Below are 72,089 nucleotides of genomic sequence, written 5' to 3'. Positions count from 1 at the left end.
CAACATTGGTGACTAACTGGAATATTGAATATTATAAATAGCCAACTTTTTTACTTCTTTTTCTGTCAATGTCTACTTATTTAGCATTCGGTTACGCAATTTGCTCGAATCAACGGCGACCTATTTCATTTGGATCAGTGGAGACTACTTTTTGCAATCACTGTGCAAGCTCTCATCTTGAGTGATTGCTTTGCAGCTGCCTTTTCAACTGTATATGAAGCGTTTGAGCGAGAAGGGTAGGCCCTAGTCAGACGGGAAAAATGACTATGTTTCCGTCTGACTGTCGGCGTAATATCCAACGTAGACCTGGTCACGATGATAAGTTATTCTCTCGTTCAGCCTTCTCGTACAGCTAAGCCGCTGGAATGTCTCAGTGTCAAGTTATCATTCTTGTTTACAGAGACAAATGTTTACTCAGGTGTCTTCGATTCGATACGTGAGGAATGAGTATAGTACCTGTATACGGAAGGCTTAGAAATGTTTGCTTCTCTCCGAAGGTTGCGGACTAACTAATCGCTCACATAGTAACACGTCAAATAGGACATCAAAATAATCCGCTAAGAAAATGATCATGGTTTATTCCTTATCATTTTCTATAAATATACCTTTGGTTTGTTCGTAAAATGAGTCGTTTTCAAATCGAAATTCGTTCCCAATCAATCTTCCTTTTTTCCAGTGGGTTTCCTGAAGAGAAACGCGAGGTATGTACATTGACAATTGCAGCTATTAGGCGATTAAATCTTATATGCCTAAACCGGGACGTTCCTAGCGTACCATGCGGAATGAAATAAGCCTAGCAAGTTTTCATCCTTCTATCTCTGTGAGTAGACAATTAAAATAAAGGTATAAGCATTTTCTAACGTACATATGTACATATAGAAAATGTGTGCATTATTCCGGTGCCGTATTTCCATTTGATTCTGAGAATTAATTCCCTCGGAACTCACACCCACAGTATCTCGTATATTTAATAATGACCCTACAAAAAACTGCTTTTCACAAATATTGTGCGTCATAGTTCAATATTGGTTGACATAAACGAAATAGGTCACAGGTCGCGTGTTTCAGGTGAAACAAGTAGATAAACGTCAAGTATTCGTCAGCTGATTTTCGTCTCCTGTTTTTTAAAGCAGTGGGGGCTAAGACACCAGGAAAGCGCTTTATAGATACACAGAAAAAAGAATTACTTCCTCACGGAATCATCCCTCCATATCGCTAAACTGTTAGGTAAATTTGGCATTCATTGTAAACACTGCGAAAAATAGCTACGAGCCAAGTAAACGCCTGTCTAACGAATTAACAATAACGAGTACGGCAGAAAGTCTCCGACTAGTTTTGTGTATATAGCCGTTTCGGACATGGACGCCGCCTGATAGGTATGGGAGGATCGTAAAACGTGTCCGCTACCTAGGTTTTTCGTGTGAAAAGGGGTATATAGCAATAGAAGTCCCGCGTGGTCGGTTTTTCGCGGAGCTGGTCACGCAATATCGCCATAGTAACGTTGAAACTTTAATTTCATTGCGTATGTACACTGTTTAAACATAGGTAAATTAGACGCCCCGCTGACTCATAAAAATGTATTCGGGCTGCTACGGCGTAAGGTGCTTGTTGAAAGCCCTTATTGAATATTCATGGGTGATGAAATTTTTGTGGGCGTTCAAGCGCTCGCTCAGTTTGATGAAGTGTTTAATTTTAGCATTACGTAAATTGTGACAAATTTATACGTCCGTACACATTTATCATACGCCTATTAAGATTGACACAGCTAAACGAATAGGGCAGCCTTATGAATTCAGGACAAAACATTCCAAGGAGCGTAGACAGCGCCGAAAATAGACAACAATGCGTCGCTCGATAAATATGTTCATTATTTAAGATTATGCTGATGCCCAAATGACATGCATTTGCTAGATATGTAATAAATAGTTATATGCAAGTTCGGGTCTTCGAAGACGTCTGAAGACTTCATTAACGACGGCATCCAAACGGAGAGACACGGTACAGCTTCGCTGTTACAGCCCAAATACATTTTAGTTTCGTCTTTATAACGTTTACCGTTAAGTTTCGATTGTACGTTGTCTAATAAAAACTACCAAACGTAGTTAATTCATGTTAGTATATCTAGCCTCCATATGCGGACTGGAATATACCGAATTTTAGGCTGTGCTACACATCTATCATTCAATAAATTTAAGTCCAAATCGAATTGAGCAGTTTCTTCGTTTGTTAACCAACCAGCAACGTGACTATTCTTCTAAAATATAGCGCCTTAATTACAACAGTGGAAGACTTTATATACATAATCGATTGCTCTAATTTGGCTTGGCTCTGTAGGACTGACTATTAACTCAAGCTTTTTACCGCCTCAAAACAATCAACTAGCATCTTCGGCCAAACAGATGGCCAACAATAAAGTCTGTCGACAATGAAGTTTCGCGAGAACGCTCCGCGATATGCTATTGCTTTGTCGTATATATTCCCTGTTACTGCTCAGGGCTTATCATATTCGACAGAAGCAATAGCATATCGACGAAGAAAGCATGTTTAGTTACTCCAATCCATCAAAATTATTTTTAAAAAATCCATATTTTGTCTAGCTCATGATGGCTCCAAAAATGTGGTCGGTCTGTAAGCGGCAAATCTACTCAGTCAACTTAGTTGCTTTACAACTTACAGCCTACTTGCTTTTCATTCACTCTAAGCTCTTCCCAACAATAATCCTTCCTTTCTCCTCGATTTAGATCATTAGGAAACAATGTTCGCCATATCAATTACAGCTCCAGATTATTCTAATTTTATGCCCGGTAACATCTGCTTCATATTTCAAGGCCCTTTTGACAGTGATGGCATCTATAGAAGGTGTTTTCAGCTGGTGCCGCCATGTGCAACGGATGCGTCTGAGTGCAATCTAAAAGATTTTCCTTTGCACTGGTCGCCAACGCCTATCTTGATTGTACGTATTTCTGTCGATGCGAATTATCCCGTCGGCCAATGCTGTTTACTATGTACATAGGGTAGTTCTTTGTTCTTGAACACCAGGAGGTGTTCGACACCTGATAGAGTCGATCAATTTTTAGGCTGGCAATGGCAACAATGAAAGAAACAGTTTTCGCCGGCGTCTTACATTGTTCTAAATTTGCTGAAAGGTCGTCCGTTCACTGGTGCGACCCGACTAGCTGATTCCACACTGCCCTCTGTGATCGTGTCATTCCTTTAACTCTCTGACATTTCTGCAATACTCGACCCCGATATTCGTCATTCAGTGACGGGGTAAACTCTAAACTCTAGCCGTCTCAATCTCTTTCGCTCGCCATGTGCCCACTAGTCACACGAAGTTTCTGCTGGCCGAAAGGATTACGGAGCTAACGAGACGTAGCCACCGCAGGTGGCTACGTCAATCGGGCCTTTAGCCGGCAAACCGAACCTTATAGACCGATTAGCCGTCTAACTAACTACAAGATCCTTCCCAGTTTCGTTAAAACGAAAAGGCGAAACATCGTTTCATTGCGCCTACGTTAGTTGGCGTAGAAGAGCTTGAAACAAAGGTGGTAATTATCCATACATTATAGCGTAATAGGATAGTTTCCTGAATACTGGACCATACGGTCACGCTGACGCCCTCTGTCTTGCATAATAAATCCGGCGATCTGCTCGAAACGCTGCAGGGACAAATACCTATTTGGGCTTTTGGGGCAGACTTGGTATGCTTGTTTGCCTATGGAAAAATTATTGTCAAAGGACTATTAAAAAAAACCCTTTCCCGAACATTTTACACTACCATCATATATTCATAGTCGAAACGCGCGGAAAGTAAGTTTCGTCGGAAAGGACAATGGAATTGATGCTGTTGAGAATACTATAGGACAATATGAGGGCCTTGCAGAAGGTAACCGAATGCAAAGCAAAGCTCTTGCTTTTCGATGGGACTTCCACAGTGACAACAGGTAAATGCTAGCCTTAACCTTAGCATCATGGTATTGAGAATTTTCGAGTGTTTCTAACTCGGGTGTTAGACTATCTTCATGGCACATCTCGAACTCTATGTCAGAACAAACGAGCTCACTAAGCTAACAAATTGCCACTGGTACAACCATAGAAAAGTCAAAGTCTCTTAGTTAAGTCAAATTAATGTAAATAAATGAAATAATTTACTTCGATTATCTCAGTAGTTGAGCGTAATTGTCAAAATTAAATGTTTTTCTTTTTTTTTTTTCTCGCAATTCATGCTGTGTTAGGAGCATTGCCGCCTAATACGTGTGAAAATTTAGCTGAAATTATTATCATTTCCATATGGGAAACTGTGATAATTGGAACAAATATACGAGCGTATTCATTCACCTTCCTTTGCTAAAAGACAAAAAAAAAAAGTAACGAGCAACAATTAATTATAACTAATAGAATAGCCTCGTGCCGGTTATTCCCGGTCATACTGCAATTGTGACCCGATAAAAAAACCCATGTCGACGGCTTACCTGCTACGTACGAGTTGTATCCCTACAAGTGCATTTGCTATTCAGTTTCAGTACAGTATTTGGGTATGCTGCCGCCCAAGCCCAACTTGCAATACAATTCATTTTGACACGAAACATACGCCCCACGCTAAAGCTGCCGGCCTATTTAGCATACCAGTTCTGAGCATTTCCACGACTTGCGTTATTACTATAATAATCTTTGGTGATGAAAGCTGCCAATTCTGCAAACATAACTTGCAGAGCAGTATCTCAGCTATGAATTTTAGGCCATTGGGCCGATACCTTTCCTCCGTAACTGTTCACATAATAAAAATTATACGGGATAGCTGGTACCGATAAAAAGCAAAGTTTTTATCGAACGAGAAGCGTACTTCAATGATACCTTTCTTATATTCTAGACCATGTTCCACAGTTTCTGGCATTTTCTAGCGTTTAATGTGTGAGGAGTTAAAAACATGTCTATTTACGCATCCATGCATGACGCAGTTAAACTTATAACGTATATGAATGGGAAACAAGAATCACTAATATAAAGTATTTTATACAATAAAACTAACTGACCAATCGCTAATGCAGCAGTCGGTTTCTCCGCGGCTGAAGTTACCCGAAAGTGGTTAGACTGACGCTGATCTAAAATGTTTGCCCAACATATTTTTGATGTACAAGCGACATTTTGTTTGGTATTAGATTAAGTTACACAGAGTTAAAATTGCACAGATTGTAACGTACTCAGCTATAAAAACGTATTACTATCGTTCAATATTATACATTTAATATGGCGTACATGCTGCCCAAACGAAGTGACGAATAATTTCGTTGTTTGTGTAATTATAATAACCTTCTCTCATTCTCAACTATAGTTGGATATTACGATACCTTTTGCAGATGATTAAAATCATATGATGCCATTCACACAAATTGCGAACGATGATTTTCTTATGGCATGGCAAACATCACCGCACCACAAGACTACGCCAAAAACAGGATTAGTAAAAACTTATCGGAAATACTGTAACAACGCTTATAAAATTGATTTGTTGGCTTGCGGCTTACGAAGCCATAACGTTAACAGACGAAACAAGTCAATTATCCGCAGCTCCAAAGTGAAAAATCTATCTTTCGGATTATCAAGGACGCTGTGCCTACCAGGACCACCCAGTTAACGTGTTTGACTCGTGGCGTCAAAAATAAAGCACAGCTTCATTTCATGTGTTTCATTAATCACAACAGGCTGTATTCAGTGCAAGAAGCTCCTAAAGAGTAATGCATAATCTAGCAATAAAGGAATCATACACAAATAGGCGTGCTATCATTTTATATATATATATATAATCAGTATAGATATGCCTATGCTTAAGTAGCACTAGCTCTAAGCACACGTGAACAAGGCAAACACTCGGTATTGCGTTGAAATGCAAAAAAGCATCCCTATCTAGGTATGTAATGATATACCAATTTTTCACCATTCAGCAACCCGTCTCTGGGTCAGCACAATCAGACTATTTGTTGGATATCGCCTTAGTCCATCGATTGAGACGCAGGATCATGATAGGAGGCACATATTCATGAGCTGGATGAGACAAGCCAACCGATGGCCAGCGAAATCTTATTAGAGGGAAACAGCGTTCTTGCCCGCGTCGGCCGGATGTGAAGGCATCTGGAGAAAGCTAACAGAGAGAACCGAACCAAAACCAAACAGAGAAAGTGCCAGTGAGGGAAATAAAAAGGTCAAACAAAGGAGCCACCTTGACTAGATAACGAAGCAAACAGAAGAAGGGTAAGAACAGCTGACCAGTACGATTTCGTTATCGAATTGTTCTGAAAATGTGTCGATCGACAGGATGCCCGCGCTTGCCTGCCAGACTGAGTCTGCTCGCGGACTTACATTCAGCCGAGTATCAGTGGCAGTACGACATAGACACCGCGAGAGTGACGATACTCGGCCATACGGTTTCCCACGACGCAGGTTACCTACCTACCTTTGCTAGCTGTGGTCCTCGCTTTCTCGACTTCTCACTTCGTGAAGGTGTGCAGGGGCATCCAAGATTACTCCCTTAGTGAAGTAACGACAATCCCTTAGCGCACAGTTTTTTTGGCTCTGGGATAAAGGGCAAATCAGGCACTGTTCTCCGGTACACTTCGTCTTAGTATGGGCACTGACGTTCGACACGTCGCCAAATGCGTCGGTTTTCGATTCCGGCCAAGGCAATCGGCAAAAAGAAGACCTGCACCGGTGTAGTGGCAACGTTCTCAAATAGCTGGTCTACACCGCTCACATCCATTAACATACTGTTCTGTTTTAATCAGTTGGCCCCTGGTGGCAACAAACAAGCAGATGGCCTGCCAGCCAACGTTACGTTGATGGAAGACCATTAAACTAATCGTCCTTTGTCATCGACTCTATGCGTGCTTTCTAGGGGGCTACGTGACTGTCTGAGTCTATGTGTGCGCTCGGCCATATAAACGCTAAAATCTACATGAAAACATTTTACAGATACTGGACTTGTTTCATTTTACCGCGTATTAATATGTCCAAGTTACGGAATGCTTTCATTCCTATGAGCTTTGAGGTATTACTATCTTGCACGAAGCTCAGGAATGTTTCTATTTTCAATTTCATAAGAAAACTGAAACCAGCCTTAAATAGGGAAGTAGGCTGTGTGGACGAAGCTGTAGCGATGTGTGCAAAATTTACACAAAAGAATTCAATAATAGAACAATGCAACAAGTATTGGACGAGAAACCATCGAGTAGGAAAAACTAAGCCGTCAAGTTTGACGCTCGAGCTATTAGATCGCTTTGGAGAAATTTGGTATGAGCATATTTATAGTTGGCACGTCCTCCACGCGATTAGGAAAAAATCCCAAAAGATTTAAAAAATTGCGGCCAGAGGAAAAGGGTCGTCGGCGAAAGTTATCCCGTCACAGAGTCCGATGGTTTTTGTATGCGACACGCTATACTGTTCCGGACATAATAAATGAAGCTTATTATTTTCGAAATAGATTTACGTCGAAATGATTTTCTACAGGCTGTTATTTTTCAACATTAATTATTATTATACTTGTGACAAGTGAAATGGTATGCGAAGAACCATGACTGAATACATATCTCATAGGTTATATGAAAGTTTTGGGCGTATGAACATCTTAACTGCTTTCCGACTCTGGCTGGAACGTATGTTTTTCTTTTGCGGTCTCTCTCATAGATTTGAAATTAAAGTGACAATCATATACTAGATATAAAGCGTTGATTTCTATTCGGCTTTTCATTTATTATTCATAAAAATCGATCACACAATATTAACTGCTCACAGAATTGAAGCAAAGCGTTCGAGTCGTATTCAGTAGATCAGTTCAGGCCTGCTTCCTGTGTCGAACGATACGTTGTTGTTCCATGTTTCCACACTAACAGAACTGAACACCGACCCCAGACGTTTGTCTGGGGTCTGTGTACCTGTACTCTACGACCAACAACTATTTTTGCTTCAAAGCTCGTTATGATCATAATCGTAATTATTACCGGAAAATTCGGAAGTTCGACTATCGACACACAGGAAGCGCCAAATAAAAATAACGACGCATTTACTGACGCATCTGGGATTCACGCACTTCATAACAGTACAGCTTTTGTTGCTACACGTTCGGTCCCGTCTGTGACTTTAACCTCAAACAACATTGTATACAAAGGGCATTTGGTTTAGCAAAATTCAGGTAGAAATCAAGCGTAACACGACAAGTTCATTTGAAAATCTGAAGTTGGGGCCCTAAAAACTAACTGTCCCTTACAGTTAGCTTAAAACAAACTTTGGCTTCGAGGAATACTTGCTCGTGCAAGCATCAAAACACATAGACCGAAACGAAACAACTCGTCAGCAAACAGCACATGCAGAGAGACGTTTGCAGACGGACGGAAACGGGCGCTGGAACACGAGACAGCCACTGTATCAGCCGTAGGCGTAAACAAGCCAGTGAACAGCGACCACGTAAACTTGCACACGACCAGCAACTTCGTACCAAAATAGAAAAGAGATGTCATTAAATGGAAAAGTAAAACAACTACAATACGCCTTTCACTTTGAAGGAGACTACAACTATTAATACTTGTTATCCCTCTTTCTTTTTCTATTAGTTTTTCTTTATTTGCTATGAGCAGCGGCACAATTTCTATAAACTGTCAGCATAATAACATTAGGGCGGGTGTTGCAAATGACCAATAGCGTTTTAGAATCGTAACTTTAACAACAAAAAAGTAACTGAGCTACTTCTAGAATCGTAGAGAGTTAAGTTGAACCTATAAGATTTTTTTTTAATTGATCAAATTGTATCACAAAATCACGCTTGACCTGTATCATAATGACCTGATTGATGAATTTACTTAACAAGAACAGGTTTTAAATCGGTAGGGTTGCTGCTTCTCCATCATGCTCTTTCCCTAAATTTCTTATGGCAACAAGCCATAGGTATTTAAAAATTACTTTGTTTAATTGCTTTCGCATCAATCTGGATAGAGTTTGATGGGTATAGATTCAGAGCGACCTGTTTACCTATAGGTAACGTTCACTACTTTTGTCGTCGAATACAAACACGATGTTTAGGACCCCGATGGCGACATTTTAACAGAAACTAATGATACCATTAAACCGTTATATGTCTAGTGTCGCTATAAAATTGCTGTAGTTATAGAATTACAACTTTTTTGGTCAAACAAAATTTTCTTACGATTTCGGCTGCTCTGTTATACTGAAAAACGGCTCGGCAAATAACGTCGCCATTGGGGCACTTCTATATAACCCGTTCGTGTACGTATGGGCCAAGCTTAGAACATAAGTCCATTTTATATATACGGTAAAATAGGCGCAAAAACACTTGTATCCACTAACTCTAAACTATGCCTGCGCGTTTCCTTTAGCCACTAGCCGTAGATCTTGCTGAAAATACTTCATTCTCCTTCGTTGTAGGCCACTTTGCGAAATTGTAGAGACAGCTTCGCAGTTCGTTATGTTCGTCACCTCATAGACGAATCGGAATCATTGGCCATTTTCACTGCACTGGGAATCAAGGCCGTTCTATCAGTAAATCTCTATATCACAGAAGTCATTTCTCGTCTGAACTTACTTGCGTGAACATCTTACGCAAGCAGGCAGGCAGGCAGGCAGGCAGGCAGGCAGGCAAGCGTCAGATAGGCTCTGCGGGGAGCCATTCCAAGCAGTATTTGGCTTCTTTGTACTCCTAAGCCTACGAAAACGTAAATAGGTTTCATTATTTACTCAGCAAAAGCGAAAACAAAAGAATACGTGACTCCTTCTATTCTGGTCCAGATAGAGTAAACTCTCTTCAACGCAACCTCATCTCGCGTCATAAAAGCACACATTAAAAAAACCAAAATCACGTAGACCAATCTATATCTTCCGACGGGGCAGTAATAAGCTGTTTGCCGAAGCATGACGTAATAATCGCATCGAGCCATATCTAGAGGGCAAAGTAAGATCTGTATAGTTAAAAATCATGTCGCGATTGTCTATTGTCAGCTTCGCAAAACAGCGTTGAGCGAAGCACAGTGCGGTCTGGCCGCACGCGGAGCAACATCTAGAAGTGCTTCGTTATTTTCGGGATAGTGGACATTTTTTGCTGTACTATCCATCCGCAGCTTATGATCAGCACTACGACCGGCAAACAATGTGGAACGTCGGCCGTACGGGACACTTGTACTCAAGTTCTTCCTCTGGAAATGCTTCTTCATTGTAGTTAAAGTGTTCCAGTCACTAGCAATGAAACAATGGTAACGTAATTAACTAAACGATTGGCAACAAATTTGCCAAAAGCTGGTGCGCGCATGAAGCTTTTCTTTGACAGCTTTCGGCGGGGCTATCTAGCCATAAATCACTGAGGGTAACGACAAACTCTCCCTATAAACGCGACCATCCAGCATATCCTGATTCCCCTGCCATTCTAGTCATGTTACCATGGTGAGGTCTACCACTCATCCACATGGCTCACAGAACTCCCGGTAGAGTCTAATATGAGCATGGGTTAAACGGGGCTAACGTTCGCACCGTCCAGTAATAGGAAGCCCTATGCAGCATACAATGAACTAAATATGCAGGGGCGAACCAGTGCGCCCGATCCGTCTAAAAGGAGTGCGTTTGAAAGATAATTTTCCCAGCGGATATGTAGCTACGTTCGTCCGTACTTCTTCACCGAGGTACAATGTATGTGGAAAACACTTTTGTCCATACACTCTCTAGCTGTTTCTACAGCCGTTACCTTGGTAAGCACCAACGCTTGTTGAGATAAGCAAGTAACAAAAAGCTTTACAAGCGAAGTGATTGCAATATATTCTAATTGGAAAGTACCTTGAGGTTATATACATTATATCTATAGGAGGACTTCGAAATCGTATAAGCCGTAAATCGTATAAGCGTACGTATAAATCGTAAGCGTATCGCCGGCGAATTTTGCCGGTCATATGTTCGAAATAATGGCTACGGCCTCATTTTCTACTATCCACATACGATGACTGGTACTAAACTGAATGAGCAATGAAGCCGAGCACCGCCGTTACTAAACAATGTTGCAACAACACTAATTTGAAAAAAGCTATACATTTAACGGCTTCGATTTGTATCATTGGCTGTAATTCGATTGGCTACCACTTCAATAAGCAACAAACTTATCGCCGACGAATTTCCTGCTTTTGAATAATTATATTTCAACGGCCATCGCCGGTTGCTGTGTTATGGAGTCTTCTTTCGATGTATTTCATTAGGGGCTTAGTTGTGGAACGGATCTAGCATTGTAATCTTCTAGCACCATGGACATTTTAAATTATGCATCGGAAAAAAATACTTGCTTACTTTATCACTGTTAAAGAAAATGCCATAGAACACCGTTAAAAGGGAACATGTGAACGGTTCTTTTGCAAGCGTATATATAGCGTGGCCTCGGACATACAGCCTTCGCCTGGCCCGCTTCCAGAAGAATTTGTCTGTTCAATACGTCAGCCCCACGCAAGTCGAACCTATTCGATACATCATGACCGTTTTTAATAGAGCAGTAAGGTCCATTATCCTGCACGAAGGAAATAAATCAGCCCAAAAGTATTTCGACTTCGTCAGTGGCCGATGTCACCGTAAACACAGCCACGTGTTCAGTACACGTGTCCCAACGGCTTGTTAGAGCTTGGTTCTGCCCAAATCGAGCTTGTTGCGCCAAGACTACGGCCTCTGTTTTTATGAAATTTGTAGAGTATACGTGGCTCACCTGCCATTCGCCAATATTTATTTTCAAACCACTTCCCTGCTTTCAGTATACGTGTGGTTATTGCTTCTACTAGACCGCTTGATAGTACTATGACTCGCCGTAACCTGTGTCTGTCTCGAGTGCTCGATTGATTATTTGGCACATCTTTCGACAGTTGTTCCCTTATACACTCATATGTACGGCCCGAAATAAGTGATTGTCTTTTGTTTCAGCCAAAAAGCGTTGAATGAGTAAAATCATCATCTCTATTATTGGACGAACAGAAGCCTGTCTTGTTTTAATGTGATTATTGGGAAAAGGAGACCTGTTAGCGTACTGTAAACAGAGCAGATTTAATCAGTTGTCGAGTTTAAAGCTGGCGGGGAGAAAAACGAGAGAGAGCCTACATTGAGAGAATTGATGGTATACTGCCAAGGCCTGCTTTTGTCAGTGGCCTTTTGATTAGACCTTTCCACGTAGATTTGCATGAATGCAGTACACATTTTGACAAAAAAAAACACCTGTGAAAAGAAGCTCGGTGCTAACTATTTAGTCTAAACAAATGTTTAGTCTTTTCGCTCTTTTGCGTTTAAACAACGGTGACAACCCTTCGATCTATGCTTTTCTCGTGGGTAGAACGTTCATTTCTATTTTTTTATTTATTTTTAGCTGGAACAGCGGTAGTCACTCTTATGCTGTGTGAGCCGGTGTTGAGAAGAACCTATTCTTCATAGGGGTGCAAGCCTTTCTTTCGTCAGTCTTTTATGCACCCAGCATACCATTACTTCCTCAACATCTGTTGAACGGATGAGATAAACTAGATAATCAGCCTTCCCTTCGACCAACAGCACATCAAACGCGTTTCTTAGATGTTGCTTATAGCACTGAAGCAGCTTCTACCCCTCAATTGTGTCGATTGATATTTCTTTAAGTCTTCAGGTGAAGCGTTACGCCGGCGAACCGACTTCTCAGATGTTTTAACCGACTGAGCCCGTCGGTCGTGACGAATCGTTAAAAAAAACATACGCTATTCACATATAGGTGAGGAGAAAATAGCAAAATGCGTTGATTTTATTTTTTAGTTGTTTCCAAAAAATTATTACCTAAAATCTGCCTAGTGACTGGCGACCCAGAAGCAGTCTAGGTTTTGTTAGGATAGAACTTCGCAAACGATGGTCCCATTTGCTTAGTCAATACAACAATGAAAAATATTCCCTATTTAACCCAAATAAAAGGGACTAGCAGCTTAGCTTTATGAGTAACGAAATAAAAACCCTGCTTTTCATTAGTTCGATCATTTCAATAACAAAGTGCTGTTTTTAGTTTTAGTTAATTCATTGTTAAGGTGATTGCTGCATTTCTAAGCCTACGTATATTGTGTTCTTTGAATTATTTCCGTATCTCCATCGAAAGCCCTCCTTTCAAATTCAGTAATACTCATAGCCTCAGTCGCATAGCGTTTGTTTTTAGCTTGATGCCATACAGGTGGTAGCAAGTAGTTAGTCTGTCCGTCACCCGTGTTATTCCATATTGCGATCTCATGTTGGTGGTATTTTTGCAAGATTTTATGCTTTGCATACGAGGACGATTTCATTTCGTGATCTATTTCGGGGTATTATTCTCATAAGAAATTTTCCGCCCTGTCCCACGTAATCATAGACAGCGTACAAAGCCCCGTAATAGGCAGGTGAGCTCTTCAACGCTGTCGAAAGCTCTTGTTTGTGATGTTATTGTCGAAGCTGCATGTCGAAACAAGAGTGCCTACTTATACGCTCGCGCGTCAGGTGCCTAATCTTCTACGGCTCTAGAGATTCATCGTTTGTCCAGTTTGTTAGTTTGAATACGTCGCAAGAGAAAAGTGCCTCTGAAATACGCTTTACACATAATATTCATACTAATTAGATCTGATTTCAACAATCCGGCCAACAATTTTTGAGTAGCTGTATGTTCAGCGAAAAGCTTCACAGGCGTCCGGTTTGTTCATTGTACGAAATATAAAACACAACAGCTTAAATAATGCTATATCGCGATTTCTGGAACATGGCAGCGTTGCCGCCAAAATTTGAAAATAATCAGACAGCCCTTAGCAAAATGCAACGGAAGTATAACACTGCTTACTTTAACGAGCGTCGCTAAGAGCCACCGTGTATCATCTGGCGGAATCGATTTTTCTACGTATAAGCAAACTGATAATCTACTATTTATATAAACGATAATCTACTACTGCAAGTAGAACGACAATTAACAAGACTATGTACCTTTTGGTTATAACAGAAAAGACGGCTGAGGCTGACTGCACATGCATTGTGTGTTCTTCAGCAGAGTGCTTGAATGTTCGTGCGTATTTTTGCATTTATGAGCAAGAATAATATGATGCAAAATCTACTACTAAAACAATAAAATATGTAGCTCAAAAGAGAGCAGCTTTCGGATAGTGGGATTATCAGTGAACTCTATTCAAAGCTCCGCGAGCTTACCAATTTCAAAGTTATTGTTAGTTCTCATAGGTTGGTGCCATCACTAGGAGAGCTTTGAGCATACGCCTTAGGCAAAGAGGCCTGTTTTTACCTAATATTACTAGCCTTAATCACTTATTCTTAAACAAGATTAAAAAGGAATACCTCAGAATCTGTTTTCTATAAAAAGGAATTCCTGGTAGCTAATTTCGGTTTGCTATTTTTTTAAGTTCATTATTTCGTTTTTAATACTGTAAATAATAGCGGTGAATTTAAATATTTTTATGTATCTGTATAACGTATTTACACCCAGGTGGCATTGGATAGTAACATAAACTGGAGTCAATGGTTAATGCCACATTTTTTATGACACGCACAATTGAATAAATAAAGGTATTCTTGCCTTTCTTGAGCTATAAATGACGTATTGGGTTGCCAGCGAGACGACAAAAGCTGTCCGAGATTTTCCCGTGGGCCCGATTGATCTGCGATAGTTGTACTGACGTAAAGTAACTGGACCTGTCTGGACTTGAAACATAGTGGTTTCAATTCTAAGTCATAAAGTTTTAAATAATCTATCCAATCCGACCTTCATAGTCTGGCAAGTAGAAAAAGCCAGAGTCCATGTATATCAACCCGATTACAGAGACCCAAGGAACTAATATATAGCCATTGAGAGGCGGCGCGGAAATATTGCCGATTCAACCGTTTTTGTGAGGAACCTTTTTTTGCCAAAAAACAAATAGATGCCCAAAAGTTCGTGCCGTCACAGTATTGAGCCGACCGAGCTACGTTGGATAGGGGTACGCGAGCTTAATAGTTCCATAGCGGATAAAGGTGAACCGCTGGTACGGAAGTCTCGTAAAATCTCAACAGACCAACCAATTTGGCGTAAAATAAAAAGAGATTTCAATAAGTGCGGTGTGGTGCTACCTGGACTGTTCTTTGGCTATATCTGTGTTCCTTTAATCTATTAAGGATTCTAGGATCAAGGATCCAAAGCATGGACATCTGCAAGGATAGAAGCATACATTAGAATATTTCATATTTTCATAACAGTACGCTGGTTGCAACACAGGGGCCATCACAGGTATCACCATTATATATACCTTAACAATCCTGCATACGACAATCAATAAATTATCGTGTTTAAATTAGGGAAGTATTTTTGGTGCGGTCTTGCGCTCTAAAAACGCTTTCTAATTATAAGTCGAATGGCCATAACAATAAAAACGTGTTTTGCTCATCATGCTGTAGCCATGGCCACATTCGCAACATCGTATTCTATGTATAGCCCGAAAACAGCCTCTACGTCAAAAGCATCGTACGGACAGCTACAAACTTGTTTGACTGCTTGAACGAGATAGTATCTACTGCTTCTACTATCGCGGCTTCTGAAGAACCCAAGAAACAATTCGAACTCTGAAACGAAAAATGCAAAATAGCAAGGAACGCCTGAAAGCTCAAAAAGTCATCAGAAAAACAAAAGTGTAGTAGTAACAATTTTGCGCTCTCGATTTAGAGCTTTGGTGGCTATCAAGTGAAGGACAAGCATTTCGTGCGGTTCAGATATACGTACTCCGAATTCATCTGTTATATTCTGTGAATCAGATGGTATACGGCCAAGGAACCTTATTGCAATCCAATGGCTTGAAATAACCCTAAGCATATTTTAATCGGATCTTTCACCAACGACAGAAGACCTATCATTGAAAAAATTAAATACTTAAAGGAAAATAGTTTCTTTATCTTTAGTATGGAATCCTTTATTTGTGGTTAGATCCGAAGCAACTTAGCAACAGCGAAGTCATGACGGTACGGCTCTTCTAGAAGGACGATATCATTAAATGCGAGGCTTATTACATTGTTCTACAAACTATGGTGAAATTATGAGTCACCATCGTCATAAACTAGAAATAGCGTTGTGCGTCAAAACGGTAAACCGCCCCAGAAACGTAATTTAGTATAAAATTGAAGTTGTAGAAGTTGAGCCTAAACAGAGCCAAGGAGTTTTAACCGGCCGGCCCTGCAGGCCAGAAGCCACTTCTCAGTGTGGGACGTGTCTGAGCAACTCAAAACATGACTTCTCAAGGATGTCTTCATTGAAACAACTAGAAAATGATACAATTGTCATTTCTCACTGTAATATACGATTATAAAACACAGCATTGCTTGTCTAATTTAAAAAACGCATACTGTATTCTGGGTGTTATCTGGGAACTTTGAGTCTGTATAAGACGGGTAACTTATCTGGGCTACAGATGATCAATTATAGACAAGTGGAGTTATAGTTAATATAAATTGGGCGAAAATATTTCATAGAACCAAAAATTAAACATACAGTATAATGCATTATATAACTTCTGAAAGTGTAAAAGTTTGTCAAGTAGTATTTTTAAGAATTTGAAAGGAATAGTCCAAGTGCAGCCTTGACAAAAATGTGAAGTAACTGACTTCGCCGTAGTTTCTTCGTTGATATAGCTCACGTAGAAGCTCAACGTCTTTTTTCAAGTTTTGCTTCGAATAATCGTTGAAACGTCTTCACGCTGTCCTTGAACCGCAGTAGTTTTCAGAAGATAAAGTTGAATTCGGAAGTTTTACAGCGTATGAGGCTAACGGCTGTTAGAACCTTATGACACACTAGGGCCGCACCAACAAGAAACATGCTCGTGAGGAATAAGCAACTTTTTGTTCTTGGCACGTGTTCCTTTCCTTAGAACTCTTACTTACATCGAACGCATACAGACCCGATATACGATGGCGAAAATATGTGGTTTGAAAGAACCGATATATACATAAGCGTAAATTTAAACAGTACAATTATAACTGAATATATTTACAGTGACCCGTCTGAATGAAAATATTCAATGGTGTGACGTTAGTGGCGAATCGTTGTTAAATTATATACAACGCTTAATTGGGTCGAGAAATTTCCGTTCGCTACGTAATCTCGTTTCCCACGGACTCCTTTAAAAAGTGCGTTGTCATTTATGATGATGACCGTTATTTTATTAGATGTGGGTAGCGTATCAGCCTACGCTGCCCGCAAGCCGCAAGATGAACAGTTATGGTTTGGAAATCATGAAATGCTTGCTATGGCCTTGCAAGCATTTTATAGCGTAGACAGGTCTGTGTTTATGTGGCCATTGTAATTTTGTCGTCTATGTATAAAAGTCGTCCTATTTTTAGACTGACGCATTAGACGTTTTAAAGCAATTATGAAAGGTATTCATTTTCTACGAGTTAAAATGGTTTACAACATGAAAGCTATTTAAACAATAATCCAACATATAATCCCAGATTACCGAGAATTCAACGGAATTCATTATACGAAAGATCGATGTAAATATGTGACGATACCTCCTTAAGGATTTGAGCTGGGAACTCCAAGACTGAGGCTTTTAAGGAGTAAACAGTTGGGTGTATTGATGGCAATTTATATTATCTCCATATTAAGGATTATGAGACTATATCTTTTATTTACTACAATCAAACCGAATATATACGGAATGGCATTTGGTTACGTTCTGTTTCAGCGCTTTGCACATTCTCGATCGAGGTCTATGATTTACCTCCTGTTTTTTGTCAGTTTGCGTGGATCTTATTGTCAGACTATTATTTCTGCGGTTATTAACGTTATCGTTACTTAAAAAACACAATGGTGTAATGTGTTTATTAAAAGCCTATATCAAAAAAAGACTATTTACTCAACATTATGAGAGCACTTAGTAGAACATACGTAATTTATAATAGATAACCAAAAGTTATCCTATTAGTTAGAATAAGCGCATTGTAGTAAATGAATCCAAGCATTTTCCAGTTTTGCCGTTGTTTTCATATACTCATCTCAACGAAACCTTTAAATACAATTACGAAGCAACAATAGACGTGAAGAAAAATTTTATACTACGTATGAAATTATTTAGAAAATATTCTGTGACGCGTGTACACGTACCGCCAATACCGATAATTGATTTCGGTTTTCGAAACCGAAATCAATCATCGGGTTCAAGTATGCCTTGTTGTAACCCTGGAAGCTTTCGGATGTAAAAGATCCGTGTATGTTTTCGAACACAAACGTATATCAGTCGGAATTCAGTTGACATGAGACAAACAGGTCGAGCAAAGCTGACTTCGCAGACTCGTGGGATGATTGTATTTTTTTTGAACATTACCAATTAACTTCAAGTCAAGTTCAAACTTAACGTTGACAGCACATGTAAATCGAAGAATTCAAAACATAAACAAAAAAGCGACTTTTTTCAACGTGCAGAACGTATATTACTTTCTAATCGTATCCAGCCGCGTTACATAAAAGCGTTCAATAGAACGATTATCTGCCGCGTGCTGAAGTGCTAAAAACTCAAAGCCCAGTTTCTTCATTGTAATCGACGGCAGTGGTTCGGGTTTTGGCTTTAACTAACAATTCTATATTATTTAGCATTTCTCTTGTTGAGAATCGTGCTTTTGGATCACCAATAATCAGGTTAACGCAGATTCTCATCTTTAAAGCAGGCCCCAGCGATTGATCTTTCGGTCTAATGATCGTCTTTTTTGTCTTTGATCTTGTTGTAATGCTGGATTTTGAATCCGCAAGGAACATGGACGGACTGGGCTTTCCGTGGCTACCGGGCCGCTATGATGAGTATGCAGCATGCGATTCTCAATACCGCGTACGAGATATCTCAGATAAATTGGCCTTTGCTGACTGATCAAATCTTTCAGACAAAGTATGCATATCTTTGTTTTTAAATAAACTTGGTTTGTCGCTGGCCCAGAAGTGATTATCCTCGTCTTCATATGTATGCATTCATGCATATGCATGCTTACCGCGGGAGGCTAACTTGGAAGAAGTGCAAATGGCTTTATGGTGTGTATACGAATGCCATATAACAATTTTTCATTCTCACTATATAACGTTCATCGAGATGCTTGCACCCGTCGTTTTCCAAAGCAGGGCAAATTTGTGAAGCATAGTTCATTTATAGGCTCGGCTCTTCCAGTCCTCATTGAACATGCCTCCTCGATTTCCTCCAGTTCTACCTTATTTTAGTACGATCCTAGATAGAATCTATTGTTACTCTGCCGTGCTATTGGCTTAGGCTATCGAAAAAATCTTATGCGTTGTATATAAAACTTTGAGCTATTCTTCATACGATATTTTATATAGGCAGCTTCTTGCACAATCGATCAGGCCATCATGAATCAACCTATCAATGAATGTACCTGCATCATTCGAAGCATGCACTCCAACCCTTCATTTCGTTGGCATTATCATTGCTTTAATATAATAATTTAAACAATTGGGTTTTATCGATGCCTTTATGCCACTTACGTTAATGCAGGGTTTTATGCGTCTGGGCTTATGGGAGCGTCAGCTTGCGTCTGAAGATAGTGTGGATAGTCCACGAGGGTGCCTCGACAACGCAACCGATTCGGTGATCTGCCAGCCGCTTTTGAAATTCATAAGAAACAGTGTCATGTCTAGATAATCGACCTTTTTTTATCTTTCCGGCTGAAAGATGAGAACATATTAGGAGATCAAACTACTCCTTTCTTAGAGCTTTGGATAACGTAAAAGCGTAAAACAAATTTATTGATCAGCGAAACGTTTCTGATAAGCAACGACGTCTGTAAATGTGGATCAATGCAAAACAGGCGCAAACGTTAGTTTGACGGATAGCGGTTCATGTTTAGCTAGATCAGAAGTGGTAGAAAGACACTGTGCAAAACGCTTGATGCTACTATCGAAGAAGTAATATATTGGCTTTCTCGTTTGTATGCATAATAGCAATAGCTGTCACACAAGTTACTGCAATCAAAAAACGCTACTTTTTTTTTTAGCTTCGATTATAAGATTGCAGAAACGATAGTCGTACATAAATTACGAAAAACGCATAGAACGAATTCGTTAGTTTTAAAAAGCTAAACACGGTCAGTTTCTGGCGGAGCAATTGATTAATTTGAAAGAACTGACTCAATATATTATTGTTATATGTAGACGACAAAAATTGGCCTGACGGAGAAACATGTTTGGCCGCCCTTGACAGCTCTGTCAATGCCAAATATGTTCGTAAAGGAAATGATTAACGACATACGCTCCACAAAGCGTATGGGTTGAATAGCTAAAATGATCCTGTGGCCAACCGAGAAAAGGACGACTGTTAAAAATAAAAATTGTTGGATTTTTTGATAGTTGCTAAGCTACGTAAACCTCTCAATGTACTCGCATCAGCCTGCAAAAATGTAGCGCCGACAGAAATGAGCTCAAAGTAGATATGTTTCGCAAACACACACAGGAGAAGAAAGGTGCAGCATTCCTAAGGCACAGTGAGATTGTCAACCTAAGCAGTTGTAAGGATGTCTAGGCTTAGGAAGAGGTAAACATGTTTCGTCGTCGGGGCCAAACGAGTGAAAACATTTTTCACAGCAGCACCAGATGAAAGAGTCACTTGAATATTTCTTTTTGCATTACATAATACCATAATTACAGATACCCCTTAGGTGTAAATTCTGATTCCAGACGCTAATCTCGCTTCCCGGTGTATAAGTCTATGCATCCATTTTACTGTCTGACGATATGCAGTAGCTGTAAGTTCTACTAATGAAATGCCTCCAAAACAGAAAATGTTTTTGTGAAACCGTCAAAAACTAGTCAACCTAAATGTTCATCATCTATTTCTTGCAAAGGTTATTCGTTAACCCGCAACTGTTCGGCTTGTTTTACATTACAGAGTTGTTTATACCTTGAGTACAACGAATCCGAGGTTAGTTTCCTTAAAGCTATATTAGGAAGTGAGATGTCTTCCGCTCTGATCGCTTATTGTAGCGATCTTTGATAGCAAAAATAAAAAATCTTTGCCGCAATTAACTTTTCAACTGCTTACGAGACAACTTAATAGAACTTGATTCATCGTCACGCCTTAATAATGTCAGCTCATCTCACTACAACGAGCCAATCTTTTCTCTAAGCGAACGCCTAATGCCTGGTGGAAATTGACGCAAAGGTGCGTCGTTGTAGCCGATGCTGTTGCTGTGTTCCTTTGTCAGCCACCAGCAATTTAATTACGGCACGTCATTGCCGCTTCAAGCGCTCGTCCTTCCAGGGATACTCCCTGCCTTTCTCGAAAATAAAAACAGATCGCAATATCTATCACCTTTTCTTTCAGATTGAAAAGAATCTACGGAAAATGTATTTTGTCTAAGCACTTTCGAAGTGACTGATCCAAGAGCAAGAAATTCGCTTATAAACGGGTTGAGTATATATGCATTTGCAAGCTAACCTCTGAATCCGTGGTCTACTACTATATCCTTTTTGATCTCAACAGAATGCCTTCACCGTTCCTACTCCGCTCCTACAGGTGCCTGCAAGATTATTTAGGATGCTTGCCAGTCTTTCGGTGAGGATCGCGAGCCTCATGATTTTTTATTAGTTATTATTTATTTTCGAAAAGAGATGAAAGAAAGAGAGAAACAAGATGTACTATGTCTGTTCAAAGCCTGCGTATAATCGTAAATATATTTCCTCTGTATCACCATAACAACAAGTACCTATAAAAATCTATATGTCTAAGATAATACACAGAATTTCATGTCATTGACAAAATGGCTTTATTCCAAAGTTATATCACGCACAACTAATAATTCTGTTGGCATTTCTGGCGTTCGATTTCTAGTTTCATATTCTTCACAAAAAAAATCCACCAGGTGGTACACTTCTACTGCAGTACCTCTAGTAAACTTTACATCGTCTTAATCATTATTCGAATAATCATCATACAGGGATTGCTTCCAATATACGCGTAGATGTCTCCATTGAGAACGTCGTTTCATAAACATGTTTTCGGAAATCTACTACTAACAAATGGTCATTTTACGACGAATCTGCATTTGACAACTTTCCTGCCGACAAAATATTAGCAAAAGAGATCAGATACAGCGCCCAAGTCGGTCTTAGTCAGGTGAAGCAACTTAGGACGTATCGGGTGCATAAAACATTTTGAACTACGCGCGTCTCTTTTAATTTTTCTATCAGTCCCTTGAGGTGTCCTGGCAATATCCAAAAGCTAAATGCCACACCTGCTAGCTAAGATTTAAAAAATCGTTACACTATCGACGAACAGCGGGAAATTTGAAATTTTTCAAAGTAGACGTTGTGGCCCTATTTGGCGCTGTTTTCGATGTTTATATAAAAAAAAAAAATGACACGATATCTCATGTATTCTTCTCATCGCGCTGTATACGAAAGCTATAAGCGCCGTTAGGTGGCTCAATTCAATTTTCGTTTATGTTCGCTTCTCTGTATTTACATGAATCGTACGAACAGCATCGGCGCGAGATATGGGCCCATGAGCGCCATTTACGTTACTAACCTAATATACGCTCGAAAATTGTTTTTCCTTTTTACGATAATGACAACAGTAAACATTATTCGTTTATGCTGTGTATATGTGTATGATAATGATAAATCCCAACGCTTTCGTTTTTTCTGTCTTCGTTTGTCTCCTCCACTTCCGCTTGTTTTCTGTTGTCTGAAATAAAGATTCAGCCAAAAGTTATTCGATACGGGATTGCCCCTTCTCTCATCCAGTGGACCTTTCACTGTCTTCTGCTTGTCTCGTTGTCGACTTGTTTATCTGTCTACCATGTTTGTACATTAACATAATCGCGAATATGTCACAATCAAAAGAGATGCGGACGCTTGACCTCTTTTCAGTCACCACACAGTAGTCTTAGCTATATTAAGGTCGGTTTTTTTTTTGCATTCTCATTATCGCTGCCATTGGCTTTAGCTTATAGCTTGTACAACCTTTTATCATGTTGCGTTCTATGACCGTTTTTACCGATCGTCAAATCATCATAAAGCGGAATGTACAGTATTGTACAAAGTTTGTTTATCTCATCGTTTCTATCATTCTCATTATAATGGCGTCCACTTGTTTCCTTTTCACGCACTTTCCCGTTCATTTACTTTCTGCCATCACACCTATTTATATCTCGTACTATTCGTCATGTATATATTTATACGACCGTCATTACCACCATCCTTATTTTGTTCACCTTTCCGCTTCAATGCTTCCATATTTTATTGAAGCGGCGCATACTCATTCTTCTATCATCTCATACATTATGGCGGTAAGCGCTCCCAGTGCGGCAGTCGCAGATACCGTTTCCTGCTAGCTCTGTCCGGCCCGCTGTTGTGGTGACCTGTTGTTCTGCTGCTATAGTAACTTCCTGTCTGTTGAATCAACGTTTGGTACGTCAGATATTGTTACGGTCAGCTGATGTAACGTCGGGCCCACATGACGCGCAATGCGATCGTCGCCATCTCAACGAGTAGCCATGGCGTCAATGCGACACTCTGCGAGACGGCCAACTTGAACACATTGCGGTTATCTGTGCTGGCTGCGTGTACGACGCACGTGACGAGACAGGCGATCACGCCGATCGTTGTGAGTGTCACGGCAAGAGTGACGTGCATGCCGGGGAAAATGTACTGTAGGCCTTGCGGGCCTTTCTGCCGACAGTCGACGATATGCATGGCCGTACAGAACACGCATAGCAGGCCGATGATACAGGCTGCGAAAAGCGCGTGTCGAGTGTCGCGGTCAAGCAACGCCGAACAGCCGAGAAGAAACGTGCAGAAACCGGACGCCACCTGCGCAACTCGGAATCGCAGCAGTACGGCGAGTGGGCGACAGGCGTTGAACGGCTGGAGAACAGCAGGCGCTTTGTGGGCATTGGTGAGTGGCACCGAGTACTCGGTGACGATGATCGTCTCCAGGTCGGGCGCAGACGCCACCGAATGTCTAGTGCGGTAGATCGAGGGAACAGGTAGCTGCGTAGCTTTCTTCTTGTCGACGTTGGTTGCGACAGAAGCTGAGTTATTTAGGTCGTTGGCACTAAGGGGCACCCCCTCCGACAAGGCGCCGTTTCTTCGCAACGAACAATCTGCGCGCGGCAGGAGATCGCTCTGTGACGGGCCGGACTCTTGCGATGATGAGTCCTCTTGACTGCTCATCATGTGCTTCTTAGTCTCAATGGCAACAGCGGCTCGCGCTAGTACTTCGATGATTGCTCACTGATGCTACCTTTGCGCAGCAGCTGTCACTGTTGAGACTGCAGCTGTTGGTGCGGACAGCGACGGCGGCGGCCGAATCTTCGCTGGTGACCGTGGCTGCTAAGGCCGTGACAAGCAGACTTGCGGGACTGAAACTGGATTCGGTGGGGGCGACAGCAGCGGCAGTAGTGATTGTATCGTTGTGGACATCAGAGACATGTACTTTAACGTTCGTTACTTACTTCAATGAGTGTGAGGGTGATAGTAGCGATGATGAAGATATCGATTGCAATACGGATGTTGATAAAATGGACGCTGGCGCTGTTGCGGATGATTTCGGCGACAATGGCTTGTAGAACGACCGTTATTAATAATTTTAATCCTAGTACCGTTCCGATTACCAATATTATTTCTACTACGATTACGATTAAGACTAGGTACTGTGCTGCCTTACAGTTACTAGGTTTATTTACGTTGCTTAACCCGGCAATAGGAGCAATGATGGTAGCTGTGTTTTTGTTGGTCGCGACAATAATCGCTATAGCGGTAGTAATTGCGACAATGCGTAGGGTCCTACACTGGGTTATTGCCGATACCGTTGAAGCTGTCGGTGTCAATGGGCCGCATGGCATGCCCAGTGACGATAAGAAGTTGCTGCTGACGATATTAATCGGTGATAATGACGAATTGGTTAAGAAAACTGGACGATTGCTACTTGGCAATGGTATTCGTGTTTTAAGGTTTGTAGTAATGACAATACTGGTGGTAGTAATATTAGAAAGGTAGCGTTGGATACAGTTGCAGCCTTGATTTAGGCTGGCGTTTGGCGTCGTCCAGGCCGACGCTAACGACACTGCTGCTAGTGAAGGCGTTACATTATCGTATATCACGGGCGTAGTGGTCGAGCCGCCTTTGTTGTCCCTCTTAGCATTAGCTCTACGCGACGTTTCTGGCCGTTGGTAAGTGAGCGAAGAAACTGACGAAAGTATGACAGCAGCAGCTTTTTTCCCGTCGACGTCGTCTGCGTCAACGTACGGGAAAAGCCTCGTCGGCACTCGGGAGGCCTGCAACTGCAACAGGTATTCTACTACGGCAATCTGCATAAGAATCAAAATCGCTCTCGGAGAACGCCAGAACGACTGCCTGTAAGCAAAACAAAAAAGAGAAAAGAAAGAGAGTCACGAAGCCAGTCGATACCAAACGGCGCAAGCGGAATTAGAATCTGTTTGCGACACGGACGCTGATGGCTAAGTAGAATGACCATGGCCGGGTTGATTTAGAGTTTAGTAAAAAGAAGGAAAGCAAAAAAAGACAACAGCTACGCCAGCACGTATTAGTGGAGAAGAGGTCCTGACAATCTCCTTTTAGCATTGCTAATACAAGTGTACTTGCAGAAAGACAGAAACGCGGTGGAAAAGTTGTGGTCTATAAGGACGGTGCTCCTACACAAGATCATACACGACAAACAGCGATGCCATGTTAACGTTGCGTACGCCACAGCCCATGTCTGTTCTCGCGTGTACAGGCCGTAATGCAGGCGGCTATACTCCGCAGAAAGTATACGCATACGCGCCTGTAAATAGCCCGAAACCAGCCAATGCTTCAAGTATTATTAAATATTGTCAAGGTCGGTGGCTTGTCCTAAAATCTAGACCCTGCTTGCTACTACTTCCACTCGCAATTCAAAAGATGCAGTCGGAAGAAGAAAACCCGCCTTGCCTTAGTCAACCGCCATCTCAAGGACGGCATAAGGGAAATTCCTCCGGGCGGCTAGCGACAGTGTATCTGCCTGCGTTGGCCTCTATTGCTTCCGTGGATTTTTTCTTTATTATGTAGGCCCCGGGAAAGGATTAGACCATTTTATAGACACTGTATTACAACGGCCAGGCTGGCTCATAACGGACTGTAAGATTACTGACGTAAGGCCGCACAATCTTTAGTCTCCCACAAGGAGCCAGTTTTCAGCATTTTGTTGTTAACATATATATAGTACAACTTTAGATAGCAAGCACTGCTTTGAAAAGCAGACATAAATTAGATTGCAACGTGAAGACATAAAGCACCAAATACGTTGTATTGTGTCTGATCAAAACGAGACATGCCGTCACTATAAAATGCGTCAAGTTGCAATGCAAGACCGAGTAGATCCTGAGGAAGGTCTTTAGGGTAGCCGCGAGGTAATACGTTACACACTGATGTAAAAACCTAGTACAAACTTTCGGTCAGATCTACCGGTTACTTAGGACAGTATAACCCGCTATTGTATAATAATCCCAGGAGAATCACTTTTTCTTGGGTGACGTCTGCAGTCATGAGCACGAAAAGAACATGTCGACCTTTCATTGCCGTCAACTGGTTAGCGAACTCCTCAGAAGCTTGTTCATTTGGCTTTCTTATATACATTTATCCTCCCACTGAAAAACCCGAATAGTTACATTTGTTTTTATGATTTCCGATTTATAAGGTTGGGTTGCACAAAAAATATGCAATCTTTCTCATAACAGTAGCCTTTCTGTTATTCAATTTAGTATATCTAGGGATGGAAGACACGCCTTAATCTGAAGCCGGCCAGCAGCCCCCGCGCACTGAGACGCAAGCACCGAATGAAATATAAATACGAACACTCCATCAAGCGCTAACATGAATGCGAAGGCATTGTTTTGCATGCATTGGGACCACGATGAGAGAAGGCGTTCACGATCATGGTCTGCTCTTGCTTGTCGGCACACGAAAGATGCTGTACTATATAATATGTTGTCATATTTCACTTCATTCGTATTTTTTCTGCTTGTGAAGATTATGCTGCATATTTCACGTACCCACCATTAAATGCGGCAGTCGGCGAAACTACTGAACTCTCTCCACGTTACGTTCCTCTGAACTGATGATTAGCTAATTCAGCCATCTTCAAACTTCCGGCGCTCGTTTCTGAAACCTGAAGTGCCTCGGAAATGTTCTCGAAATTTCATTTCTCGAAAATTGCTCCGAAAACAATCTAAACATCTCTGTGCATTGTACATTTATACGCGATAATTCATCGTCCAACAGTATAAACATGTGTACTAGTTTTTGTGTTCTGCATATAACATAGAGATATACGGGGAACTGTCGTCATCAGGGGGCGCTTCAAAGGAAAGTTTTATGGTTCGGTTTTGGCAACATATACATATTAATATTTGCACGACAAAATTTATGTGGCAGCAACTTGTATTGCCTCTAGGGTTACTTTCAACGCGAAGTCAAGCTGCCCTTAGCCCTCCGGATTTGAAGATCAGTTGAACGTGGTACGCCTCGTTAGTCTTAACAACCGACAATGTTCTACGTATAGAGAAGCAACCAACGGTCGCTGTCCGCTTCGGCTTTTTACTAGCAGGCCAAGCACTTCCGTATCGACAAATGGAAGGAAAATCGAATCGGCTAAAGTCTTACGGCCTTACTGTCAGGATAGCATAGTGTGTACCCCCCTGTTACCGTTCTCGTTTTCTCTTTGACACGTTACCATCTTAAAGGCAGCCATCTTAAAAAATATGGAGAATTACCATCTATATTGTTGTTTTCTAATAATAGCGTAATTTGGAAGATGTACCCATTAATAATCACGTAGACGAAGAGACAGGCAGGCTGACACACCATGTTCGATATCATCCCTTCGCTGTTTGGTCGTTTGAGGTCAACGATAGTCTTATGGTAGTTGGGCACGTTTGAACCTCACGCTGAAAGCACGCATACGTCTAAATTTACAGAGACCAAAAAACGGTCATTTTGCAATATTCACTGCATAGTTGCGTGGAATAGAAGACGTACCCTTCTATCTTGTACTCCCTAGTACCCTCATAGCGCTATCATCCAACACTGGATGAATGGCTACGTACTAGTTTATATTCAACGTAGTAAGTTATTAATAATTAATTGAATAAATGAAGCCTAATGTCTGAGCAGAACAGCTGATCCGTTTGTAGTAGATTGCTGCTGCTACAAGAGGGATTTTGCACAAATCCTTCTTTGGTAGACGGCTAATGTAGTGATATCCTAAAGTACTCACCTCAAGACCCTAGAATATTTTTTTAAGAAAAAGTTGCACCGCAATGGCGGAAAATGCAGCTAGACAAATTCTTTTTCGTTTGTTGTTGTCAAAAACTGTCGCGTACAATAACTTTAGAAAACGTATTGTTAAATCATTGTCATTAAATTTACGTATTACGCCTATCTGTTTTCGCAGCGTACTGGGATAATTGTCTAGTCAATATTAGTCATCTAGTTCCACAAAAAGTGGGCTGGGATTACAAAAAGTCTACTATGCAGACCACAGAACTAATTATAATCATTACTATATTATTAATTAGCAGAAAATTTCCGTTGATTACGCGTTTTGTATTCAACCTGCCCCAAAATGGACAACGGAACCCGGTCAGCAATCTAAAGCACTTAGCAGTGAATTATTGTAGCCAAAAACTTTCGTCGCTTTCTACACGTGGAAGGTTATGGTCACAGTCTCTCCCGCGGTTATCCTTTGCGGGTGTTCTGTCCTGTCACTGCAACCACAGGTGCCTCAATCTCTCTTCAACCTTTTCCCCTAACATATTTTTCTTCTTTTAACTAGAAGGCAACGAAGATACTACCGACAAAAAAGTGGGAAACACATTTTCATTCGAAAAATGTAAATTCAAATTTGCGTTCACTGGGTTTCCACACGTACTTTGATAATCACTGTCCGCTTCGGCTTTTTACTAGCAAGCCAAGCACTTGCAGTGCCAAAAATGCAGTTACATATGTAACATCATTCAGTGAACTAGCTGGGGGCGGTAGTACATAGTAGGGATGTCCTTATTTTCTCTTTTGTGGACATCGTCACGATATTTGCTGATAATGCTGTTACTTTATGCAGGTTACAACAAACGATTGTGTTATGGGTCGCTGCTGCTAGTTTGGCCAAACAAGTTATTTTCCATTACTATTGGAACGTGGAATAACCCCAGACATCAGCCACTGTAACTTCACAATTACCCAACTTCAAGAAAATCGAAAGAAAGGCCCCTAATGTCTTTGCGTCGCTTTTCCGCTTGTCGTTCTTATCAGCCAGTCCAGCCGTTGGAAGGATTGTCGTTTACTGACTGCCAGACAACCGCCTGATCCCCCTTTAACCCAAATGATCATCAAAGTAATGTGCATTATGTAACACATGTGTTTTTTTCCTCAAAAAGAGGAGCTAGAGTCCCATGATTGCCTGTATGGCAGCAGCAGCAAAAGGAGATAAGTTCTCGCCTTGCCCTGTAGCGCATACTTTACAGTAACATGCTCGTCTTCTCCGTGTTCCCTGACACAGCCTGGTACGGTCGTCGCTGCTAAGCAGCAGTATCGGCAAAAAAAGCGTGTTCCTTCGACGTTGGGGCTATGCTACTCTGGCATCGTGTGCACCGAAATGTGTAAGGGGTCGTGCGTTGTCTTGTGCATAAACATATATATGCTGCTGTATAAATTTCTCTTTGTGTACCTGCCTGCTTATGGTCGGCAGCGCATATGCGTGCGTAACGTGCCTGCGTAACTCTGTGTATTAATTTATATATAAGTGTCTGCAAATGTTCGCGATGTGTTCGAAAGGTCCGCGGAGCAAAGAGTACACGTTCTATAAGATTTCTCTCCCATGAAGCGTTGCTGCTTCCGCTACGGTCGACAAAGATAAAAGCTTAAAATCGTCTAATATATAGCAAACACGTGAGATCAGGTCGTTAGGAAGAGCCACGTCACACGCAACAAGTAGGCGTGTGTCCACATTCCTAAGCTGTCGCCTTGAAGAAGGCCGGTCTGGGATCGAACAGAACGGAATGGAGCAAAATGGTATCAGTTTCACCTTAAGGAGCTTCAGTATTTTCTCGAGTCACAATTTTCAATTCAGAACGACCTACATGATTGGGCGGACACGAATTTTGAGGCAAGGATTAAGAAAGCAAGCTGCCTTTGTGTGTAATGTACGACCAAAGGGTGCATCGATCATGGACCCACCGTCATTCAATGGGTGGCGTGAAAGAACCTTTTTGATAGATTGTGCTGAGTAAACCGAGAAAGCTGGAAAAAGAAAAACCTCTACGAATGAAATTTCGTTCTACTGAGATGAAACCTCGATTACTTGACGATGGAGTCAGAAACCTTGAACAAACGAGGCAGCAGTCTTTATTCCGTTCCCTTTTTAAGTTATCTCGAAGCCTATTTATCCACCTTAGCTCAGTCTCGTCCTAATCGTCACCTGTTGTAATTGCTTTCTTCTCTTATACGTACATTCTCGTGTTTAGTTTTGCATGAAAATGCATCAACGGAGATCTACGTAAAAAAATCGATTATCTATTCATCTACATGTATAAGCGGAGTTTAGAGACAATGTTGAGAGGCACAACACTGCACTCCATATAAGACAGATGTGTATTCTGCGCTCTGCTTGGCTCAGTGACGACGAGAAGATATGCATATGTTTATTTATGGATTGTTTATTAAACAACTCCAAGTGACAAGTGTAAGATGCCAAATAGCATTTACCATGTTTCATAAAATGCGGCCCGTTGCTGTATTCAGTCAGCCCTGGGGTGAGAGGTAAAGTTGGCTTTCGACTGTTCGCCCCTCCGTCTGGACGCTGTAGTTTACGTATATGTTTATTCGTACCAATTCATTACATGTTTGTAAATTCGCATACAGCTCATCTTTGAAATGAATAGTAATGAGATGCGCGCCGACAGCATCGTCATCTCCCGCCAACTGCTGCTGCTGCTGCTGGTAGTCACTTTTGCTGATACATGGCTGGCGTCAGTTTTGCTTTTGTTGTTGGCGTTGACACTGTATAATGGCTACTCTTTTCTCTTTCCCACGGCTCCCGAGCTTGGCCACCTGTTGAATTTACTACAAGAAGAAAGGTCTTTTCTTCTGGAGAAGTAAACCAAAAAACTAGCAAACCTCTATAGTCCCCTGACTGATTTTTACTTAATGCTTTCCTCTGTCTCTCAAAGCTTATCCGGCCCACATGCTTTCAAGATCGTGGCTAAGTCGTTGTCATCATATTTTTTTCATATTTATTTATTAAAATTATAGCTACTGACCGCGAATAAGGAACAGCGCCCCACAACGTTTGCATGATCCGGTCAATTGTGCGCGTACATGCCCACCCATTTAGTTTCCTACGCATGAATAGTCGCTTTCTTAGCAGTGGCGGAAAAAACTAGCAATGGGCATTTTTTTTTTGCTTTTCACTGCAAGTGTGTCTCTTGTGAGCAAATATGCACCAATGCGCCCATAAATGTATGTACGCATGCGAACCAGGCCAAAAGGGTCGGCATGCAGCCATAAAGGGGCTAAATTGATTGGTTTTCGGTGGCACTAGTGACGGAAGGAAGTCAGTGGTTCTGGCTGAGCTTCCAGATTTTCCTCACAATGCGCCAGATTACATCAGCCTTTCCAATGCTAAGAGAGCCTTTTGCAGAAACAAGGGGAGAAACACTGGAAGCAAGAGACAATGGGCAAAAGAAACGTCGGTGTCGCAGCCTCTCCCCATCCAGTCGTCCGACGCATGTGTCGCACATGTGTCCTTCCTTCCAAAGCCAAAACAGGGCAGGCAAAGAGCCTTCCGACATCGAGTGCGATTCACGCCGCTCCACATTTCAAAACTGCAAATCCCAGCTCATCCAATTGGAACTTCTGCCCCTTTGCCCTTCTTCATGTAGACGTCGACTCTAACGGCGTTTACCGAATTGTGACTAATCCTGAGAAGCGCGAGAGCTATTGCAGGGAACGCTATGTCTCTTAACTCTTCCTGACTTCATCGGTGTTCGTCCGCAACGTAGATTTAGCGCATTTAAGTCGCCAAGAAAGGTTGCTAATTGATGGGCTGACAGTAGCTTTATTTGATAAGTACCCGAAGATGATATCAATAATACCGAATTTTAAGGACCCTCCAGAGTAACTTCATTTGTTGGCGTTCCCGTCTAGTTCTCGCCTTTAGACGCAAAACATAACGACAGTGAGGAACTTCGAGCGCTGCAAGGTTTCACAAATGTTAAGCGACAGTACAGGCAGTTTATAAGAGATCATATTATGGTAATGTAAAAAATAGCTTTATGGGATGTAGTACATTTTGAATAAGATGTATTTTAAACCAGTGCTGAATTGTCATACAAATTAGTTCATTTAAGCCTAACAGTATTGTCGAAAATATTATTAAAATCGCTCGTTCAAGAAGGATCGCTGTCGAGAAAAGTCGCCTAAGCAAAGTTTACGTTGATATACGTTTGACTTTAATATGCCTTTTCACGAAAATGCCGTGCTTACCATTGACGAGCGATTGGACACCATAGGCATTAACACTGGCGAATCTGGTAATCAAAGTAATCAGCTTGACTATCTGAGGAGGATATTCGTCGTCGGAGCTGCGAATGTAAACGGAACTATTTTATATAATAACAGGGAGTCATTTAGAAAGTCATATACCAGCCTAAGGTTGGTTGGAGTGATTTTTTAATATTTTCCTTTCCACTAGAAAATCCCTATGTGCTCCTCCTCTTTCCCCACCTATTTATGTTCTACAAACATTATGCGCTCAAATATTTACTATCGCGCTTAGAAACAGAAATCAACACACACAGACAAACAGATAGAGATGCATTTATGCATTCACGTCTCTTTTGTACCCTTTTTTTTTTTTAGCTAATTTCCCACCTTAAAGTCAGCTCAACCATTTCAGTTGTAGTTAAGTTTAGGATCACTGGTGTCGCTGAAAGCAGTGTTGCTAGACGTTGGTCGCCTTTTGGAACGGTGCTATATGAAATAACAGAGCATAGCCGGAACGGTAGTAATCGGAGCACGCTCCCGTTTTAGGTCGTTTCTGGCTGGATGCTCTCTCATTAATCTATGGTAGGGGCTCAAACCCCGCAGGATATACCCACAAAATCACCGAAGCGAATTGTGCAGCAGAGAAAGCGCGCTGTACATGGATAAAAGACAAACATTATGTTTTTTCAACTAACTACAAAAAAGTAGGCCAGTAGTAATGATCGTAATTCAGATCTTTGAACACGAAATTGTGCACGAAGGGTTGTACCAGCTATGTAAATATTAATAAGAACTACAGTCGTATAGTCTACGGAAAACGTTACTACTTGGCCACGATCAGTTCACGATCATGTATTAGTTAACAGACCCAGTCTAGTATCACTATATAAAATTCAATATTATTGTATGTGCAGAGACGAACACCGAAGTGAGTGTGCCTGTGTTCGCTATATAACAAACAAACTGTACTTGAGACTATTACTTTGCCTCGGCAAGTTCAACGCCATTTTTCTTATGGCGTTTTTCTTATGATGCATCTTATAAACCGTATGCTTATACAAGTGTGTAGGTCTGGCCGCCTACTTGGACGATACAGCGAACTGCCTTATAGGATATTCTTCGAAATTAGTGAAGAGTAACTGATGGCCTTAAGCAAAGCATCCCTTTGGTGATATAGCTACCATCAACAACAGGTGGCCAGACTCTTGCATTTCACAGAAACAGCCGGCCTAGCTCAGGGAGATTACCACACCCCACTTTTATTCTCCATCTTCCTGAAACACCTTTCTGATCAATTAAGAGGGCTGAAAAAATCAGTCTATGTATATATAGTAAACGGATCGAACTAATTCCAGTTGCAGCACGTTCCAACCCGGCTTCACGCAGCAATTACAGGCTTCGAGCTGATCGCAAAGCTGATCAAGGTGGAAACGATGAAGTGTAGAAGGGGAAACAGGATTGCGGTCGCTAACACCTTATATCTTGCTATCTTGCCTCTTGGCTATAGAAACCTCTTTCCTATCTAGGGCTACTATTATCCGCGAACGGCTTCACTGCGCGTAAAGTCAAAAGGTGAAAGAAGCCAGTGTTGGTCGCATGCACGATTAAATCAATTTATTGCACGTCCCTAACAATCGTTCCCAACTTGTCCAATTGCAAAATAGCTCCGATCCCAGCGTATGGAATACGCGTCCTTTTAAGAAAATCTCGCAATAAAAAACTGAGAACATTCAAATCGCGTTAAAGCTTTTTTCCTCAAAACAGCGTTGGGACTCAAAATTGTGATCCGAGACCGTCTCGCGTGTTTTCTAGTTGGTCAGCCACTGCTGTCCGAGTACCTACGTTGTCGCTTTGAACTCGCAGCAACCGAAGCCTTTAAGATGAACCTTACAAACTGGGAGGAAAAATACGCGGAGATTAACGGGGATTTTTTGCTACGCGTGTGATTAGAAATGACGTGTGTAAAGAGACAAAGCGGCTAAACAGAAAGGTCGTCACTCGTTTTATCATGCATGGGTTCCATTATGGACTATGCAGAAAACTAGGTCTCCACATGCTCTAGGATACATATTGCTGCTCCAGATGTGGACGAAATCGTGACAGACACTGTGCCGCTCAATAGATCCCAGTATCACCTCCGGAAATGTTGTACAAGGCTTTTGATTACTGTCAGCAAAGATGAATAAGTAAAACTAGATTTTTATGGCTACCCTTAATCGTCTAGATGGCCTCAACTATACTAGGAAATCACAAAATTCTGAATCATTTCGGTACCCCTGTAATCCATCAACTAAGCAATGAGGATTATGACAAATTTCACCGCTGTTGTTGTTTCTATACTGCCATTAATGGTTTGATGCTGTTAAGTAAATGTCTCACAACGAGGTTACTTCCCTGAAGCTATCAGACGACAGAGAGTAGACTGAGTATAACAAGGGGAACAAGCTTCAACAGCGTTGATCGTGCCACGCATTGGGCGGCTACTGCAACTGGTTAGAAAACAAAAGTGTCCTTAATATTCTCTAATAACCCGCTAGGCTTAAATGCCTCCTCAAGAATTAATAACCCTCGTCTGCAGGCAAACGCATCAAAGCTTCGGGCCAACTTCTCCATCGTGTATTTCTAATCAGTTTATACTCGTTGCCTCCTCCTCTCCATCACACCGAAGCTTCATTTACCCCGACAAAAACAACAGTTCGGGTTTTGACTGAATACGCCTCGCCGTTTTGCAGTACATTGTCTGCCTCCTCATATCGGCTCCGTTTGTGACGTCTTCGGCGCATCGACGATTCTGCTGAACACACGTTTCATCTGTCTGTCATTTTTCCGTGTCCTGCCGTGGTGGCTATAGTCCTACCTGAATGCCTGTCGTTTCATGCCTCAATCGTCCTTTGGAGCGGTCTACTTTGAGCTCGGCTCTGTTGCTATCATCGTCATCAGCTTTACAAGCCTGCAGCAGCGTGCAGCTAGCAGTTGAAGCCTGACTCTGGTGTCTTTTCTTTCGCTCATTCCCTTCGACGATCGTGAACGGTGGTTTGTGTCAATGACGCGATTTCTGTCGAGCTTAGCCACTCAACGAAATCCGAATGAGATGCCCATTGGTCCGTCTAGTAACAGCTGAGCTACAGTAGTAACGACGGGTGGGCTCACGCACACAAATGGGATTTTTATGTTGTCCGTTTGTATTGCGTTTATTGTTTGACGTCGTGTACTGGTGCTCCAAGTTCCAAGAAAAAACACCGTGCTGTTTATTATGATTAGTAAGCATAATTATGTACGCATTCTGCGTGCGTACCGTCCAGCGAACAGCGGAAGTACCAGTGAGCAGACATCCATCCCCTGCGGCATAGAAGAAGTAAAACATGTACATTACTATGGAAGGATCTTTATAGTTTCAACAGCAGGGAAAGGACTTCCAAACATCCTACGCCCTTTTTCTCATTATCGTTTAACCACTGCGTATTCATCTGCAGCTAACCTTTATGCGTCTGTATATATCTTTTCCTAATTCGATAGTTCGAGCAACGTACTATCATGAGCAAGGATCGTTACCCCTTTGGCTAGCTGTTATGCTCATACCCGCAGGAATCCAGCAAAAACTGTCCAATGTTCAGAGTTCGAAAAGCGTTTTGCGTTAACATTCCTTATCTTTCCTTTCATTTTACTTAGCCCATAAGTCTTCTCCATCCGGATTGCCTCTTTTTCTCCGTCCTGTTTCACACTCTGTCACCACGGATAAATCTAAGCAAGTCACAATTCGCACTTCCGGTTACCTTGCAATGGCAGCAGCAGCAGCAGCTTAAAATGGGAAAGCGTCTACCCACCTTTCCCAGGAACAAATCAGGAACGGCAAAGTGCTGTACGACCCAGCAGGAAACAGACCCCGCTTAAACGGTCTTTTTTCATAGAGGGCACAAACATTGCTTTCGTTAGAGTAAACTGTGCAGCTTATTAACAGCAGTAAATAAGCCAAAATCTCCATGAGAAGAGATGCCAGAGACGGCTTACGTCGCACTTGGCCACACGTATAAACTACGGCCGCCGCTGCCCTACTCCTACAACCACTAGATACAAGTATATAGAACGACACCAAAACGCTATGGTTCGGCCTGAAGCACACGATGCAAATACACCCTATCAGGAATCTTATTGAAGATCCCATCTGATATTATGAGTCATGGCGACCCACAGTGATAAAAACAAAGACGATACCTATTATGAACTAGCTGTGCGCCCAGCAATCGATTATTTTATACTTCTAGAATAGTGCGTGAGTGCTCAAGCCTTGAGGTAGATTGATCGCATTAGCGTATTTTCTCTAACGAACGTGTTGATCGGTTCTCCAGGGCTATAATACGTAGCTAGGACGAGCATCTACAAAGCAACGAACGTACAGGATAAAGTATAATATTTCGAAAAACGCATCCGATTCAATACCGTTGCGTAGTTCCACGTGTGACGGGATCTGGAAAGTGTTGAGGAACTAAACTCTTAGAGGAATTTCGTTATCATTATTATTATTATTATTATTATATATCAGCATTAAACAGGAGAATACGCAATGATGATCCAATTGATTTGGATATTTGCTAAAGATGCGTTTTGTTATAGCATATCTTTATGCTTATCTGCTAATACAGGCTTTGTGAACTTTTGATTAGGAATCTAACACAAAGACAGGTATCTTTCCTTCTACGTAGGCATATTAAATCATTTGAAGTATTGAGAATCATCTATAAATTATGTAATGTTTTTTATAAAGGAATTTCACGTAAACATGGAGATACGGGCGATACCAAAGCGAAACAGGTCGAGCCACATATTGTAAGTACTTATCAAATAAACTAATGGGCGAATGCTAAAGATACGTATATTATAAGTGACACGACGGTTTATACTTTTCGTTTCCTTTTTGTTTGCTTTTATTCTCCATAAGACGATAATGGTATTCCACAAGAAGTAGATTTCTTCGAGTTAGCATTACGTTTACACACATCTTTTATTCCACAACACGATCATACGGTTAGTTAACAGTTCATTTCTTTGACCTTCTGGCGTACTGGTTGTCAAACCCGTACGAGCGCTATATGTCAATCTGGCTGCGCCGATTGTTTATTTTCTGCGACGCTTCTGCACTTGCCATATTTCTCGGTTTCATGTACGTGCTACTTTACTTCGTTCTTCTGTCCGCCGCCATTTGCTCCACGTTAGATAATAATCCACCCGGATACAAGACACAATACGCTTGCCAATTATGTCCTATTCCCCCTTGGCTTTATGCACTGATACTGGGCTAGCTGATTCTTTTGGCGTCTATCATATGCATATATGTAATACATGAACGATGTTGAATACGAATTTTGTGGTCCCGCCTAGAGTCAGCGTCGATTTATATTGCAGTACTCAGTAATTCTACCTAAACTTCTATGTGTAACGAGCAGTCGCACGGCAACCATGTGCTCGAGCGCGTCTAAATTGCTATCCCTAATCCACAGTATCAGATTCTTGGATCGGACCTGATGGGAATTGACGGAAACGTTAATCAGCCATTGAAATGTGTCTGTCTAACGAATCTTGCTCAGTCTCTCCTCGTACGCATCATATTTTGTGCTCACATCATCACTCATAGAAACAAAACTAGCTCTGGACTCTTTCCTGTGTCTACCGAAACTATTGGATTACGAGGCGATAGAAATTCGGCGAACGCCAAGTGCAATACTTCATTGAACCATATTTCTTTTACTTTACTTTTAGATAATTTTCAATATCTCTGAATAAATTGTTTTGTTATAAACGCAAAACAAAATGGTTTTAAACGGTGTAGATTCGTTTTGCAACCGAACGTTATTAAAGGGTTTCAAATATAATAACTCGACATTAATCGTCGTCCAACAACCTTTTAGACCACTACAAAGCCCTTATCCATAGTAGTAATTTCAGTCGGGCACAAATTAAGAACTCTTGGTACCTAATTTTATCCATGAATCTTAGATGAGACAGATGAGTTTCCCAAAGCGATGAACTCGAACAGATGCGAGGGCGTTCACCCTCTGCAGAATCAGATTGGGATAAAATCACTTGCGGGATTAGTGTAAAAAGTTTTTGGACTAAGCCAATCCGATTGCACAAGCTGATTAATAGGCAGAAAATCAAATTTTGGCAAACGGCGGCCAAAGTAGAGTGGAGTTTACGAATCTTATCGTTTGTTCTAAATGCTTCTAGCTATATTAGGGACGCCACACGTGCAAGCGTGCATGCATGTACATACCCATGTGTGTGCCCTTATAAAACTCTTGTTAGGCAACTGTAAATCGCGATGACAATTCTGACTCAGCATATGCTTTTGAAACTTTGCTTTTATATATCGTTGTACTGCTCACTTCCCTAATAATTCTTCCATCCCTCACTGCTTTGATATACCCCTAGACCTGTCACTGTACTTGCGTAAAATACCGCTAAAAGTAGAATCCTTGTTATCCTGGGATCAATGGGTTGATCCGCAGAGGAGCAGAAAGCGGTTCTTTCAGTTCTTCCCAACTACTGGGTTACATTGCTCAAGTTCTTATATTGGCCAAACTTCGTAGTCGTCCACATTCAACAGCTTCCGTATAAGCAAATACGATGCTTATCTGTGCAGTCGAGAACGACTAGTTCTGTGCTACATGCATTCAGTTGCACTCATCAGCAGCAAGTAAATCGGATTTTATTTGTGTCTTTTTCCATTATTTATGGTTTATATTATTTATCCCAGTAGTAGTTGTTGTTGAGGGTGATGATCGCTCGTGACTGACTATTGGCACGGCCTATGTAGGTAAGAGATATGTACGATAGTAGTCTGTAGACTGGTGAACTAAATTGAAATCTCTACTGTAGGACAATTAGGCAAACATAACGGTATTACCGATGAAAAAAACCACGAGTTTTCGGTGCATTGCATACAAATGATAAAACGTAAAAGGTAAAACTAATTGTAATTATATCAGATCTAGCACACCATTTTATTCCATGCATACTAAAATTGATCTGTGTTTAACGTATTAAATAACACACATATATTTCAATAAGCAAATTCAGAAGCGTTTCCCAGCGGAAGCCAAGTGACCTTTCCAGACAAAGCGATTTACTTGCTCCCTTCTGTAACCGTGGGGTTACAGCTAAAACGCTTATATGAGAGCAGAAATCAACTATAGATATTGGTAACAAAAGTAATAGTTCAATCAACGCAATCATATCCGTTACCAGCTATTCTAGCTTAACTTATAAATTAGTGAACTACAACCTATTATTACCCAATGTAATACGAAACTAGCCTCCGACGGTCCTAAAGGAAGAAAATATGAAATTTGGTTCCTGTAAGAATTTCCTATTTTATGTAAATGATGTTAAATAGATAATCACTTAAGTAATCGAAGGACTTCGTCATGCGATAAGTTAAGCTGGCCGAGGCCATTTCTGTGAGCCTAAGTGGTTTGTTTTTCGACTCGCCGTCGTCGATCCATTGGCTGTGTTGCCTGTTCTCGGGAATTAGACGAAGCAGATAGCTAAGCAGTGGTTGTCCGCGCGGGAGTCGGACGGTCACCAGGCTCGAACAGTACATAAGGTGTTGCAGGGTTGTTTCCAGCGCAGTCACGACCCCCAAGCTCGACAAGCTTGCCGCTCTCGGACAAGGATCATAGTGTTAGAAAGAAAACCAGTCGAGTAACAATACGCAATGCAGGTGCGGGCACCGCATGCGACCTTAACATGTGCTGGCCTATCGTGTCACGTGGCTGCAAGACAAAGATAGCACAGCCTGGCTAAATGGGAGTACTAAGAGGCCATTAGGTATAATGGTAGTATCGCTCTTCGACTTTTCACACCGAAGCTACCAGTATACATGTTTGCAATGCAAAAAGTATGTATGCGTGCCTCAACGTTTATGTCTATAAATCTCTGTATAGATCTGGGACAACGGGTATGTTCAGCACGCATCGACAGAGTAATGGAATTTCAATGTAAGCGAGAAAAGTAAAGTAGCTAAATGGATGACTAACGACTACCTCCTGGCGGACGAGTGGGATCATATTTTTGTTTTCCTAGCAGATAACATCTTTTAAATGTCGAATCGACACATTAGCTGCGCACGTGTGGGCCTGCCACGTGCTAGGTTCTAAGACATACACCCGGATACACGCTGCACGAAAAGGAAAAGCATAATCCAGGGTTCAAACGGGGTCATCGGCTCTTATCACCTGATGGCTGCTCGGGTAGCTGCTTTTGTCTCGTTTCTCATTTATAGATAATACATGCATTTGCGTGATGAGCCTGCTATAAAAAAGCTTAGCGAGAGACGAATACAAAGGAGACAGTAAGGGACGGAAAGAGAGCCTAATCTTCCTCGCAATGTAGATTAGTTTCGTATTAGCGCGTTCCTAAAGAAAAGGAGGCTGCTGACGACGACAGCTGGCGTTTTCTTGGCACCAGATGTGATAAAAGCGTCAGGTCTTCATACTGACGCTAGCTAGAGGCGCATATGGTTACGATGTGCTCTTAACCTTATTATGTGAAAATGGGTATTGACTTCCGGTGCGCCGTCGGCTTTGTTTTTCAGGTATAACCGAATAAGTGTTGTTGCTATTTCCGCCGCTGCTATACGTTGGCGCTAGCCAAGCTCGGTTAATAAATTATCAGGAAACTGCTAGTTACAAGGATCACGTAAGAATCGACATTGTTAGCTGAGTCAAGCAGCAGAAGACTCCAAGCCGAAACTACCAAATTACGCGGAAGCTGCCTATCTAATACTGTTCATTTACTTCCGCTAGCCTTATCGTGCTAGCAGCTAATCTTAGTCAGTAACGATTTCAATTATTCCGCCGAATCAACTGAAGAGTGCTAATGGCGTCTGGTCATTTCATTTTATCTTCGCCGTACAGTTCTCGCTATCCCGTATACTTCTGACCTTTCATTTGCCGTTGTTGACAACTGACAATTGCGGAAAGAATGATGGCTGGCGGCTAGGTAGTTAACTATTGCCTACTTATCAGGAAAAGCAAGGATATTGTATTTATAACTTATAATACATTTTCTAATTTATGCATTTTGAGCGTCCCTTATATCAGTCTGCAAGTACAGTTTTATCATAAACCCATATAGACAGCAAGATATGATAACTTCAAATCTTTGAAGTTCAGCTTCGAGCTTTGTGTCTTTCAGGCATTCTGTCAGACGGCATACTACCACCACAAAACACAGCGTGTCCACGTTCGAATTTGAGCCCAGACCACCACATATTTCTCATGTTTATTACATATATCTGTCTATTAACGTCCGGGAGACAAGATGTTTGGTTGAGGTGTAACGTTGAATGGTATTGTCGTCCTCGTGTAGGTTACTGTCGGGACCTCCGCGTACCAATGGACGACGCAGTCAGCAAATGGAAAGAAGCAAACGCGAAGCTGTGTAGGTTGGTATTCCCAGGTGGGCTCCCTAACAGGTATAACTGTATCATTTGATGTACTTCCCTCTGCCCCATTTTTCTTTTCTGTTACCTTTCATCATCTCTTCATCAAACGTATTTGTCTGTTAGAGGAAGAAACTCGAGGAGGTTGGAGACCAAAAAAGAGTGTCCTGTAGTGGACAGAGCGTCATAAACCGAAGATCTTCATTCGGTAGGGAACTTGGTCTTGGGCTAGATTATGGTATGCTGCACTTCAACAGATGAGTGCCGCTGAGAGGAAGCAGAGCATTTAGACTCAAAACCGTAACAGTAATGCTAATAATCGTAATATTGCAGTTTTGATGCAAAAGGAGGTTATAGGGATGTATGCGGAAACTGGGTTAGACCAATCGGACTTTTCGAACTTATGTGCGCTATAGTGGATTCAAAGCGGCTGATTTTACAATCTATAAAGTATTGACGATCGCCACAGATTAGCGCTAACAGCGTGACTATGGACGGAAGGTTACGTACGATTATGTCAACACGCTATGACATCGTCAAGGATACACCAGGTATATACACGAGTTGATATAGGTGGATAGGTGAACACGTGTATCTATGTGGATTCGTATGCAGCAGGTTGTCTCTAGCTTGATTATACGTTTAGCCTTAGGCTAATTGTATCTGTTGAAATAGCTAATATAATCAGTACCATTGATGATACGACTCGCGTTTAATCGAGCAGACGAAAAACATCTGAAAATCGGCTGACTTATATATAATATGCAGATAGGCTCTTTACTAGAAAACTTCAGCCGAATATTTAGTAGGGTCTATTTTTTGTAGTAGGTATTTTTTCCTGGCAATTTGTTAGTACGTATCCTCAAAGCGCACCGCATTTTTTTTGCACCTTACTACTGATAGATAACTCTGCATGTTAGACTTGCGGTAAACGTATAATAGCGCAGTAATAAATTATCACTAACTTTCATCTTTCCAAGTTCATTCGATGAAGGCTACCAGTTCACGATGAAAAAAGTAGCTACGACACTGCATTCAAGCGGGCACTTCTGCAAGCAACACTTCTACTTGCAGTACTCTACAATTTTACTTGATTTGGGTTTGCAGTGTATTACGCGAAAACTACTCCGAAACCGAGAAGGGGCTGCGTATTTTTCGTGTGAACTTGGAAGTGAGCGGACTGCTTTATCGTGTCCGTTGAACCGCTTCTGTTGTACTGCACTGAGTTGAAGTATTAAGAAGCATAGCCCCGTTGTGAGTTTTTTCTTATTGCCGTGCCCAGTGGGCGTCCGGCTGGATTTCTAGCTAGAAGGACCGCTTGTGTAAAAATGCCACCTTTACTGTCAACGTAAACAGCATTAGCAATAAGTGCAATAGCAAAACTTAAAAGACCATAGGTAAACAGCACGAGCGATGTCGGTGCCAGTCGATAGGTAAGCACCATGAGTTTGCCTGACTTCGAAAAGACCAGCGGAGGCCCTGGACGAGTCCTCGAATGATTGCAAAGCCGAAAAACGATTACTCTTTCTGGGCGCCGTTTCGTCACGTGTTGTCGTAGGAAATTGACAACGACGAACTAGTTTTTGCCATAGGTTTACTCTCGTTCTAGCTATAACATATAGGAGACCAGTAGCGATGCGATAGCCAAAGCGTGTCGTCGATGGCAAGACGTCGTGGGCGAAAAATTAGTTTATTTACAAGCTTCTAAGTTCCGGATAAAAATCAGGAAAAGGGACGTGGAACCGTGAGGTCGAATACAGTATATCAATTGTTTCACTGCTTTCACTTATTTTTTGTTTGGATTTTTCTGTAATCAATAAAGATTCGACAGGATTAGGTAGAGATTCTTTTCTTGAATGTTCATGAACAACTTTGATGTATTTTTACCGCCATTTCAGCTGACCGAAGTAGGATGAATAGCCAGCGATTGGAAGTGGTATGCCGATGTACGAAACAGATTTAGCCCTATCTGCAGCCTGACGAATTGAGAATACTTCCTGGCAGCTGCTAACATTTCTATCTAGCTTGGGCCTAATAGTCTGACGAAAATGCTCTAGTTCAGTGTGTCTGTGTGTGTGATGTGGTAAAACTACCTATTGGTTAACCCACTCGCTGGAGCGGTAGACAAATCTGCGTCTACAGCAGTGTGGATGACAGCAGGCATCGTCAGCCGCGGTAAACATCTACAAATTGCAGTGCTATGACTAACCGGTTAGCCAGCAAATTCATTGATGTTGTTGCTTGTATAGCCATTGCCTTTACCGATTGCCGGGTTTTGGTCTTGCCCTAGTAATCAGGCGACAGCTCAAGGACTATCTTGCCTTTTGCCCTGCTACTCATTGCCTTATGCCTATAGTTCGTTTAGTTTGTTGGTCAGCACGAGAGGCTTACCTTTGCTACCCCAGCCTCGGCAGCCTCCCCTCAGGCCAAAGACAATCGACTCTACTACCAAAACTGGCGTTGCAGTCGAAAATAGCTGGAGCAGCCCGACCAACGTCGACGACAGTAACCAAACAAACAGCCAAAGACAATGGTCCGATTCTGAATCCCCATAGTTATAGTTCTACATCCACGTAGGGGTTCCATAGGTACGAATAGCAAAACGAAGCATGGACATGGGTCGTAGATAGGCTGTTATACAGGTGGTAGGCGATTCGCTCTCCATGCAGCAGCAGCAGCAGCAACAACATCAGCGGAGTGATGGACGAAATTGGTGGGTAAGAGACGGCAGACAAGTGGAAGGGTGACTTCGGCCAAATAGACAGATGTAGGATACAAAGCCATCTAACGATACAACGACAAGGACTATACCAAAATGTCTACTGCGAAGACGGCGTATGCCCGCAAGTCGTTAGTAGCAGTAGTAGCAGCAGCAGGATTAGAATTCACCAGTGCCTAAGTGAGCGCACCTCACTGCTACAACACTGGTTATAAAAAAGAGATTGAAACTAACCGATTATACAGAAAAAGACTGACGATGATGAAAAGGATCAGTTTTTTTCTATAGAGAAGTATGTTCGCAAATACCAAAAAAACATGTGTTAGAAAAGGTATAGTCACTCACTGCACAGTGGATCTAATAAGCCCTCGTGGCTATTGACTGGTTAACCTATTTGCCTGCTAACCTTAGAGACACGTGCTGGTCTGGCATAGATGTACTTCGTTTCGTGCCAGCCGTCTCATCGAACACCAAACGGCGATGTCGGACGTAAAACTCAGAACGTAAACGGTCTACGAAGTTATAAATGCTGCCTCGTAGCTAAAGCGTTGACCCTATAAAGAAAAAAAAAAACTGAAAAACTCATATACGTTCATTATCAAGAGTAAACCTCTCACCATTACCGTACTAGAACGAATACTCTAGCATCGACTCGCCAGCATCGATAGCACTTGTTTCAGTAAGTAATATGTATGATTCCGTATTCATAGCTGCTTAAGTGAGTAAAGAACCTGGTGCTAATTTATTTTTTGCTATGCTAAAAAGCAAGGCACGGGATGACATCAGTTCAATACCGTTGTTGTCGTCTTCCCTTGACGCAGTATTGTTGTTGTCAGCTGATATCGACCTAAAAGCGACAAACCCGGTAAACACTAAGCAGATATGGTCGTCTAGCGGTGGAAAGAGTTCTTGTTGGTTAGACACGTGCTTCGAAAGCTATCTGAATCTTTACGCTTTTGCTGTAAGGGTAAACTTTCCAAAAAAATCTGATAAGTCCATTGTTATACTTGAATAGTATTAGTTCATTGAAGAGTAGCAGCATTGAGCTTTAACACGGCGTCGGAATCACGGAATGACATCCATCGCGAACCAGACACATAGATCGCGCTACGGTTGCTGACTGAATCTGACAAAGGCTGTAATTGATCTTTCGCATTTAAGGAAGCGTCTAGAAATCGATAACTATCATTACCTTCTAGCAAATAACACTTGTCTATAACTCAAAAATGAAAACATACAATAAACAAGGCCAAAGAGAGCCGAAAACCAGACGATTCATTTCCCACAAAGCAACTTTGGTTAGTGAGCGGCACGACCGGCGAACGCCTTCTATTCGAAATTGTTACGTCGTAGACTTCTAGGTTATTATAGATCTTTAATATAGTTTATTAACGGAAGGGTTGAGCATTAGTTAAACGGTTATTACAGCATATTTGTAGAGAGGACCTGTGTAAGGTCACTAGATGAGAAGAAGAATGCAGCCAATATGCAACTGACCGAATCTTTTCTATATCGAACGGGAATTTTGTTGGTAGTAGGCACTGATTTATTCCTTTATTTAGACCGGCATAAACAAATCGTTGGTTTTTTTTTATATGAAAACCATACATGAGAGAGAAGTATTCCCATGCAGAGTACATACTGATCGTATTTGTTCTTGGACGATCCAGTACATCTGGAACTTCAACTTGACCACAGTTCTCATATTGACGAAGACATTGCTCATTACCGCATTATATTAGCGCTTACTGCTGACATTTACGGGGAACAGAACGTTGATTATAAAGACTCGTAATGTTCATTCTAATTGGCTTATCGCACAGTGCGCTGCGGTCGAAGTTTTTACTGTTTACCTCTGCAAGATATCTAAGGAGACTGCAAATTCAAGATGCTCAACAGATCACGTTGACCGTGGTACTTATCTGAACACGATGGTAGGCTAGGACTGGTAAAGAGAGCTCTATTTTTTCGTATAAGGATAGCCGGTACTCGTCGTCCGCATTTTGTAATGGTCGTGTCACGCGTCCTACATGTGCAAAGGTTTCATCGAGGATTATCCAACTCAATATCACTAGTTAACTCGTGTTAGTACACAAGTTCGACCTTTTCTAGGGATAGATATTTACAAAGTATATTACTCCAGCGCTAGCCAAGTAAATGTAGCCGTGTTATGCCAATCGAACCGCTCACGGAACCATAATTTTTCTACGGGGTTTATTTTTGTCGCTCGGTTTGCCGCATCCTTTTCTTTGTTCTGAGTTTGAGTTTCCAAGCGGCAGAACTTTCGCGATCCGGAAATAAGTCAGTCGACATGAGATTATACGGCAGAAGAGGAAATCATTAAGGTCTGAGAAATTTGTTTAGGCTAGTAGATGATCAGCAGAATTGGTCGGGCAGCTACCCAGGGGTAACCTACTACGCTTTTTTAAAGATGATTTAACATTATAAACTTATATAGTGTTTTGGCTAGTCACACCAAAGTCATCAGTTGGCAGATGACATTTGGCCGTTGTTTTTTAGTAGCAGGTTATTTACCCGACATGAGTTAAAATATACGCGCCAAATGGTCGAGTCTACGTACACTAATAATTAATAACAGTAATTATGTAAATTTTTTTTATTTAATATATTAAACAAACAATCCTTTTTGGGAAGAATGTGTACTCGTATCATAGATAGGATATTGTTATGATTAATAATTGAGCGTTGGAGCACTTTAAGAGTAGGAAACTTGTTCAAGATGCTAACTGAAATTTTGTATATTTATTAATAAAGGAACTGCATGATAGCTATCAAAGTTTTGTTTCTTTTACGTGTTTTTCTATTTTAAACATCGAAGTTGTCTGTGATGATGAAAGTGTAGTTTATGCGAGCATGTAACATTATGTTTGATCGGTTTTTGAGACTCCGAGCATTTTTTACTTTAAAACTTATGGAACATGATAAGTTTTCTGATGGCAGGTATATTTTAGTATTATGTTTCACAATTCTTAGCAGATTCTAACCAGATGAGACGAATATTCATCTGTGTTGAAATGCCGAATTTCGCTAGATCTTTGTATATGGAACTTCAGTTTATGAACTTTAGGTTCAAGTAAGCTACGCTGAAAAATGAACAAAGCACTTCGTCCCTACTACACTTGTGAGACAGAAGATAAGGCACTATCACGCTGATATTAAATTTCTCGTAATACGATAATTATTATGTTCGCTTGTTTCTGTGGCTACTATTATACACCAAGTCAATAATGAAGATTGGATTTGATTTTATTTTAGCGCCGGTTAGGAGCTAACTGCGCGCCATTGGCGTATTACGTTAACGCTTTTTCGTGTGGTCCAAATAGGAACGGCCAAGAAAGCAACTGCACCTAAAACAGTTAGAAGCAAATACACTGGAACTCCGACGCTACCTGGTTGGCCTAGATGGGCTAGACAGTGCCTAAAGAACAGTGCTTAAAGGCCGCGCCTAAAAGAATCTGCCGCAGGCAAGGAGAACGTGTAAGGCAAACACGATAACCACAATTTTAATCTTCAATAAATATCGAAATCAAATCGGCGCCGGCCTTGTCTCCCGTTGCGAGCGAATCTATTCTCAGGCTTGTGCTTCACTCTGGTCATACAGCCAGATTCAGGCGTCGACTAACTCCCTGACAGCAATTAACGGCACTGGAAGGAAGGAGAAAACCATATTCTCGAAAATATGCGACTCCCGTTTGTCCTTTCATAATCCTGTCCCACTCATTAAGTCGCTTAGGGTCACCTAGAGGACGCGGCCACCGCCGGCTTATAAAAAAAAAAACCCGTTTCGATCCTGTGCCAAAAAATGTTGTTTTTCCCGTATTGATTCATGTATTCACTATGGTTGTTCCATAGGACACGTTTATGCCTGATGACACACTGTAGATCAGATTTTTCTGCGTTTTTCTTTTTAATTGAAGAAATTGAATTTTGCTTTACACTGTAGCCTCACTATTCCTCTCAAGGGAACAGACATAATGTTGGATACTGGAATTATACATCATCTTAGAGGTCTTTGAAATTCGTGTAAACATTTCCCAAGATCAAGCGTTTTTGGTTGAAGTGCTCTATTTTCGTAAACCTGCTTGAGTCAAAGTTCGGGTCTTCATATCATCTCTATTACAGTATTATTACTGCCTCATAGGTGTTGTTCGATGCATAATCTGTTCTACGCATGCAGCAAAACGCTTTGATAGGGCAATATGTAACCGTAAACCTAGCAGGGCGTTGGCAGTAATGTCTCTTGAGACAGACTGTAATTACCCCGGAGGAAAGGATACCGCGATCGTGAAACGGAATAGGGAAACTAACGTGAGACGCGTTTGTTAAAGGCAGCAGCAGCAGTAGTGTCATAGCTGCGGCAACTAACCAAAACAGGTTTTTTCTAATTGTGTATAATACGATATACGCCCGATTTGAGTGCAGGTTGCTAGTACAGTCTACAGCCCTTGTTGTCTTGGATCGGCATCAGCGGCATCGATAACAACAACCCTACGTAGTCTAACACACACAAATATACATGCACGCCTAAAAAGGTACACTAGAAGCAGAATTAACGTATAAATAGACTCTAACTAAACAATGAAAGGTAAAAAGCAAACATTTGAGCGGCGGTGTCGCCGAAAGAATCGTTCAGAGGCACCGCACTATCGGCACAGTTCACGATAACGTAACAAGTTTCAGGACCAAACGGACCTAAAAGTTTGCCGATAAAGGATGCGGTCATTGATCGAAGCAAACACATAGAGAGACACAAGTGTTAGTCGAGGATTAATACCCGTACTCACGCAGTCGTTGCTACGTAATTTCATCATAATTATTTACTATTATTGTATTAGAATTGCGAAACGCTAGTTTTTATCTACGACTGTATAACGAGTGAGTAACCGTTGCTCCTGAAGGAAATAGAATTTTGACCTGTTTGTTGACTATCTAAGTTTGACACGTGTTTAGCGCCGCATATTGCTCGAATGTTGAGGAACTGTTTATCTTTTTTTTAAAGAACAAAATTGCATGATATGCATTCCTGCTGGCACAAATACTTTGTTAGCAAAAATGAAAACGGGTACTGGCGGTACGGCCTAGGAGAAAACTTGCTGTAAAAAAACGTAGCTACTTTCACAGATTGGTTTACATTGGGTACATGTTTCAATCAAGCTTACAGAGTCATTTTCGTTCGATAAACTATATTTGATACTACATGGAGTTTTATCATTCACTGATTCTATATTTATAGCCCCCACGTATTGTAAGCATATGAGAAAACTGCTTTCCTTCCTCACCATGTCGGATTTCTAACCACATCGTAGATCTGTTTACAACAGGCACTAGATTAAACCCTTCTGGGGGTAGAAAAAATGTTAGTACACCAGGGAAAAACATGCAACGAGGCAGTTTTACTAGGACGTATTTAATTAACGAGTTATAGATGACTATTTGTAAGTACACTTGCTGATACAACCTATTTGGTGATGTAAATCGTTTCACATTTGTACACTGTGCTTTACTGATATTAAGTGTATACTACTGAGAAGGCCTATCCTAAAGGCTAACATGAAACTAAATAGCCATGATAAAAATACTTACATTGCGACGGAGAACCCCCAGTGAATACCAAGTGAGATTTTGTTTTTAATTAAGTCTAACAGGGTTAGACTGATAATAATTCTCCCATAGTTACATAGCAGAACTTGATGGTCATCTTTGTATAAGAGTAACCCTTGAGGGCCACACATAATAATGACTTAGCTACCTTGACCATGCGTACATAAATTGAGTTGAACGTATATTTTATATGAAGTAGATTTCATAAAAAATAGCCTATACGTGCATGGTTGTGCAGTGAAATGTGGCATTGTCAAATACGGTCAGAGAAGTATCCACAATCTAACGTTGCTTGCAGACGTATTTTGCCGACTGCCTGCCTAGTTTCTGCCGCTCTAAGTGAAACTTAGCGTAAGTAAACTGTGGAGGGACCCGTTAGAGTGGACTGAAGCGTCATTTTATTCACATTGCGTTCGCTTACCTCATCGACATGAGCAGTGGACATCGCAGAAGCGCGCCATGCACCACTTACGAAATCTCCATTACCGCTTCAACCTACTACATACGAAGAGACAAAACCTACATGCGTCTTCGTATACCAGTAGCCATACGACCGAGTACTCTTTCTATGAAGACACTGTCGGTTTCCCATATGTGAGCTTAAGGAATCAACATGGGTGTACGTTATCGAAGCTGACTCATAGGCTCAAAGCATTACACGGATGGATTGCAAGACTAGAACTAGAACTAGAGCTAGTCAGTGTGAGCGGCCTGAGTGAGGGCTACAAGTGTTTTACTCGAAAACTGTACAGAGCGCTATCAGAAGCTGCTAACGAAATCGACAACTCTGCGCCATTGCATAGCTCTCCTCTTAGACGTTTTTTTTGTACGCTATCAAGCTACCTCGCTTACAAAGAGCTAGCGGATCGCGATTTGGTATCTATCTGTAAATAATTTGTTTGTTGTTATTTTGCTTCGTTCAATGTACGTTTCAAACAATCATACTCGTTGTACGCATTGTCATACACATCAGGGCGTATTCGTTAAGTGTGGACAAAGAAGGCAATGTCCATTAAATTTAACAACCCTAACAGCACATTTATGTACCGTATATCGAACGAGGATATCTCCAAAGTACACCTATGCCCAAGAATGTCACACATCCACACAGTGTACACTGTTCATTCGACGTAAAAATAAAAGAAGAATGTAGGGAAAGGGCACGACCTCTGATACCTGTGGACCGAGTGGTGCTATTTGGCCTAGCATCGTATATAGTTCTAGGGGTACATATATATAGCGTGCAACTGGAACCTGATGCGATAAATCGTGAAAATCCCTGAAAAACGGAAATAAGTACGTACAACGCAAAAGCGAACTCGACACAACAAAGGAAGCGAGAACAGCACACGAAGGCACAACAAATGAGTTCGGCCGTTTCACAAAGACGAATTCACATCGAAGTAGTAGTTACTTTGACTGAGCCTTTGTTTCTATTCCATTCCTGATCGTGGCAACCGAACCTTTGAATGCTCATTAAATTGTATTTAATTAATTATTTTAAATAAAGGAGCAATTTGTCTCTAATCTGTGCGGGTTGGTATTCATTTACTGTCGTTTAGACGGACAGCGGAAGTTCACACATAGCCTCCGACACGTGGCAGACCAAGGCAGCTGATCAGACAACGATATTACATCATGTCCTAACATGTCTAACGGGTCTCAACACGGTCTCAGATCTAGACTTTTAGGGTTAAAGCAAATAAATGACTGGCAGACGTATTGATATTCGCCTGTGGCTGATTGTGTTCTGCCTACAAAGGCAATTATTATGTACAGCTGTGCATACAGAATCACAAACAGACATCCCGTGGCACACCCTGAGCGTGTCGCAAAGCCGACGAATATCGCAAGCGCGAATTGCTTCATTGAGCAGAGACATTTGCATCGCGATCAGGCAAGACAGACACTTCTAGGGACACTTCAAGCCGTATGCATAGGACATGTATCGTTTGATAGGCGATTCGTGTATATCTAGAGCAGACGAGACGAGACGAAACGAATTGGTTAAATTCTGGTCTAAATTATTCATCAATCAATCAATCAATGTGCTTAATGTTTACATTTTTTTCTAATGTCTTAGTTGCCTCTACGGTTTTCCTCTGCCTACAGTAAAATGCTTTTATTATTTATTGTATCGGCAAATTTTGTCAATCTTACGCGCTAATAACAAAAAACGATACTTGATTTATGTTCTTACACTATATAGAACTAAAACAAGGTTAGAGAGTCATTTTTAGATTCTATTCGGAAAATGAGCAACATCATTGTATCAGCGATATTCACAGGTGAAGTGCTAAAACGCACTTTTATTGTTAACGAACCCTCAGCAACAATAACAAGTGACAAGCAATTCAATGTCGTACGAAAATGCCCGTTTTTAACACGTGACTTTTTTTTTTTTCTTAAAAAACAATCATGTCGGCGAAAATACACGGAACGCTCTTAGCTTTACCTCTATTTGTTTCAAAAAAAAAAGTTTCAACGAATTGTCCGATAAAATAATTCATTTCTGGGTTTTTTTCGGATCACTTTTAATAAACTGCCCACCTAAAGATCGCTGACACACTGCTCCGTAATGCCTGCTATTTCGGCTTTGTCTATAAGCGAGTAGTAAATATTTTGAAGGGTATACGAAATCTCAGCTGCCAAGCATTAATTACATAAATATAAAGTGGTAAACGTATAACGTTGACGTGAGCTGCCCATCGAGAAACAATACACGTATGAGCGCCTTTTAGCACAGTGCGTTCATAGTAGTGCCGTACTGAAAGACGAGAAAGCAATGGACGTATATCATGAATGACTCGCATCACATGGGCGAAATATCGTACCTATATATATAATCTTGTCGTGTAAATTGGCACCGTTCGAACTACGACCCCTCGCCTTTTCAGCCAAAGGTTAATTAGTTCAGCACATCGTATATATACATACATATGGAGAAATGGAGCAGAGTGAGGGGTTAAAACTTTTCATGACGCGGTTCTATATCGAGAAGTGAGAGCATACTCCGAAAGTCCCATCAGAACGAAGATAGAATGTCTGGAAAATCTGCAAGGAACGCTGTCAACTACGGGGAAGTACTTTACCGGCGCAGCTAAGGCCGCGAGGTGCCGAGTGCTCCAAACTGTTAGTGATGCAATAACGGTTATTCCTTCACAGACTCCATTTATGCGTCCCATTGTCGGTACAGCAGATGCACCTCGTTTTGCTAGACATGTGATTAGTTCCGAACAGATAGTCTCTGGTAGTTTTTCAGACGAAGACATATCGTACCCGACGATCAAAACACGTAGATGGAACATGTAATCACAATTCGAACTGACGATAAGCACAATAAACTATTGGGTCTATAAGTTGTCGACCGAATAGGCTTTATTGCCAATACTATCAGCCAGATGCGTAGGACTGTATGGGGTGTTTCCGCGAGAAATAATTAACGAAATCTGTAAAGAGAGCTATTTTTTAAAAATATACCCCCGAACGTACTCGTATTTAAAACACTGTTTCGGTTTCAACCGCATATCTACGAGTGGTATAACAAAATTCACATTCTTCTCTACTGACGGGCAAACTTGTTAAAAGGATGGGAGTAGTCTAACGGGTAAACATTTAAATACAAAAATATAATTATATCGTAGTTTTTTCATTAAGTTGGCAATCTGCTCCGCTTATGAAACACGCTGGGGCAGAGAGGTGAGAGAATCGCTTGAGTTACTTAAAATTATAGTGTATCCAGTAACAAAAGAAAATTTCTTCAATAATTATTTGAAAGTTATATGTATCTAAAAGTTAAATTATATGTACCTTCGAAATCACTGGACTATCACACTGAATAAAAATCGCCTTTGCGCCTACTCATAGTACTTTATAAATTGCATTACACATAGTGTTTCTTGTGCCTATACCGAAAAAAAGAAGTTGGAGTAGCCAAACCTCAGGACATGATGTTTCTCCACGTATTATTATTTATTTTCATTGTAAACCTGTGATATAAATGAACTTATTATAATTATGTGTTGAAGCCGTCTATCACAAGCGAGGTTGAATTGATAAAGTCTGCTAAGATGCTGTCGTGTGGGTAGTCGCATCTCGTAGAAAAACCGAGCCGTATCACCACTTCTAGCTCACACCTATGTGGCAATCAGACAACCATCCCGCCTCTCACTATACGAATGGCCGAGCAACATACAATTGCTCTAGCAGTTTTTTAACAGTAAATTACGTACGCCTCGTGTCCGATTTTACTTCACTAACTAAACGGAAACTACTGTGACGGGCATCGTCTTTGACCAGCCTGTAGACAAAAGGCATAGCAATTCTAATGGTATACGGTATATGTACATATGGTTGGGTAACTACAAGGCTGACACATATTGGTAATACGCGCACATGGCTGGATGGATGAATACTTATCTCGTATATACAGATCAGATGGAGCGTACTGTGATGTACACAACGAAAAGGCTATTGCCAGAGAAGCGTTTTGGATTCTCCATAGAATCACCCGATAGCGGCCTTTTTCCACTGTTCGTTCCGTGCGACAATCACTTCCTTAAGAAAAGCGTACCGACACAGAGTAACGTATTTGAGAACCGATATTTAATGGATCGTGCAATGGTTTGTCATTGTATTAATTCTTAGTATATATTTAGTGTACTGTAATATGAAGGTGTGAATCTGTTGTTGAAATAGGCTCTTCGCGATTCGATCAAACGAGAACTAAGTGATCATTGGATGAGTGAAAATGCACGAAATATATAGTTCGACCTGAAGTCGTTTGTTGTGTTGCGTACGCTACGGTATGAAAGGACACGAAGGCCGCTAAAAATGATTAGATAACAATATGGCAATAAGGTAGCTTGGCACTATCTGATTAGAATAATACATCAAGTGATTCTGTCGACGAAGTGTTTGCCAAAATTTGCATTTAATTGGTGCATGACTCCATTCTCCGGCTCCAAGTTTGTTTTAGGTACGTTAGTAACTGAATAACAATGACCCCGCTATCAGATTGTTCGCATTAGTTCATACCTATGTTACTTCAACTAACTACAACAACAACGATCACGCTCCACGTTGAAGTTACGTCATCGAATATATATCATTCCGGCAGTAGATACGGACTAGTACTTTCATTTCGATCAGAAAACAACGTAAACAAACATGGGCGGAGATTAATAGTAAGATCACACCTAATCTCGACAACCCATGTTGATCATGCCTACGACTGCACACGTTATCGTCAACGGCGGCCATTTTAAACGATGCGTCCCACGTCCTTTTTTTTTTCTTTTCTTTAGAAGTAAGTGATGCTCTAATGAGAGCAACATACGCACGGGTATATGACGAGAGTTAGGGGAATTTGCACTCCTGTGGCGCCGGCGTGCTCCATATAGAGAAAGCGTCACCCGAGACGAGTCACCTTTGTGCTTTGCGTCGGACATATCGAACCTAGCATCATCAAGAACGAATAATAACAACAACAACAACAACAACAAAGTTTACAATGTTTTCCGCGGATACCGTATCAACAAAGGCAGTGGCGTCTGTCGGTGGTATCTATCGCACGAACATTGACAACTAGTCGCATGCATCAGCGAAGTTAGTGAAATCTTAGCCTTATATATCCATCCGCGTGTTGACTGGTCGGCTCATGTCTTAGTAAGGCCACAAGCGTCCTATCCAGAGGGCCTAGATAGGACGGTATAAACTTATATAGCTATTTCGAGCTTTGTAAATGGCATCAACCGACAACGTATGCCTAGACGACGGAGACTGGAACAGCGGTTTCATATGGGACGAAGGGTGAATTTAGGGAGGCATCAGGACTTTAGCCGTAGGTACATTGCCTTCGATGTCTGACCCGGGGTCATGATATAAATTTCGGATAGTGGAGCTTGGCTGTTTCGGTCGTGTCGCTTCCTAGGCAACGATATTAAATGCGACAATCAATCCTGTTTAGTAAACTTCAACGAGGTTTCTCTTGTTGTTATAAACCAGGCATACGAAGATGACTTGAAAAAACTTTTCAGCAAAACAACCACCCTCGGTATTTTATAACGTTAATCAACGAATGGGTCAACGAATGCTTTTGAACCCGCCTAGGCAGGCCAGCGGAAATTTCTTCGAAATTGAATAGACATCGGGTAAAACCTAAATTAATATAACAGCTTTATTAGCGTTTATAAAAAGTAAGAATAGCAAATTTTAAATTTGACATGTAAAATTCTATAGCAGTTCTTTTACAGCTTTCGGTTTTTAAAGTTTGACCGAAAATTTTGAAACCTTAAGATCGATGTGCTTGATCAAAGAGAGTATCGGGTGAGCATAGCGCCGTGCATGATGCTATGTAGGACTTGGGTGTTATTCGACTGTTCGAAGAGGTCCGCTTCCGAACCCGAAAGTTTCGCCCAGCAACACTTACGCTACGAGTCAGTGGGCCATTCCTAAACGAAGTTTCCTGCTAGAGCCTGTAGAGCAGTACAGCTGTGCCTATGATGAACAAATAATTCCTATATGAATGGATCATCAAGAACTTAACGAACCAAAACCTAGTAGTAATCTTTTAAATGGTCCAATATGAATGGTTAAGACTACTCTGGCTAACAAATTTCAAACCTATCTATATATCCAATCGCGTTTTGCAGCTACCCAAGCATCTGTTCTCCGATCTGCAATGGATTATTATAAGAATATAGTAACGTCACCCATACCCAGTCCCGTATGTATATTAGCCGCAAAATATGATGAAATCGTTTGGCCACTGTCCTGGATGAACCGAGTATTTCGAGCAGAGCTTTTAGCTGGTTATTCATGCTTCTGCATCACTATAGCAGGAAGTTGTTGAACCAAAGAAATCGCTCTGTATGAACCAGATGTATTAGGTATATACAAGTATAGAAGATGAAGAGTTTTTTTTTTTGAAAACTTTTACACTACAGTACAGATACACTGTTGTTTAATGGAGAATCGATTATTGATGAAATCACTTGCTTCTGAATAGCTGTTACAGTGTGGGCAGTTTTGTTATCGGAAAACACATACCCAGCAAAATTGAACCCAGTTCTAATATCAAACTTGTGTTAAATGTACGATAGCCTTTTCATACGAGCAACTCGTCGTTAATTAAATTAGGAGATCAGACAGTATGATGTCAACTGCGGGTCCTATGATGAACGCCTTAGCGGTTGATATCCTACCCTCCACACTGCCAGTTCCTGCATTCAATTCAAAGGTACCTGAAAGTTTGATGTAAACATTTAGTTTTCAAAGACTCGATTTTCATGCTTTCCACTCGACTCTGGATAAGTAAAAATTATTCTCATTTAGATACCGAGAGTGTGCGAACTTGGGGAGATGTATCCATATTCCCCCAAGTCGTTGAGGAATCAACTTGACCCTTACGCTTCCAGTACGACGATTCCTTCTAGTGTTATTCAGTATTACTGGCAAGTTACTCTTCATACTCGCAATGAGACGTACGGTAAGATCTTTCCTGTTGGTATTAGCTTTGGCGTGAAGCACGGACAGATAGGCGCAAACGCTTCTGCGAACCTCATCCCCAATAGAAACATTCAGGAAAATTCGTCATGCTTCATCTAGATTGTGTTTCGTTTGCTTATATTTTAGCATGTAGCATTCGTAAGCTGATATTGTCGTTTTATCTCCAATTATGTATTTAGCTATTTAGTGCACAAGCATAAAATAGTACTTTGAGTGGGTTTCACGCGATTGTAGACTATGATCTTCGTTCGACGATCTTGGCACGTGGTACAAGGAGCGACGCTACTTGCAACGTGCAATAATGGAAATTCAAAAAGCAGGCTTTTGTGGAGTATTTCTTAGAATAGAGTCAGTGTCAAGATGTCATATTTGAGAGAACCGGTACAAACGCGCATTTCATAAGACTAATGAAGCACAGAAAGCTGCAGACCACGGTGATACCGGTTAAGATTGTGGCTGTAAAAGCTGCTTAGTGAAAATTCTGCTCGCGGTAGCAGCAATAATATTTCACGAATCTTTACAGCCGGAAAGCACGGACCGATGGTTACTTTATATCCTCGTTTAACCAAAGCAAATATCCAGCCTCTTTGCTTAACAAAGTCATCAACAACGCGATTTAGAATGATCAATATTGACCCACTAACGTAGCGACACTCACCATTTCGATGTACCTTTTACTCGTAGCTGTTACCAAATGAAAGCAAAAAAAAAAGAGCTAGTGAACGGGAAGGTACCTAGAAATAAACTTTAATCAATGTCGCTATGTGCAGGGATGTGTTCAATGTAGTCGTGTTCGGAATCAAACATTGGAAAGCATAATAGCGCAGCGTTTGAGAGACATGTCATGTGGCCAGCCTCAAACAAAGATGATGCCAGTAGTACTCTAGCCTCTGTGGTGAACCTATCGATATGTCCTATGTCTGCTCTTAGATACACGACTTATGTCTTTACGTAGTTGTTTATTACCTTAACGATTTATACTTACGCAACATAGATCTTAACTTGATAATCGTAAACCATCGTAGGCTGGCCGGTCTTCAAGCTGAAACATGATTTAAAACGTGCTAGATGGGCATTTTACAGCTATAAAAAATGTTCAGGCAAAATTATTATGTTCGCATTGCTATCCATTACGGTCAACATTAACTTTTCTCTATTTGCGCAGTACTAAATGTATGTGGTAAAAATACTCGCGTACCGTAGATGATAGAGGAACGCACGCGTTTCATCCACGATTGACGTCGTTGCCAACAGTCTGATCAGCGACAGGCAAAATTTTACTCTGGTGGAAAAACTTGCTCAGGAAACGACTAACCTTCCAACATCCTTCTCTCTCCTCCAACGATTTTTCTCCAAAAAGAAAGTAGTCTCTCATAATTGCCATTATGTCACCCGTCAAGGCGTTGCCTTCATGATTCGAGTTGTACGTCCGGTATCGCCGTTAGGCATTCCATCAGATAGACAGATAGATGGCTGGCTGGCTGGCTGGCTGGCTGGCTGGCTGGCTCGTTCCCAGCACGAAACGAAGTCCACTTATGCTATTAGGGGGCCCTAACGGTCGGTAACTCCCAAAGAAATTCGTATATGGCTTACGTGTATCAAAGTTGGCCTATAATGGCTTATGTGCAGACGAAGACGACAGCGCATTGTAGAAAAGTTATTCATATACAGTGGCTTCGTTGCGAGACATACACCTGATAAGGGCAGAAGAGCTTTTTCTCGGCTCAGGTCAAAACAGGTTGATTTGTTTAAGGGAAACATTAACCGGGAACGTCTGGAACGGATCCGTTCCTTTTTTTCCGCGCACTTATCGAACCTGCCCGTTAAATAGAGCAGACGGAAGGCTTAGTGCCTGTGCTCCTTTGAAGCTATTGCTCAAATAGACAAACTTTAAAGACACCTCATTCACAGCTCATTTGGAGCTATTCGAGAAAGTGTCAGAATTGCTCCAAGTTTAACTTGGATCACCCAGAAATCGCTTATATAAATTTTTAATAAGAACATTGAAAAAAAACACAGTTCATCGTTTTCTTTTCGTCACATCCCCATATGCCCAAACAATCACAGGGCCATGTGCATAGAAATATGTGTCCTATGCAGCAGTATCCTACTCACCTGCGAGGTCCGTCGACTTTTGATCAGCTTGCGAGAACTAACGAAATAAAACTTAAAGTGAGTCTACCACAAAATATCGAATCGTGATTCACGTAAAGGCTGCCTTCGTGTTTGACTATCTCTAACTTTTCTGCTCGACCATGGGTTAACTTGTTTTTATCTAACCGTAGCACAACTAGTAAAGTTTAATTGAACGCTTGAAACTTTTCACTTCTTTTCACAACTCAATTTTCATATACATTCGTTCTTCCCTTCGGCTCGTTTCGTTGGTGCTCTCTAATAGTTCAATTGAGTTACGCTAAATAATAGCACATACAACACACTGACTAATGTAATAATGATTTTCTGTGAACTTTTTGCAGATCTCTTTGCCGTTACACCACCTTTGCCGATTCCACAAGTGTGGCGGGTACACTCAGGCCAGCATGTTTTATAGTCGGCGATCAGAGCGCCGCCCGCGGCACTGGTACCAACTAAAGAACATACGACGCCAAGAAAACGAAGACCGCCAGCAAGCTAACGAAAGAGTTTTGCTAGCGTTTTTCTACTAGCGGACCAACCTATAGGAAAAAGGGCCGATGGCTGCAACCAGCATGGCGCGACGTGCTTGAAGATGACGACGCCGACAAATAGGGTGACTACAGAGAAACCGATGTGGCAGTGTCCGAACCGCAATCCACGCATCCTATATCGTAGACGTGTCTTAACGACTGGGAAATAAACACCGGCACAAATAGCCTACCATCATAGGCAACAGTGCATCTCTCCTTGAGAAACTTGGTTCATACTATTTTTCAGGGCTATGATTACTATCATCAACATCGTGAAAATATGATAATTAATCTTTTTTTTATGTCGCTCTCATCATATATTTATACGACGTCACTATACGAACGCATGTGTGACCGGTAGACTGAATGGGAAACGAGTTCAAAATTGGGTGAATACTTGAGAAGAAGAGAGATATGTACAACTCTAGCCCATAAGCACAGTTGATATGAGATTCACATTTGCCCAGTGATGAAGATAGGAGACTCATATTTGCGCAAATCAACAGAGATGTTTGTTTTTCGTTAGCTTTTTTTGCGTTCATTGTTTAGAAATTACCTAAATAACGAAACAAAATGCGCGAACGGCCCGTTTCGGATTTAGGCCACTCTGCGCGTCATTAGTTCCAGTAGCAAACACGTTATTTCTGAAGACAAGCCTTATGCATGACAGATAACAGTACTACCCTCGTTCAAACAACATCCCAATACCATGGTCGTCCTCCGGGTTGCCTATAGAGGGCAGTGTGACTTTTTAAGCAAACAAGTCGAATTCGTTATCTTGCTCAATTCGGACTCGCCTTGACTTGTTACCACATTGTTTGTCTCGTCGCTGGAATGCTTTCGATAATCTTAGTATCACAGCTACTCCAGTAATCACATCTGAAAGAAACGCTACAGCTGCTCCTTAGGGGACCGAATTTGGAACTCTGTACGTTAGCCAGAGTCACTGATAACTGAACCGTGTCAAGGTGCATTAGTAAACACATATTCTCGATTCTATCTAATTTAAACTCAGGCAATTTAAGCTCAGGTAAAATGACGGAATTATGAGTATACAATAAATATAGTGCTTAGTTGAAATCGTTAACCAAATGGGGAACGAGCTTCAACGCACATATCGTTTTACTCACATATCAGTGGGCCTGGGATGAAGCCCACAAGTACAATCTAGAACCAGGCAATTTACAGTTTTTTTGAGGAAGTCGGTTCGATAAAGTCCTAGAAAACGTAATCGGAAGTTAGGTTCCCTAGCGGAGGAAATGGATGTGCATGTCGGGCCCAAAATTGTTTCATTTTCTTTTGTTACATGTGACCTTTTTCTCTTGTAGGAAACAAACTCAGTTAATGAATGTAACCTCATTCAAAATTTCCAGAACTGCGAAAGACCTTCAGCATTTTACAGTGGGTCCGGGGGGCAGCTCTTGAGATCGAGCGTCCATTATTACTCTGCGAGTGTGTTTATAAAATATATTAAAATACACAAACCCCCAAAACATCTATTAACTGCTGCAACTAAAGACTAGTGTATATACAGTGCCAGTGATGTCGATAGGTGTAGGTGTTTTCTACCGTCTGTAGGTGCGCATCGGTGATCTCACTTCTTCCTAATCGCATAGGGCACAAAATAGAAGACACGGTTTATTTTGGCTCCTTTGTAACTCTCAACAATGATTCTATGCTATCCTTTAATGTAAATCAGTAAACTGTCATCTTATATGAAAAATAATAAGTATATGCTAAGTTCCGCTATCTTCGAGGACCTTTTTGATCTCCGAATGGACTGCACCGTATAGAAGTCACATTCCTTTTTGCTTTTACAAAGTTTTCAGATACTAGAATATATTGTGCGCCGATTCAGCGTTTAAATATAAACAGATTTGTATCTCAAACAGATGTCCTTACTAGATAGGCATCATGCTGGCCGGCCCAGAGGATTATTTATATTATGCTTTTTTTTTCTAATCTGCGTCACTTATCGTCTGCTAACGACGGTTCAAGACAACCGTAAGGAAATTTAAAAACTCTATTTAAGAGATTGCAAGACGTTTCGCCGGGCGGACGCCTAACACAAACTTGCTTTCGGGAAATCGCTACGCTTAACACACCCTACTGAGTGTTTACCCATTAAGTTTGAACAGACGTACCCTTCCAATTGGTTTCCAGTTTTCCTTTATACGCACCAGGTTGAACTTCCGAAAAGTATATGAAGTCTGACGTACTGAATAGTGAGACTGCCCCTGTTGGGCAGGGAAGTTATGACGATTGGTTTTTCGCAGTCACAGCAAAGTGCAAGTCTTACAGAGCGAAATAATTGCCATTGGAGCTGCATCTACTTGGCAAATGTATTCATATTAGTCTTACTGCCTAATTTATGTACGTGCAAAGCGCTGTCAAAGCTCAACCCGTACCCCATTTTTATTTTATTATATCCATATAAGCCAGTCGTAAAGGTTATTAAAACTACATAATATTTCATTTTCGTTACAACTTCTCCGTCACGTACAAAGTATTTATAAAATTTTTTAGTGATTTTTATATCACGTAATAGCAGTCTTTCCGTAGTATCAAAAAAGGCATTACCCTTCGATACGGTTCCTACTCTACGTATCTACGTCTAGATACAAAGGATAAAACGATTTCGGTATTATTTTTCGTGTTCGACACTTAACCTGTTAGACCCTACTTCGGACGGCTGGGTCCCAACACGAAACAAATGGTAATTAACAGCGAATTTTTGGATTAAGAAGGCCAATACATTACCCATTGCGCTATCACGGGAATATACGTTTTTAAAAAAAAATATTGAGAGCTTCTATTAATAAGGGGTGGCGCGATGTTTCGTAACTCACTCCTTTTCCCTCGAGTCAACTTATCATACGCCGAAAGTGATTTCATATTTTCTTCGTCCGCTTGCATCTGCCTGGCTTCGGTAGATCATTGTTTGTATTAGGAAAACGGCCAATAATAACCCAACTGGGTTGTTAAATTTAAAATCTGCGCGAAACTAGGGCTGGTTTAGGCTTTTACGTCACTTGTATGGCACGTAAGGGAAGAAGTAATTTAGAAGATTTCGCTGGCTCTAATAGGGTTTGACTAACCGTGGAAGGATGGAGAAGGGGCTAATTACCTGACAGTCGCTTGCACTGGTACCCGGCTTAGATCGGAAAGAAGCTATTTTACTGAGGCTGCCTTAAATAATCTAGTAAAATTCTAAACAAATGACACGGAGACAGAAATGAGAAGCGGACGAAAGTGGCGTAAGGAGTCAAATTAGAGCGGAAAGTAGTGCCATCTATGGTGTTTCGTTGGATTTACGATTGCATTGATCAGCAGAAAAGGCAAATGTTTAAAATTTTAGCAGTCGGTGTGCTATTTATGTGATATGGAGATGCTTATCGGTATTGGACAAGCATCTTTTAAGGCCGGTTTAGATGGCCTTAAGTAATAAAGGCTTGTTAAGGAATACAGTAGTACAGTTTAAACATGAATTCTTGTCTGCTCTGTTTTCAAACGTGGAGCTTAAAATATGCATTAACTGATACGACAGTTGCAAAAATGGCATTGTGGAAACGAAAATCTGTATATTATCAAATGTTTACATCATATTTTCCTAATTATTTAATGTATAGAGTGGGCATGCGTCCATATGAATATTAGATTAATTTATTTGGCGGATAGGACGCACTAAATAACGTAATGTTCGTGTAGAGTACCAAAGAGGATGAGTTGGGCGTCGGAAATAAGTTCTCATAACTTGAAGTTTTGCCTTGGCGCCGAACCAGTCAGATGATTATTATTTTGCAAATACTATTGTAAGTATAAAACTTGAAAGCAAATTACGTTTATATATTATAAAATAAAAATTTATCATAAACTGAAAAACCAGTTCTAATAAAATAAAATAGGCGAATCACCATAGTCTCTGTTATGCATTATGCATACGCATTATGGTATACAAAAGTCGTACTACGTTACTGTGAGGCACCTAGCGTTTTTTTTTTTACTTTCTAAAGTCAAAGTTTTTGTGTGTTTAGTTTGTCCTTGTAAAACGTTAATACTACATCGTTTGTAATAGAACTTTCGACATGAAATTTCCATTTGTCTGACATAAAATCTCTTTGTATAAGGAAAAAGGTAACTTATGACTGGTCGAACGATGAGATAGCTCACGATATCGGGCCAGGGTTCATTTCAGGACAAGAAGATTTGTTTTCAAAAAAATCCAAGATATTGTTACCCCCTTGAATTATTGAAACGTTAAAATCTTAAGAGGGCTGGTTGCGATAATCCTGAAATGTGACCAATATTAAGGCGGTGCATGATACACAACAACTAGAACAACTAGAGCTGTCGGTAGCATCCATTTATTGTAGCGTTTTTGTTGTTTCTGGAATTACATTTGCTATCTACCTATGTTTACGGGCCTCTGTAATCTAGTACTGTCCATGGGACGCACAAAAACGCACGAGAAAAATTTTCCAATGGTAAAGATTAAAGTTCCCGATTCTCGGGACTATTTGTTAACGCATCTAACCTAAATATATTTAAATAGTCTTAAATAAATAGAGAAATGTTTCGACTTAACTGCTGCACACCAGTATTTGTTCGGTACTTCTGCACGAAAATTGTGAGTATACAAAGCTAGCATAGAATATAAAAATGACGGAACAATGTATTCAAAGACAGTGCGAAAAAGTGACTTATATGACCCCTATATGTCCTCTGCTGAACCAAAGCCGTATACGTCCCGGTTCGCAATCCGCATTTGTAGGAAGTTGACATATAGAATAGTTGTATAAATGAAAAATCTATAATCTTTTCATCTGTATGTAACATCTGTCCCGGTACATATTTTGGCAGCTCTGATGAACTGGTCATTCTACCACGGTGTAAACTAACAAACGTTGGTCTAGGTTTACAATGCATTTTGTACATTAGGGTTGCTTTGTTATTTTTTTTTTATCTCAGCTAATTGTCCTGATTATTAAAATGGTTATTGAGGAATTTATTTGTTTTGTCGCTTGATGATTTGAAAGTGACCACCACTGCCAGCCGCTTGCCCAAACAAATATTTCAAATAGGTTGTTGCTGTGAACAATTCAAATATTCGGTGAAGACAGGTTCAGCACCAAAGTCACCCAAGGCGGGACGTTGTAAATTTATGTGCATGAACCAATGATTCAATAGAAAAGGTTTAACCTCATTTGCATAAATAAATCTCTACATAACAATGCCACATACGTCTCTGTTCCCCTTCATTTTGAGATCCGAAAATACAAAGTGAGCTACGTGCCTGTAGGACACCTAAGTGACGGCGCTGTAAAGAGAAGAGTACTCCTGGTTTTTTTTTTTGCTATCTAATGATCTACCTAATTTGTATTGCAGATGCTGCATGGTACGGTCGGGTAATGCTTGCCTCGGCAAAAATTAGCGGATACGCCAAAATCGAGCGCCAGAAGGAAATACTCGGATATGCAAGAGATTTCATCATTTCAACTGCACCTATTGCGAAAATTTACTCTGAAATTTTCTCTTCTTTCCCTTATGACAAAGACGCAAAAATAATATATATACATAATTATATATAAAATATATATAATGCAAAAAAAAGTGCTGTGGAAACGTTGAGATACAGTAGTAATGGTGAGAATTTATTTCAATCAGCTAACCCTTTGCATATTACTGCACTGCTACTTCTTGGAATAAATATGCTTGAAGGTTGTTACAGCTACAGAAAATACCCAAACAATTACTAACGTAGTTTGTTAGCTCAGGCATCATCTTTAAGCAGTATGCTAAAACGAAGCACAAACTTTCAATCCATAGCCATGAGAGCCTACTTAGCGTCAAGTTAAACCATAATTGTATTCTTTCGGGACAACTTATATGAACGAAAATAAACATACTTAATCTGCTTTTGCAAACCGTTTCTCAAGTCAGTAAGGAAAGGTGTCGATATTCAAATTGCTTCATTTATTGTTATGTACTTTTCTAGGACCTAAACTTCAACTTACCTGATGCAGTTGAGGATGATCTCACGCACGCTTCTGACTACCTACGCTCCAACGCCGTAAGTATGGCATGAGTGCAAGAAAGCCATCTAGTTTTTCTTCGTAATTTTTAGGCCTGCGCATCATTAAAGCGTCTGGACGAAAGCTCACGAAAGTCACGAAAAGAACAAGCACTTAATGCGATCGGCATACGGAATCGTCAATGCTCGGGTATCGGAATCCTTGCAGGCGAGTGTGCTATACGCGTTTATTTTCAAATGTGAAAAATAGTATGTGTGATGTTTGTATGGCCCAAACACATGGAAGATTCTGAAATCGTATACCGAGCCAAGTGTTCAAATGTGTTGAGTTTATATATGTTAATGGTAAAGCCCTATTTAACTCTGTGGCGTACGTGATTCCAAAGGGAAATAAGTTTGTAAGTGAATTATTTGTTAAGTTCATTTTCAAAGGCATTTCTAGAAGAGCTGTCGACAGCAGCAAAAAAAGATGCACAAGAAAGCTACTGGGTTGTAAGTCATTGGAAGGCACACATGCGTCTTTATCAAGATGCCATCCATGTATTTGAACGACAGCAGTGTGACGAAACTCACGTAGCTGACTTCAGCCACGTGTATGCTGTATGTTTTACCTTCACATTCACAGAGAGCAACTACTTTTCTTATGGTAAACCTACCATGTTTCTTATATTGGGCTGTAGAGAAAATACTGCTTAAAATAACATAAATGAAAAACTATTACTTGTTTATTCACCGAGCCCAATGTCGTATGTTTAAGCACCCATAAGTCTATTTATAGGTAGAATTCTACCTAGAAGTAACGTGTCGAAGTGAAGATGCGTCAGTATGTATCCTTGATGATTCGTATAGTTCTTGGTAGAATTCAGCGTGTGACAAGCACACATGTTTTGAAGCGTGATCACAGTACTAGCAAATCTCTTGGAAACACGATATATTCCTGTCTTTACATTTTGTTTGACGCATCTGAAGAGTCTCCATCTGAGCTTTAATATACATTACTCATTTGACGCTGGCCGCTGGCCTCCCGTACAATATCGTACTTGTTGTAGGGACTAGCGTCCTGCTTGTCCTCCATTCACCCCGTTTATAGTGTATAGTCACTTTGGAAGAAAATGTACGACATGAAAAACACACAAATAATGTGCACCTACTAGGTTTTCGGTACCTCCCCCCCCCCCCCACTCGGCCAATCTCTCAATCTCTAAATACGGCACGGGTGTAGCGTATGTAATGGATGTGTCGATTTTGACGGCAAAATCTACACATTATTACGTCTATTCGTTGTTAAGTACCAAAAATCGTACTGTCTATCTATCATGGCACCACTTCATATAGATGAAAGTACTATGATACGCTCTCGTCAGAATGAATGATAAAGCGGCATATTACTGACTTAATTCTGTTGCTCGTGCATTTAGAAAGGAAAGCGTAGGTTCAGCTGGAAATAACACACAGTGTGGAAGCTCTCTATATCAGCGGTCGGAAAATGCCGCAGCTCTAAGTGAATTCATTCGAATGAAAAGAAAGTTCGCACCCTTTTTGCGATTTTTCCATTACTAGATTACGACACCTGTGTGATGTAGATGTACTAGGGAGATGTAGATGGATGGCGTTTGAAAGTGTATGGGACTGACTGCAGAAAAGCTCTTTAACGACACCCCAGAGTACGTACCCATGCGTACGGGAGAAGCCTAATGATGTTACTTAATTATCAGTCACTGAGCTCAAGGTAATTTAAGCTTGTCGATACTGAAATATTTCATTAAATATTCCAGATAGTCGTCTGAAAATGCTAGTTATAGATCCAAACAGAGTGGAATACCACTAGAACGCGATGTAAAGGTAGACTCCTATTACGCCTTATACATTCACAGGTCCCGTTTCTGAAAATCCTATTGCTTCTTTGTTTATCCGCTCGTTCATTACACTTGGGCTTAAAGGCGAAACAAAAAAAAATTTAATTCGAGTCCTGCAATGGAAAATATGTCCGGATCGATTTTTGAACTCACGGACTAGTTCAATATGTAAAGTGGATTTTTGAATAAAAGTAACTTGAATCGTCTTTTACTAATGAATAAAGAAAAAGTCAAGCCCGTTTATAATTTTTATTGTTTCTAACTGAGAACCGTTGATTAGCAGCATTAGCGCATCACTCTTTCAACAACACAATTCCCTTGGTTCAGGAAAAAAATGGGATATTATACTTGTAGCGTGCCATTACCCCTTATTTTCTAAAATCCTCTATCTGTTTTGCTTAAAGGCTTATTCCTGTTATGTTAGACTTGAGCTTCGTCGTAATAATCCCGTTTGATCTCAATTTCAGAGATAAAAACGGTTGACGAATAGCAACTATAAAAATTGTCCACGGATTTTTTTGTGGCTTGCTTTGGTCATTTGTCCCTCTTGCTGTCTTGATTTGCCTATCTGTCAAGCTTGTGTCAAATTTCCGGAATCACGTGAGCTTTATTATGCGAAAGCGATGGCAGAAGTAATGCAAGTTATTAGTTTATTCGAGCACGCTCGTCGTTGTTAAGGAGAGACGGATTATGCCCAGACGCAAAGGGCATGGTTGCAGTATCAAACTATCTGGAACTTCTCGCAAGGTAATATTTGAACTTATCTGGCGATGGCCTCCCGCTTACGCTGGACAGTGCTATCATGCTTGTATTGGCAATGATAACGCTCACACTCAACGGTGCGCGACGTTGGCTTAATAGCCCCTTCCTTTACACAACACAATGGTGGTAATTATTGTAAACGACGTTTTTTGATCGCTGGGTCAATGATAGAGGAGAATCGTGTTAAGCGGCCGTGCTTATGTACGTAGCGCAGTTTAGCTAAATCAGCAAGCGTCGGAAGCTAAGTTCCTAACTTATAAATCGATTTGGCCTTCGAATATTGACTTCCAGCTATGATGATATGGTTCATCGTCACGAAAATAATCCTAAGAAGGTATAATTAGCCTGTTTTTCTCGCTGCAGTACTTTAAATAGCTATAACTACTTCAATCTTGCGATACAATGTACATGAAATACGGTACCAGTTTAGAGTTTGACCTACGGAGGTACGAGCCGATATCTGTGCGTTTGCAAAGGACGTGCATGCACGGACTGCCAGCTTCAGCAGCATTGTTCAATCTATCCTAAGCTCGAAATAGTTCTAGAACAACAAATACTTTCGTTATCGTGCCAAAGTAAAGAATAATTTAATAATGGAATTCATAATACTTGTGCTCTGGATTGCTATTTACACTGTTAAAATTAAGTGTAGTTTTAAATATAGTAATACCTTAGAAACATTACATTAACAACTCGTTTACTATGCTACTATTATAAAGCTCGATTATTCTGCTGGAGTGTGTAAGAAAGGTGCGTACGACTCCGCAGCGGCCTACGTTCCTCCTACGTTCAAGCCCTCTTCCGTTCTACTTCGTAGAACAGAAGAGTTCGTGCTGTTAAATTAGCTCATGCACAAACTATCGAAAGGCTTAAATATGACAGACAACGGCCATTTTCCATCTAAATCTTTGCTTTGTGTCAGAACTTGTGGCGTATGTGCTCTAATTCTAAGTTCGTGACGCGACTCTGATTCCAGTGCCCATGAAGACCTGATTTATTGGCATAATTACGTCAATGCTAGCAAAATTTCCAGGGGCAATTTCATTAGATGAAGCGTAGCCTCTAATCTTTGAAAAGTACCAAACCTGGAGACTTCCAGGTTAGGTTTGTTTAGTTTGAAGAGACACTGAGGCCCGCAACTTTTACGGACATAGCTAGTAGTTTTGAGATATCGCACCGCTACCCTAAGTAGTACTTCGACCAGCTACCAAGCTAGTCGGGAAGCTTACTGGAAAAACTATGTCGGATGTATTGTAAATGTTTGCCGATCGTAAAGCAAGCCCTGTCTGTATATAGGCACAAACTTACTATTACTGGGCCGCTTTCTCACAGACCACGTCTCCAAAAGGGAGCCCCAGACGTTTCTTAATATCCCGGTCCGACACACGAAATTTAGACCTTTATGGGCGCAATGTACAGTGACGACATTCTGTCGCTTTCGGAGAATTCCACTTTAGAAGCTCTAAACGGAAAAATGAATAAGAACCTCCAGGTACTCAATGATTGGTGCCGAATTAATTTGTTAATTACCAATCTTTTGAAATCACATAGGCAAAATTATGCAGCCTCTGACGTCTGTGCGTAGGATGTAGCCGGTTCTTCTCAAATACAGACATGCTAAATCTTAATAACGCCAGTTCTCTCGCGATTGCTTCCAGTCACCGTTATCCTTGGGTTGAGACAAGGTCGCAGGCCTTTCATTTATTTAAAATGACCAGGCCCTATTGATGTGCTGCCCTTTAGTTAAAGTATCGTCGAGTTTATGTTATGCGTCCTGTTATACGTGTTTCTCAGAAAGTTAGGTTTAGCTACAACTACTGTGTTGGAATATATGATTTATCCGCCTTTGTAGCTATCTGCATTCCTTTTAGACCGACCAGTTGTAAGTAAACATTTTTTTCGGCGCGACACTGCTCGGTAAATCCTAGTAAGACAGAACAGTGACAGAATGCCAGCCTTCTGTAGATGTACTCTCTCCAGCAAATGTTTGTTGCATATTTTTTGTCCCGGCTGCTTAGTCATTATATACAACAGCTCGGTTCTTAAGGCATCAGGCGCGATGAAAATCATCTGCAAGGTTCTGTAGGTGGGACCCGATTTATATGAAATGTCGCAAGGCCAGACTAAACACGATGTGGTAGTTCTATCCGATTCCGAATGTTGAGTGCATCAGACAACGAACGTGTTCATTATCTGAGTGGGAACCAAAATATTGCTCTATGTACTCCTAATCGTGCGCCTACTTATTTAAGTGTTAAAATTAGCCTATAGAAAGCTTTACTTTATCGCCAATGTCAACAAGGTACAAGATTGGTTCTCTTTGCTTGCCTAAGTAGGTGGGGTTAGGGAAGAGCTCCGTTTCCATAGAACTCGAGATGTCGTGGCTTACTTCGAGCAAGAGCGTCACTGTTGCTTGCTCTTCCTATAAGGCGAACGATACGTGTTAAGCCCGTCTGTGCTAGGTCGCTTCTTCTTTAATTGTTAGTAAATAAGCTTCCTCAAGATGCCTAATATGTCGAAAAGTCAAACGAAGCTTCTTGTGTCCATATGGCATTTTACCACTTGCCAGAACAATGGTTTCTTTATCGAAGAAGTCTAAGCTCGTTCTTCTTGTAGCAGTCTGTAGGTCTAAACTCGAGGTTGTTCTGTTCAATTCGCAAAACATTGGGCCCCTCTCATCAGTCATTTATACGCGAAAGTATAAGATTGGTTTATTAAATAGACTGTGCATGCAATTAACAGGCTTAAATAAATTCAATAGAACAATTTTAATGTTTGAAGGCCAACTACGGCGCATTAAAATAAGATGAACGGGTTTTGGCTTATGGAAGTGGCATTATTGTATTTTACACTGGTATCCCGCACGTCGATAGAGACGTCAGGAGATAAACTGCTCACAAACGATGTGATGTAGGAAGTTGGCACATCGTATTTCAGATATCGTGGGCGTAA

At 41.0% G+C, this 72,089-nt stretch overlaps 1 protein-coding gene and 1 long non-coding RNA gene across 8 annotated transcripts; one reads left to right on the top strand and one right to left on the bottom strand.

Moving 5' to 3' along the window:
* Positions 1 to 21,753: 21,753 nt before the first annotated feature.
* LOC111268142 (uncharacterized) lies at positions 21,754 to 60,662 on the bottom strand. 7 transcript variants are annotated; one of them, XR_002685026.2, is made up of 5 exons: positions 59,938 to 60,662; positions 59,021 to 59,638; positions 58,808 to 58,864; positions 57,519 to 57,557; positions 56,467 to 56,811 (listed from the first exon to the last, which is right to left on the bottom strand). XR_002685026.2 is itself a non-coding variant. In XM_022846913.2 (2 exons), the coding sequence occupies exon 2, from the start codon at positions 24,188 to 24,190 to the stop codon at positions 23,444 to 23,446; it is 747 nt and encodes a 248-aa protein (XP_022702648.1). In that variant the 5' UTR covers positions 24,191 to 25,369; positions 59,938 to 60,662; the 3' UTR covers positions 21,754 to 23,443. The 7 variants fall into 7 exon arrangements, 1 of the variants encoding a protein (XP_022702648.1); XR_002685022.2 differs by having other exon boundaries at positions 56,467 to 57,557; XR_002685023.2 differs by having other exon boundaries at positions 56,467 to 57,557; positions 59,021 to 59,516.
* Positions 41,888 to 51,840, top strand: LOC147752426 (uncharacterized). Its single transcript, XR_015314084.1, has 2 exons — positions 41,888 to 41,975; positions 50,612 to 51,840. It is a non-coding gene; the product is annotated as an uncharacterized LOC147752426 (long non-coding RNA).
* Positions 60,663 to 72,089: the final 11,427 nt, after the last annotated feature.

Source organism: Varroa jacobsoni, unplaced genomic scaffold (assembly GCF_002532875.2).
Source record: "Varroa jacobsoni isolate VJ856 unplaced genomic scaffold, vjacob_1.0 scaffold_1262, whole genome shotgun sequence".
Lineage (NCBI taxonomy): Eukaryota > Metazoa > Arthropoda > Arachnida > Mesostigmata > Varroidae > Varroa > Varroa jacobsoni.
Note: the sequence above shows the minus strand (reverse complement) of the source record. Positions and strands in the feature narration are given on the sequence as shown.

What these genes read in the sequence shown, in the direction of transcription:
- LOC111268142 (XM_022846913.2), bottom strand. Translation starts at nt 24,190, where the DNA reads ATGATGAGCAGTCAAGAGGACTCATCATCGCAAGAGTCCGGCCCGTCA.